The following is a 71,448-nucleotide window of genomic DNA, read 5'->3' on the forward strand; positions in this document are numbered from 1 at the left end:
TTGTCCGAATTTGTTTAAGTGCTCAAATAAGTTTAGTAATGCCTCGTGCTCGACTCCGGCGACGGTCTCGGGTAAGGGGGCGTTACACATTTCATCACGTTTAGATATGTTACCTGTCCGTTGGCATTTGTCACATGAAGTAACATACCTGATAGCGTCTTTGAATAACGAAGGCCAATAAAAACCTGATTCAAGTATTTTGTGTGCGGTCCTAGTTCCACTATAGTGTCCTTCAGTTGGCCTTGAGTGGCAATGTTTCAATATTTTTGATATTTTTGATCTTGTAACACATCTTCTGATGACTTGATCTATACATCTACGAAACAGAAATGGATCGTCCCAAAATTAGTTTTTCACATCATTAAAGAATCACTTCTTTTGCTTGTGTGTTAACCCTTTTGGGATAATGTTAGCAGCTAAAAAATTAGCGATGTCTGCAAACCAAGGAACGTCGGAGTTAGAGATAGCGAAAAATTGTTATTCAGGGAACGAATCATTTATTTCAACGTCATCTAGTTCTCTGGTATTGGATTTCTCTAGCCTGGACAGATGATCAGCCGCGAGATTTTCAGCTCCTTTCTTATTCTGAATCTCCAAGTCGAATTCCTGCAATAGGAGAATCGATCGAATGAGTCGAGGTTTTGCATCGGTTTTAGTTAAAAGGTAGCGAAGGGCGGAATGGTCAGTGTAAACAACAATTTTAGACAATATGAGATATGATCGAAATTTATCAAATGCAAAAACCACAGTTAGCAACTCTTTTTCCGTAATAGTATAGTTTTCTTGTGCAGCCGTTAAGGTTTTGCTGGCGTAATAGATAGGTTGAAAATGCTTGTCTCTTCGTTGTCCCAATACTACACCTACTGTAAAGTCATTCGCATCATACATTAGTTCAAATGGCAAGTTCCAATCAGGTGCAATTATGATTGAAGCATTAATTAATTTATCCTTTAAAGTATTAAATGCTTCTAAGTATTCCTGATCAAAGTTAAAAGGTATATCTTTTTCTAGCAATTTAGTTAAAGGCTTAGCTATTTTAGAAAAATCCTTAATAAATCTTCTATAAAAATCAGCATGTCCTAAAAAACTCCTAATAGCCTTAACCAAACTAGGGAGTGGTAATTTGTTTATTGTTTCTATTTTAGATTTATCCACCTCAATCCCTTTACTAGAAATTTTATGCCCTAATACAATACCTTCTTGAACCATGAAGTGACATTTCTCCCAGTTAAGCACAAAGTTTGTTTCCTCACATCTTATTAAAACTCGTTCTAAATTTTTAAGCCAAAGATGGAAAGAGTTACTGAATACCGAAAAATCATCCATGAAGACTTCCATGAGATCTTCCACGAGTTCGTCGAATATGACCATCATACAGCGCTGAAAAGTGGCAGGAGCATTACATAATCTAAAAGGCATTCTACAATAAGCGAACGTACCATATGGGTATGTGAATGTCATTTTTTCTTGATCTTCAGGAGCTATTGGGATTTGAAAGTAACCAGAGAGTTCGTCTAGAAAGCAGTAATACATGTGTCCAGATAATCTTTCCAACATTTGGTCAATGAATGGCAAGGGGAAGTGATCTTTTCTTGTGGCATCATTCAGTTTCCTGTAGTCTATGCAAACTCTCCACCCTGTGACTGTTCTTGTTGGGATTAATTCATTCTTCCCGTTGGTCACAATCGTTATGCCTCCTTTCTTGGGGACAACCTGCACTGGACTTACCCAAGAACTGTCAGAAATAGGATAAATAATTCCAGCATCTAGAAGTTTAATTACCTCGGCTTTTACAACTTCCTTCATGTTAGGGTTCAGACGTCTTTAAGCTTGTACACGGTTTGTATTCATCTTCCATCAAAATTTTGTGGGTGCAAAAAGAAGGGCTGATTCCTTTAATGTCAGAAATTTTCCAAGGTATGGCCTTTTTATGTTCTTTTAATACTTGGATTAATTCCTCTTTCTCCTTGGGTTGCAAATTAGAAGCAATAATAATTGGTAATGTAGAATTATTTCCAAGGAATATATATTTTAAGTGGTTTGGTAATTGTTTAAGTTCCAATTTGGGAGGCTCCTCAATAGAGGGTCTTTGCTTAAGTTCATCATTTATCTTAATGCCCTCATATTCTACTTGTCTTGATGAATGGTCATTAGGTTCCTCACCTGTCTCCTCGTCTTGAGCTGGATACGGTTCCGTCGTCTCCTCTTTTACAATCTCCTGGAAAGAGTCTTGAGTAATATGATCAATAGAGTCAATAAAATAACATGAATCATCCTGTTCCCTAGAGAATTGCATAGCATCATAAATTTTAAAGATAATCTTCTCGTTACATTCTCTAAGCACCAATTCACAGTCTCCCACGTCGATCACAGCTCTAGCAGTGGCTAGGAATGGGCGCCCTAAAATTAAGGGTACTTCCACATCTTCATCTATGTCAAGCACGACAAAATCAACAGGGAATATAAATTTATCTACTTTTACGAGTACGTCTTCTATAATACCCCTAGAATACTCATCCTAGTAGGTTTAGGTTCCCCAAGACCAAGTTGTTTGAACATTTTATATGACATCAAATTAATGCTAGCGCCTAAATCAACTAGTGCTTTTTCAACATTCAGACTACCAATCAAGCAAGGGATAGTAAAACTTCTTGGATCTTTCAGTTTTGGAGTATGGCTGAGCACTCCTCGTTGAGTTCTACTGTAGATAAGTCCTCGAACTTCCTTTCATTTGTTAGAAGCTCCTTCAAAAATTTTGCGTAGGTAGGCATCTGCGAGATGGCTTCAACAAAAGGTAAGTTGATATGTAATTGCTTAAAAAGTTCAAGAAACTTACCGAATTATGCATCAATGCGATCTTTTTTTAATTTTACTGGATATGTAACTGGTGGTTTATATTCCTCCGGCTCTGGTTTGTCACTATTTTCGGGTTTTTCCTCCCTCCTTTCGCTTTCCACAGCTTCTTGTGCTAACTTCTTTTCAGATTCCGCTAACACTTTCCCACTCCTTAGTATAACTGCTTTGACATGCTCTCTTGATTTGGTGTTACTATGTAAATTTCCTAGTGGTCTTTCCGAAATCAGTTTGGATAGTTGGCTTATCTAAGTTTCGAGCCCTTGAATCGATGCTTGTTGATTCTTAAGTGTTGTCTCGGTGTTCTGAAAATAGGTTTCTGACACTGAAATAAACTTTGAGAGCATTTCTTCAAGGTTTGGCTTCTTTTCCTATTGGTAGTGTGGTTGTTGGTAGCCCGGAGGATGTTGTGGTCTTTGATTTCCTTGACCGCCCCACGAGAAATTTGGGTGGTTCCTCTAACCTGCATTATAAGTGTTACTGTATGGATTGTTTTGAGGTTGATGATTATTACCCATGTAATTTAATTTCTCGTTATCCATGTTGTGGCCATAAGGTTGGTATTCCGAATGGTTTGTTCCACCGCTACTTGCTTCGCACTGCATTACTGGGTGAACTTGTAAAGAATTAAGAAAACCATCAATCTTTTTATTTTAGAGTTCTACGTGATTAGAGAGTATGGTGACTGAATCGACGTTATAAACGCCGATTGTTTTCGTTGGCTTTGTCCTGATGACTTGCCACTGATAGTTATTCAGTAATATCTCTTCTATAAACTCATAGGCATCCTCCGGTGTTTTATTATTGATGGTTCCGCTAGCAACTGCGTCAACCATTTGCCGAGTCAAAGGATTCAGACCATTGTGAAATGTTTGTACTTGGAGCCAAAGCGGCAACCTATGGTGAGTGCACCTTCGCAAAAGGTCCTTGTATCTCTCCCATGTGTCATAGAGTGTTTCTAAATCCATCTGCACAAAAGAAGAGATATCATTACGTAATTTAGTCGTTTTAGCTGACAAAAAATATTTTAGTAAAAAATTTTCGGTCATTTGTTCCCAAGTAGTAATTGACCCTCATGGTAACGAGTTCAACCACTGTTTAGCTTTGTTCCTCAATGAAAAAGGGAATAACTGAAGACGAATGGCATCATCAGAAACGCCATTGATTTTAAAAGTGTCATAAACTCTAAAAAATTCGCCCAGTGAGTGTTGGGATCCTCAACTTGCAAACCATCAAACTAAACAAACTTCTGTATCGTCTGAATTGTGTTAGGTTTCAGTTCAAAATTATTCGCAGCAATAGCAGGTCTAACTATACTTGACTTAGTTCCTGTTAAAGAAGGTTTAGCATAGTCATACATAATACGTGGAGTAGGATTTTGATTAGCCGCAATTGCAGGAGGTAGCTGATTGCCTTGGTTTTCAGCCATCTCTTCGGTTGGGGGTTGAGTATCGTATTCTTTCTCATTCTCCGTGTATCTTAAGCTTCGCCTTTTTTCTCTTTGGTTTCTACGAACTGTGCGATCGATTTCTTCGTCAAACAGTAATGGTCCCGACGGGTTTCTTCTAGTTATGAACTATGAAAACCTGCCAAGAGAAGAAAAAAGGAAGTTAATAAATAATAAAAAAATTAAATTAAATTGCAAGAAAGATAAATGGCTAAATTAATAAAAATTGAGTGTTCCTAATATTTTAGTTCTCCAGGCAACGACACCAAAAATTTGATCGCGAGGTATTATCCCTATTCAAGACTAATAACGTCTAATCCCTAGATTAAATAACCGAGACTTTTTCTCTAATTAACACTCTAGGGTTGCATTAACTCGATCTATGGATCCCCTTATTAGGTTTCACCCTAATTCGGCAAAATCTTGTCACCCTATTTCTAGGCGCGCAATCAACTCCGCTTAATTATGACAAAAGTACTCTTAGACAGGGTCTATTCCTCCTTTGAAGAGCATGTCTTAAATCAGTATCCTGGGATATCAAAACAAGAATTAAGAACACATAATTAAGAACAAGTTAAATATTTATCATACGATTCAAAAAATAATAACAAGATCCGTCTTAGGTTTCATTCCCCTTAGGTATTTAGGGGTTTTAGTTCATAACTAAATAAGAAAATATCTCAGAATAATAAAGAATACAAAACATAAATAAAACCCAAAACTCCTGAAGGGGAATTAAGGAGAGATCTTCAGTCTTGATGATGAATTCGGTCTCCGAGATGGATCAATCGGCTTTCTTGGAGTAATTTCTTACCCCATCTTCTCTGTCATTTTTCTTCCTCCTCTAGGGTGTATTTATAGGCTTTGGAATGCCTAGAAGCCCTCAAAATTAGCCTTTTCTGAATTAGACTCAACTTGGGCTCGGCAGGGACACGTCCGTGTGCGATTACTTCAAGCCGTGTTCGAGCCTGTTAGAATGGCACGGGCGTATGCTATACCGGTATGAATCGTGCTTCAATTCTTCCAGATTGACACAGTCGTGTGGTCTGCCCATGTGAAGAGGTCTAGGCCGTGATGATTTCTTACTGTGTCCCATTTTCTCTGTTTTTGGCCCGTTTCTCATTTCTTTCACTCTCCTATGCTCTCCTAAGTTTAAAACATGAAATTAAAGCATTAGGAGCATCGAATTCACCAATTCTAATGAGAAATCATCCATAAAATGCATTAAACATTGGGTCAAAATATGTATAATTTACGGTTTATCATAGCTTCGATCTATTCCGCTGGAACTTCAAGAAGATAAGAATTGTGGCTTCGAGCCGCTCCAATGCCATTTCATGGAGAAGAGATTTGTAACTTCGATTTACTCCGCTGGAACTTCAAGGAGATACGAATTGTGGCTTCGAGCCGCTCCAATGTCATTTTAGGGAAAAAAGATATGTAGCTTCGATCTACTCCGTTGAAACTTCAAGGAAATATGAATTGTGGCTTCGAGCCGCTCTAGTGCCATTTCAGGGAGAAAAGATTTGTAGCTTCGATCTACTCCGCTGGAACTTCAATGAGATACAAATTGTAGCTTCAAGCCGCTCCAATGCCATTTCAGGGAGAAGAAATTTGTATCTTCGATCTACTCCGCTGAAACTTAAAGGAGATACGAATTGTGGCTTCCAGCCGCTCTAGTGCCATTTCAGAGAGAAAAGATTTGTAACTTCGATCTACTCCATTAGAACTTCAAAGAGATACGAATTGTGGCTTTGAACCGCTCTAATGGCATTTTAGAGAGAAGAGATTTGTAGCTTTGATCTACTCCGCTAGAGCTTTATGGAGATAAGAATTGTGGTTTCAACCTGCTCTACTACTGCTCAGGGAGACAAGATCTATAATCTTCAGTCTACTCCACTATTGTTTAGTGATATAGGATAGTGGCTTAAATCTGCTCCACTACTGCTTAGGAGACCAGATCTGTAATCTTCAGCCTACTCCACTACTGCTTAGGAAGATAGGATGGTGGCTTAAATCTACTCCACTACTGCTTAGGGAGATAAGATATGTGAATTCACCGATGTTGTTGCACCGTTCTCTAGGGATATGATCTGTAGCATCAATTTCCTATGTTTATACCAAATAATTAGGATGTCATGATCAGAATGAGTCAAATGCTCCTAACTAGATGTGTCATGCATGATATATGAATGCAGAAATGAGAATGATCCTTTTTTAAATGCTTAAGGTATCATCACTCGTTGTTCATCAGGGTATTATTATTGACGTATTATGCTGTCATCTTGTTCGGCTGGTATTCTTGACGAAAAACCCTAAAAAACAATTACATTATGTTCAGCAAGCTTGCCACGCTGTAATTTCAGAATCCCTTCCACTGTACCTTCTCCGACATGAAGTTTGTACCTCCTAGAGGTGATCATGGGCTGGGTTCGGGCCGGACTCAACTAAAAATTTAAGCTTATTCATTGGGCTCGGGCCTGGGCCTAAAATTTTGCCCAAGCCCAACCCAAATAAAAATACTAAAACTCGAGCCCAGCCCGGCCCGACCGTATTTATTTTTATATTATTTTATATAATTTTTAAATATATATAATACATCAAAAATACTAAAAAATCAAAATAAATATTTTTTAACAAATTGAAAATAAATTTTAAAAAATATGCAGACTTAAATAACACTAAGATAGATGTAACTTAACAAGAAAATACCTCTAAAATAATAATAAAATTAACAAATGCCTTTAAAATAATGAAAAAATTAATAATAAAATAAGTTTTATACAATATCCAAATAATAACAACAAAATAGGAGCAACTAATAGTAATATGGTAGCAAAATAGAGAGAAAACAACAAGAAAATAACATTCAAAAACAAAAGAAAAAGCAGAATTTTTTTGTCATTTAATGAATTCGGGCCAGGCCAAGCCACGCCTGGGCCAAAAATACCTTACCAGAGGCCCGACCCATTTTTTAAACGGGCCTCTTTTTTAGTCCAAGCCTATTTTTCGTGCCTATATTTTTGCCCAAATCCTCCCACATTTTGGGCGGGCCTTCGAGCCGGGCCGGGTAGCCTGACCCATGAGCAGGTCTAGTACCTCCCACTGTAATTTCAGGGGAATAACATTTGGTTTCTTCAATCCATCCTGTCGCAACTCAGAGGTATGTGATTTGAATCATCTTCAACCAATTTGATTTGTTACACCATTCCCTGGGTACAATGACCAGATGTATATGCCCGATATTTGCATGAATACAGAGTATCATTTTTCTTTTCCCAAGAATGATCCCATTTTACACTTAGGTTGACATTGCTCATTATTTGTCGAGGTTGTATCACTGATGCAATATCTTTTCTTTTTATTCAACTAATATCTTTGACAGAAAGCCCGAATAAATAATCACGATTTGGGCTATTCTTTCTCAAACATTTCCATCCCTGAGGTTTGGTGAGTTCTAAACAATAATCTTGTTTCAGATTCTTGTATTATTTAGAAGCTTTCAAAGTAATATGCAAAACTCCTTTTATGAAAGTGTTATTAGTCCACTAATCGTTATTTCAATGCAAAATGCTTGAAAAATATCATAACAATAGACCGGAAGGAAATTAATTAAAAGCATAGCTCGAAGCAAGTAAGTTAATCAATGATCGCAAATGCAAAGAAATTTATTGAGACATATCTTGAAAAGAATAAGGTAATCAAAGATAGCAAATTCAAAATGGGTAAAATAGAAAGCTGGGTGCCTTAGATATCGCAGCTTGAGCTTCTCTATACCCACTTTTTGAGGATAATTTTGAGCTTAATCTGTGTTTAGGGGATCCGGAGTACTTTGTCGATGCCCCAAGATGTAGCATACTTCTTCATTGTTAATTCAGGCATAGCAAAACTACTGTATGCCCCACTTTGATCCAAATTTGAACAGCCCTTTTCGGGTTTTCAACTCAAATCTCCTTTGATCTCAAAGCGCTATTTGCGGGTTTTCGCCTTGGCCTCTCCTTTTTCATTTCTTTTTTTTTTGGCGTCCTTTACAGGTTTTCACCTTGGCCTCTCCCCTTTTAGGTAGAATACTCATTGACTAGATTTGAATTCACTGGATTGGGCAAATCTTTACCACCCATCTTAACGTTCCTCCAGAATAGGCCTTCTTTACTACCTAAGGTCCTTCCCAGTTTGGCATCCACTTTCCTCTGAAGACTTTTTGTATATGAAGAATCCTTTTCAAAACTAAGCCCTTCTCATGGAATTCTCTAGGGCAAGCCTTCTTGCCATAAACTTTTATCATTCGTTTTTGATACATTTGACCATGATGGGTACTTTTAAACTCTTTTATTTAATCAAGTTCACTTGATCATATTGAAATTGGATCCACTCTGCTTCATCCAATTCTTTACTCAATTGAAGCTTGGAGAGAAGGAATCTTGACTTCAATGGGCAAAACCGTTTCCAATGCATAAACTAGTAAGAAAGGTGTTACCCCCCAAAAGTCTTGGCCGACGTTCAATAAGCATTAAAACTAAATGGTGACTTCTTATGCCAACATTTACCAGTCTCAGTTATCTTCCACGATTTTTTTTTGCTGCCTTTGCTTCACTGTGATATGGCGTCTGATCTTTGAATAGACTGCACTTTTGACATTGTGAGGTTGTGTATTGTTAGACATGATCCTTTTTTGGCATTCTTTGTCAGCATTTGATCTCTTTCCCTCTTTTTTTGTTTTTTTTATTTTTTTTTAATTTGATAACTGTCAACCTTGTAACATTGGCACATGAAGCTACCTTCACACTATTAGTAAAGTAATCAACGGCCACAAGGATGAATCGGTGTTGGCCAGAAGCTTTTGACGAGATCAGCCTCATAACATCCATGCCCCACACGTAAAAAAATTTGTGAAGAAATGGAGGAGTGACAAAAGTCTTGTCTTCCTCAATCCGGCATTTATGGCATAACTGATGCAATCCCCTTCCATGGTGGACCAGATGTACCCGAACCTAATGATTAACCTGGCCATTATCATGTAGCTTAGGCATATCTTGATGCGATTATGCGAAAACATCTTTGAATTGGGAATAACTCAATGATGTCTCACTTTATCTTTGTGGTGAGCTAGGCTTTGATCATCACTTCTTTCCTAAGCTCGCAATGCCATTGATCTTTTTTAGAGTAGGATCTGTTTTTCATCTTGTTCTACCATCCTTGACAAATCAGGAGATAGACTACAATCTCTATCATCTTCAAGGTCCTAAGATCCCTCTAGACACATATCTTGCTCAAAAGGAGACTCGAAGTTAGTGATAGCATCGCTTATGTCATTGATATCTGGGGACCTGTTATAGGTACGAAGGCAGATTCCAAAGAATAAATGATTCTAAGGATGATTATTTGTATGGTATGATCATGAATGAAAAATATTCAAAAGAATGTCCAAAAAATAAAAGAATCTAAGAATAATTGTTTGTACGGTATGAAACGGAAAGAATAAAAGAATATTTACTCAAAATGATAACAAACATGCATTTTATTGAAATAAAGATTTTGGATATAAGCCTATTTCACAAAAGGATTCTTGTTGCTTCTAGGCTTAAAGCAATAAACGTGTTTTGAATGTTACTCTAGATTAGCTCTAAAAATATAGGGGTTTCTTTCATAGTCTCATGGTTCAAAACACTCCCAAGTATGTAAAGGCAGATGCTCGAAAAATTTTATTCTCGGGTTCTCTCTTCTGATACGTCGTTAATGTTCAGATTTCCTAATATCAGGTCTTGCATTAGAGTCCTGAGCTCGATGTACCCTTAGATCTCATGCCTCTATCCATCACGGAACTCATAATGTTTACCCCTTTAACAGAAAGGTTGGGTAACGAATTTTCTGCACTAGAGGGATCATCGAATTTCATGATACCCAATTTGATAAGTCTTCTGATTAACTTTTTAAAAGTGGTACAGTTCTCGATGGAATACCCCATGATTCCCGCATGGTATTCACATTAGCCGCTTGCATCGTACCATTTAGGGTATGGAGGCTGTATTGGTTCTACGTAAAAAGGGGATACAACATGTACATCAAACAAAATTTGGTACAATTCCCTATATGTGATTGGGATGGATGCGAACTGGGGTTTTTCTGAGTTTGATCTTGGATCGAGTTCTTGCCTTGAGGAGACCTGATGGCTGGTAGTTACCGTCCTTGTCTGGCTTACTGTAATCAGCTCCAAATAACCCTTGTTATACCTACTCGTACTATTCGCTTCTTTTTCCTTCTTTTTCGGGGCCTTTAAAGTCCACTCTCTCCTTTCATTTGTTTCTATTAGAACAACAGGTTGGCTCGATCATCCTTCGAGTTAAAACTTGAACCCATCGAGAAGTTTAACAGTGCTGAGGTATCAGTTTGATATTGGGGTCTGATAATGACGGGTACCCTTTGCGGATGTGTGTCTGGTTGGGTCAGGACACTTATTGGAATAAAACCTGGGGAATAGTTGAGGTCTTCTTTATCATACCCACTGTTGACCACTGGGCCACTCATTTTCTCAAATTCTCCGGCTAGTACCAGGGTTAACTGGTCCATCATATTTCTTTAGAATTCTAGCATTTGTTCCCGCATATATTGTTGAATCTTAGCCAATTGCTCTTGCATCTGTAGTTGCATTTGCTCTATTCTTTCCAATCTTTGGTCCATATCCTTTGTCGGTTCTGAAATAATTTTACCTAATTAGGGTCCTTTTGGGAAAATCTAATACATATAATAAAATGCAATGCAAATACATGATATGCATGCAAAAAGAAAGAGAGGCGTTGATTCTGAATTCAATTCCATTAGAACAACTTTTCTAGAAAACAAATTTCTTTACATAAAATGGATTACATATGCGGCCTTGCCCTCATATTCCTAACGAAGACACCGATCTTTTTCTTCATATCCGGATGTTATGGTCAAATTCTTGCAAATTTTCTGAATGATATCTCTATTATCTCCTTTCTGCTCGATCCAGACCGCGCCCATTGCTAACTTATCCACACGATGTTCGTCAGCTTCTTTAAGACATGATGGCTCTCAAATAATCTATGTTGGCTTGAATCCTCAGGCAATGAAGCAAAGTCGTGTATTCCTTCATGGACTATTAGCCTTCTCTTGTTGTTTACTCGGACCATATTCGAACGGCCGTATTATATTCCACTTTATCAATAAATTCATTCTCCATGACAAGCTTTTCTACTTAGCAATCGAATGTGACTCAACACCTCCTTTCTATGATGAAAATGCAATGCAATCCAAAAAACAATGTTAGCACAGGAGAAATAAACAAAATAGAGTACCTATCTGGGTGACTACTAGAGGTTCAAAGTGGCTTTACCTAGGGTGGGCTCTTAAGGCTTGCTATATGGGGTTTGGTTCTAAAGAAAAGGTACCTGAACTAGCAGATTCCTCAATCCTCACCTGTTATAGGCTCATATGGACTGAGTTCAGTTTAAGGGAATATATTTCCCTACGGCCCTGCAGAGACAAAAATCTCACAAAGACATAGATACGGATGCATCCCGGAAGCAGTCTACTAGCCCATGCGGAGCTGAAAGCCTCACGAAGGCATAGTTTCCCACACTCACCTAAAAGGGTAAGATCGACCAATCATGCAATGCCATATGCAGAAAGATGCCTAAACTCAAACCAACACAACAATTATAAACCATAATGATGAGGATCATAACAAAGACGGGTGAAATACAAAAAAAGATCTCTAAGAGGAAAATGCAATGCAATCCTAAAAGAAACACATCTGTAAAAAAACATAAATGATAAACAGAGCACCTGTTCGGGTGAACCCTAGGGTTTGGAGTGGTTCTAGTTAGGGTTGGCTCTTAGGGCTCATTATATGTGGCTCGGTTTTAGAGTAAGGGTACCTGAACCAGCAGATTCCTCGATTCTCACCCATTATAGGCTCATATGGATTAAGTTCGGTTCAATGGTATACATTTCCTTATGGCTACACGGAGATGAAAATCTTATGAAGACATAGGTACGGATGTATCCCGAAAGCGATCCACTATCCTACATGGAGGTGAAGACCTCACGAAGGAATAGTTTCTAACTCCCACTTAAAAGGGTAGATCAAAAGATCATGCAATGTGATATGCAAAACTATTTAAAGACTCGAACCAACGAAGCAAGTATTATAACATAAACAACAAAGATAACAATGAAATGCAATGAAAGGATCGTATTTTAAATCGAATTTTCAATTTCGATGAAAAGACATAAATTAATCAATTTACGACTTGACTCTCTTATTGTTCCCCAGTAGAGTCTCTAAGCTGTCAAAACCATTTTTTTTAAAAACGAGGTCGACTATGATTTTGAAAATGAAAACGAACATAGGAGTCGCTACCAATCTTTTTTGTTTAGGTGTGATCGAATCACCTAAAAATTTGGCCATTTTAATAAAAAATTTCAATTTACTAAAACAACGATTTTGGTCTATGAAATTTGAGAAAATGAGTTCGGGAGTCGGTTACGTACGAGGGAGGATTAGCACCCTCGTAACGCCCAAAATTGGTACCTAATTGATTAATTAATGTCTTAATGTCAAAATTTAAAAAAAAACTCAAAAAGAATTAAAAATACGATCCTCTCTTTTTTAATGTTGATTTTTTACGAAGAATTTGTTTGCGTAAATCGAAACAGATGTTAAAGACCTTCTTGTCTCGAAGTAATAAAATGCCACATCCAGTAAGTTAGGACACAATATTTTAAAACATCGAGAATAAGCTTGTCTTTTGATTTTCAAAATTCATGCGTTTTAATTTCAAAAGGTTATTCGGTCATTTGGATCAAACAAAGAAAATCGAAACCCAGCACGTTAGGGCACGATCTCTAGAATCTCCAAACACGGAATATTGCCTTTATTTTATTAAAAACCTCCTTTTTTGTGTATTTGAGTAAGAATTAATGTAATCTCTAAAATGATATACGTTTAATTGATTCGAGTATAGTATCAAATATGACTGAAACATAAAAATATTATCATGTTTTACGAACGATGATGTGACATTTATTCACGATAAACTAATAATGCATGAAAATATAATGATAATAGAAAATTATGACAACAATATGCATGAAATAAAATAATAATAATAATAATAATAAAGTAGATAAATAGTGGAGTAATAATAACAATAATAAAAGGTAAAATAAAATAAAAAGTAGAAAGGCTAAAATGTTAAAATGATGTATAATAATTAAATAAATAAAGGAATACTAATGAAATAATGGGGTTAATTCGAAGGAAAGAAAAACGAAAGATAATGCATGATCATAAAAGAAGCATCACAATAGAATGCCTAAAATAAAAAAAGAACAAAACTAATAAATGAACAAGTATACGCTAAAATAAAATAAAATAAGAACAAAATAATAAAAGACAATGATAAATAAAACGTACCCATAATAAATAATTAAATAATTAAATAAACGAATACTCGGTAGAAAACAAAAATGATAAAGGATCGATTCGAAAAGCACGAAATCTCATAGGGACTTATTAGGAAATTGTTCCTTTCGCCCTCTAAATGCACCGTTTCTAGAACCACCGAACAGTTGAAGGACCAGAGTGAAAAAAAGATAAAAGTACATGGGCAGATTTAAAAAGAAAGAAATAATAAAGTAAGGACTGTATTAAAAAACTCTTAAAAAGTGGAAGGACTTGAAGCTCAAAAAACCCAAAACTTGGAGACGCGCGGATCCTGAGGAAGCAGGTCGAGTTGGCCCGTTTTGCGTCAAAACAACACCGTTTAGTGCCCGGAGTTAACGCACAAAACGGTGCCGTTTTACAAGCTATATAAATTTTATTTTTTTTGACAAAAATTCATTCTGTTTTCGGCATTTTTTTTAAATTTAGAAGTTCTCTCGGTCTCTCTCTCTCTCTCTCTCTCTCTCTCTCTCTCTCTAGACGAAGCCCCAAAGTCCGGCCAAGGACCGTCGATCGTCCACCGTGCCGTTGACCACCACGCACGGTGGCCGGAGTTCAAAAGGTAAATTTTCTCTCTTTTTTTTATATATATCTGATATATATATAATAGTTTTTTTTTAAAAAAAGCAAATATAAAAATATAAGTATATGCATATGTATATGCAGTTTCGAAAGAAAAAAAAATAGAAGGATGATAACCTTGAATCAATCTCCTCTGTTTTTATTTTCCAAAAATCCCCCCATAACTGATTTTTCGAGGCTTTTATAGCCTAATATATTACAATAATTTACTATTTCTTTGTCTTATTTCTCTGCTCTGTTGTCTCTGTTGCGTGTCCTCTTTTCTTGCTTGTTTGCAAGTGTGGCAGAGGAGTTGGTGGGCAGCAACGGAAGGTGCGAAGGTTGTTGATACGGCGCACATGGGCAGCGGCGCATAGGGACCTAGGGTTTTTTTGCCTAGTTGATAGTGTTTAGGTTTTGGGCCTTTTGGTCCCCATAGGTTTGGGCGTAGTTGGGTTGTCCGGGATTGGGTTTGCAAGTTGTAAAAGGACTGTTAATAATTGTTTATTGGGCTCGGGCTAATTTGGGCATTTACACATATTATGTCATTTTTTTGTAGTTTTATTTTTCATTGTGACATTGAAGGTTAAAATAATAAGAAAATATGAAAATTGTTATCTTGGATTTTTAATTTTTCTGTTTTTATATATTTTCAATTAAAATTAACTAGTATTTTTTTTAACATTTTAGATGAAAGGGTAAAAAACAAAAAAAAACAAAAACTATAAAAAAATAGTTAAGATGCAAAATAATAATTCAAACATTAAGATGAAAAATAAGAATTCTAGATCACATAAAATCATGATAAAAAAAGTGTCAAACAATTATATCTCAAATTAAACGGATACCCAAACATTAAAAAAAAAGAAGAAGAAGAAGAAAGAAATGAAACATAAAGGGTATTTTAAAAAAAAAAACAAACCTAGTATAAATAATATATATTCAAATAACTATTATCATAATTAACTATTACAAATTATAATCCAACTGATAACAAAAAATATTTAAACAAGACCTATACATAAGAAAATTTAAAAATATAATAAAATCTGAACCAAAAATTAATATATTATTTACAAAGAATAGGGTTGAACTTAAATATCAAAATTACATATGAACTTTGATTTAATATGTAATTTGATACATGAACATTGATTTTGTGCAATAATACACTTTAAACTTTAATTTTTGTTCAAATATATGTATAAAACTTTAATTTTAATTCAATTTTACACATTTAAATAAATAAATACATCAATTTATTTTTATATTAGATAAATATAATTATTAGTATATGTGATATGTAAATGTAAAATAGAATTATTTCGATAATGTGTTAATTTTTTACAAAAATTAAATCAAATTAAAATGTTGTATATATCATTACATATTATACCATTATTTATATATAAATTTAAGGTTTATCCTACTTAAAAACTCAAAATTTTCAAAACCTCAACAATTTGTGCGTGAAAGATATAGATATGTTTGTCGTAAAATTTCTAGCTTAAAATAGTGGACAAATTTTATCCTCGATTTCACTGCAAGTATAACATTAATTATACCTGTCTAAGCTTTTATATTTGTGGTCACTCTTGATAAGAAAATGTTGAATGCGGGGTTAAATGTTGCATAGGGTTCTTAAAATTCTAATTGTTTGACGAAATTTTTGACAAAATCACACGACTCATATCATTTACTGTCACTATTTTGTCGGTAATAACTAGAAAATAAAAATTTCGAATTAATTCAATTATAATCGGATTTGTTTCATCTAATCAGGAGCGAAGCCAGAACAAAATTTTAGGGATAGATAAAATTTTAATTTTTTATAGTTTATATCTTTATAATTTGTAAAAGATTAAATCAAATTTTTATAATTTTAAGGGGGCTAAAGTGTAATTTTACCTTTAGTAATTTAAAACTTTTAAAAAAATTTAAGTGCCAAAAGAACAATTTTACATTTTAGGGGAGGCCGGGGCCCATGCCAGCCGGCTTCGCCCCTGCATCTAATGGATAGTCGAAAGAAGAAAGAAGGAATTGGGACAGTGACCTATCTAGAGGGCTGGTAGGGTTTTTAAAATGAAAAATTATCTATTTAAATTTTTATTAAAAATTTTAAAATTTTAAATTAATAAAAATAAAATAATATTTTAATTTCTTAAAAATAATAGAAATTTGATTTAATTTTATAAAAATTATAATGATAAAAATTATTAAAAATTAAAATTTTAATTTCGGCCGTAAGTGCTTTTTTTTTTTAAGGAGCAAAGGACATTTTCGGATTCCATTGGCTTTCATTAGGACAATTTTAGTATTTGTATATTTACTTATTTAGGGTTTATTTGTTTAAGACTTTTGAAGTAACATTCTTTTCTTCGAATCGACACTCAAAAAGCTAAATTTTACTTAGATTTAACCATAGACAAAAATATTACATTGGAACACTTTATTTGATTAGATCATATAGAGATTCAAACATGATAAATTCTTACTTAGATTTTTTTAAGGGAAAGTTTAATCATGATATTTTAGAGGAATGACTCCATAATTAAATAATATTGTAATTAATAAATGGAGAGTTAGAACTTAATTACAAATTATTTAAGCCCTAATTATACATGTCAAATTGATTCCTCTGCTAGCTTGATATAACTCAAAATAGATTGCATGTAGAACCAATACTTTGAAATTAATGAAAATGATGATTAACATAAATAGGTTAATGCATTACTATCTACAGTGAATGTATTTTCTCGCTAAGTACTAAAAATAACTTAAAGATTAATTAATTTATTCAAATTATTATTTAATTAATTGAAATTAAATAACTGAAATTTGAAGTAGAAATTAAATTAATTAATCATCACAATTTTATTGAATATGACATGTAATGGGCCAAAATTGCCCAGCCTAAATACAAACCCAAAACCCAAAATGAAACTAACCCAATTACATGAGACAGGCCCAATACCCATGGCCCAAAATCTAAATCTAATCGGCTAACCTAGGGAAACTTAGGTCACCCACGCCACAATCCCCACGTCGGCACTCCACGCACGATCCCCGTGTGCCCCGCTCCATGCTCGCGCCCGTGCTCCACGCCCCTCGTTCTCCACAACTTCATGGCCTGCGAGTTGGACAAGGAAACAGCAGAAACTGCTTGTATGTTGGCTATAAAGCCTTCGATTTTTAATTGTAAAGGGACGGGTTTTTTTTTTCAGAGAAATAGAACACATATTGAAGAAATCATTCTCGCAAATATACAAAAATCAATAAAAGCAGTAGAATACATTTCAAAGGTTTATCACTGTTTTTTTCCCCATTTTTATTTTTTCATTCAAATTCGCATTATAAATACGAAATATAAGAGTAAGTGGGAGAAGCTCACCGGAGTTGCATCGCGCTCGCACCACTGGAGGGCCCTGCTTCGTTGGTCGCAAGCGATTTTCGAAGAAGTTGAAGGCTTGGCATAAGCCTTTCGACGAGGAGCAGAGGGGAGAGCAAAAGGGGGTTCTCAAAATTTAGGGTTGTTTTTTAAACAAAGGGTAAAATGGTTTAAAAAATGGGTTAAGTAATTGGAATAAAACAGCACCGTTTGGTGTTGGACCCACACAATTTGGCTTAAAGTGGGGGATTTTCTCATTGAGTCCTCCCCTTTTGCGCTGAGTTGTAATTAAAACTTGTTTAGATTTTCCTTGTTTTTTTAAATTGTCCCTGGAACTTGCACGCCATTTCAATTTAGCCCGCGCCTGGGCACAACATTTTGGGATTTGGACCATTTGCGCTTTCGGTCCCCGCGCACTTGCGCGCATTGCGCTTTGGCCCTTATCTCACTTTCCATCTTTTTTATTTATTAATTGTCTCTTTAGGTTTGCTCTTATTCCAATTAAGTTTTAGTTCATATCTTATTTTATTTTATTTTATATATATTATTTTAATATATACTATTTTGAATTATTTTATTGATTTTGCACTGTTCCAGTTTGCCATTTTATACTTTTTATTTTTGTTTTTCTCTCCTAATTGTTTTATTTCACAATTTATTTATTTTAAAGTCTTCTTTTATATTCTTCTGTGTTCTAACGATATTTTTATGCTATTGTACATACATTTACATTTTTTTTAAAATTCTAAATATATATCATTGTTCATACTGTTTTATGTAAATATTGTTCTTTTAAATGTATTTATATGTATATATATCTTCTTTCGAATTTATTTATGTATATATTATTGACATTAAGTTTTTTTTCATGTATATTATGTATTTAGATAGATATATATTATTTTGTATATCATTTTCTTTTTTACATACATTATTCATTTAGAAATTTCATTTATACATTTCTTTTATATATATTATTATCTTTATTTTCTTGGTCTATTTTAAACTTTCATGTAGATTACTTGTTCCAAGTTTTATGTATATTGTTTGCATATTGATAATCCTAAATTGCATTTCCTTTGTATCAGTCATTTCTTTATTTGCTTTAGAAAACTTGTTATATATTATTTGTGTTAATTTACTTGATATGTCTTTAAGTTCGCTTTTAATTCATTAGATGTTAATATTGGTATATGTATAATATATGATATGTTGCCGTTGTACGCGCCCAAATTCGTTCCTTTCAAAATTCCATATTATGACTATTCATTTGTATAATATTTTATCCATGTATATAGACTTTGTTTTTCATATATTATCGCATTGTGGCTCAAATTTCAGCATTTTAATCGATATTGGTCGTCTCATTTTTATTCCAAATAAACCAAATAAAAAGCATTTTGAGTCAGTCTTATAATATATCAATTTTAAAAAAACTTCTAAAACAAAGGCAATGTTTGGCTTTTGGAAATTTGGGAAATCGTGCCCTAACGTACTGGTTTTCGTTTTTCTGCTTGCCCAAAATAGTCAAATATTCCTTTAAAATTTCATTCATGTTTTCTAAATTTTAAAATAAGGTAATGTTCTATGTTTGGAAATTTGAGAAATCGTGCCCTAACATGCTAGGTTTCGTTTTTTCGTTGGGCCAAATAATTGAATACCCTTTTCGTTGCGTTTTGGAAGTCATGAGGTGATCTCAGTTTTTAGAGGCTTAAAATATCGTGTCCTAACGTGCTAGATGTGATATTTTAATTTTTTGGAACGAGTGAATCTTAAAATCCAATTCGAGTTGATCACACATTTTAGAGGAATCGTATTTTGGCAATTTTTCTTTAAGTTTTCAACGATAAGACATTAAATAATCAATTGGTACCAATTTTGGGCATTACGAGGATGCTAACCCTTCCTTGTGCGTAACCGACTCCCGAATCATTTCTCTCAATTTTCGTAGACCTAAAATTATTGTTTTAATAAATTAAATGTTTTATTAAAATGATCAATCTCAAGGTGATCCGATTACACCTCAAAAAGATCGGTGGCGACTCCATAATTCGTTTTTAAAGTTGATTTCCATTTTTTTCAAACTTTTAAAAATGGTTTCGACAACTTGGCGACTCCACTAGGGACCAATAAGAGACTCAAGCCGTAAAATTGATTATTTTTTGTCCTTTTGTCGAAAATTAAAAGTTTAGTTTTTAAATACACGATCCTCATTGCATTTCATTGGTGTTATGGTTTCCATCATTTTATTCATGTTTTTGAGTTTTTATGTCCCCTCACATTGCATATTGCATGACCGTTGTGGTCACACCTCTTAAGTGGGAGTAAAAAGCTATGTCCTCGTGAGGTTTTCACCTCCGCATGGTCATAGGGAAATGTATTCCCCTAAACTAAACTCGATCCACATAAGCCTATAATGGGTGATGATTAAGGAATCTGCTGGTTCAGGTACCCTGTCTTTAGAACTAAATCGCATATAGCGAGTCTTAAGAGCCTACCCTAGGTAGAGCCACTCCAAAACCTAGTCATTACCCAAATAGGTGTTCTATTTGCTATTTATTTCTTCTGTACTAACGTATTTTGTTTGTTTTGCTTATGACTGTATTGTATTACATCATTATAGAAAGGAGATGTTGATTCATATTTGATTGCTAAATAGAACAGTTTGTCATAAGAAAATGAATTTCTTGATAAAGTGGATTATAATACGGTTGTCTGAATATGGTCCACGTAAACACAACGGAAGAAGGTTGATAGTTCGCGGAGGAAAACAAGACTTTACTTGAGGATTCAAGTCGATAGAGATTATTCGAAAGACGTCACGTCTCAACTTTCTTAAAGGATCTAACAAACATTGCGAGGATAAGTGACTATTAAGTCGCGGCCTGAATCAAGCAAAAGGAGCTAGTGGGAGCATCTATTGGAAGCTTGCGAGATTTAACTTTTACAAAGAAAAGAAATCGGTATCTTCGCTTGGAACATGAGGGCAATGCCGCATATGTAAATCCGTTTTATGTAAAGGGATTTGTTTTCTAGAAAAGTTGTTCTAATAGAATTGAATTCAGAATCAACACCATTCTTTCTTTTGCATTCATTCTATGCATTTGCGTAGCATTGCATCATTTGCATTAGATTTTCACAAAAAGACCCTAATTAATTGAAATCGTTTCAGTTAATCTGGAAACTAATAAAAACTTACCAACCAAGCATCGTTACGGTACCTGTGCTAAGACAAAAGATATGGACCAAAGATTGGAAAGACTTAAACAACTTCAAAGAGAGATACATGACCAGTTACAAATGCAAATGCAAGAACAACTGATGAGGATACGGCAAGATATGAGAGACCAAGTGCAAGAGTCTCAAAGGAATATGATGAACCAATTGTCCCAATTGCTGACTAAGGGGCTAGAAAAAAGGGAAATTTCCATGATCAATGTTGGGGTGGACAATGAGGAGCCTCTCTATCCTCTGGGTTTCACTTCGTCAAATGCACAAGCATGTTCGTAAGGTGTACCAATTATCAAAACTCAGCAATATCAAGCCAATACCTTAGCAGCAGTGAATTATTTGATAGGCTCAGGCTCCAATCCGTGAGGCAATCCAACTACTCCTATAGTTCCTGATTTGAACGAAATGGAAAAAGTAAAGATGAAACTGCCAAAACAACTCGAGGATCGGTATAGGCGGTTAGAGGAAAAATTCAAGGCGATGAAATATACTGATGATTATCGTGGAATTGACGCCAGGGATTTGAGCTTGGTTCTAGACTTAATACTTCCTTACAAGTTCAAAATGTCTAAATTTGAAAAATATAATGGGACTATCTGTCCCGAAGCTCACATCACCATGTTTTGCAGACGAATGATTGGGTATGTCAATAATGACCAATTATTGATTCACTATTTCCAATAAAGTCTGGTTGGGGCAGCATCCAAATGGTACAACCAATTGAGCCATACCCAGATCAATTCATGGAAAGATCTAGCACAAGCTTTCATGAAACAGTATAGTCATGTGACGGACATGGCACCAGATAGAATTACCCTACAGAATATGGAAAAGAAGCAGAGTAAGAGCTTCAGGCAATATGCCCAAAGATGGAGAGAGGTAGCAACACAAGTCCAATTGCCTCTCTTGGAAAATGAGACCACAATGCTTTTCATCAATACTCTAAAAGCCCCGTTCATTGACCCTATGTTGGGAAGCACTACTCTGAGCTTTTTAGATATAGTAATGTCCGGTAAGATGACTGAAAATGCGGTAAGAAGTGAGAGGATGATGTGGCAGAAAGCATTAAAAAGTCAACTCCGAGAGACAAAGAGAATGAAGTGAATATCGTGAGCATGCCTTCCAAATTGGTCAGCATAGACCAGTCGAGGGCTGTAACCACTAGCTATCGAGGCTCTTCAAGGAAGGAATTTAACTCGAGGCCAAATACAGAAAAGCTCCGGTTTACACCTATCCCGATGTCATAAAAGGAGCTGTATCAGAACCTTTTTGATGTGCATGTGGTGTCTCCGTTCTACTCAGAACCCATGCAACCTCTATTCCCAAAATGGTATAATGAGAATGCTCAATATGAGTACCATGCGGGAATAGCGGGGCACTCAATCGAAAACTGCACTACGTTTAAAAAGTTGGTTGAAAGGTTCATTGAAATGGGAATTGTGAAGTTTGACAAGTCCTCAGAACCTAATCGCTCTGATAATGAAGTAAATGTGACATTTGAAGGTGGGGGCAAAAGGGTTGTGATGCCTTGAACAAGTCAAAAGTGGAAGGAATATCGGGGATTCTGAATGACATATCTGAAGAGAAAATCGGGGAATAAAAGTTTCTAAACCTTTATGTACTTGGGGGGTTTTGAATAATGGGACTGTGGAAGAGATCCCTGTCTTTTTAGAGCTAATCTAGAGTAATATTCAAAATGCACTTGTTGCTTTAAGCCTAGGGGCAATAAGAATCCTTTTGTGACATAGGCTTGTGTCCAGAATTTTTATTTCAATAAAATGCATCTTTTTAAGCAAATACTCTTTCATTCTTTCCATTTCATAGTATACATTCTTTTGTTCTTTGGACTGTATTTTAAATATTATTTTATTCTTTATGATTATATCATACAAATAATCAGCCTTAGAATTATTTATTCTTTAGAAATATGTCTTTGTACTTACAATAGGTTCCTAGATATCAATGACATGAGCAACGCTGTAACTGACTCTCTTTTAGGGTGAGATATGTGTTTAAGCGGATTTCAAGACTTTGAAGATGATAGAGATTGTAGCCTATGGCCTAATTTTTTCAAGGATGACAGAACAAGATAAAACACAGATCCTACTCTACAAAGGGTCAGTGGACATTGTGAGCAGGAGGCAAAGATCGGAGCTTGAGTCACCGCAAAGACAAAGCGAATCGTCATTTAATTATTCCAAGTATTAAAAGATGTTTTTGCATGACCATATCAAGATATACCTGGAGATGCAAAAAAATGTCTATACGGATGTTAGAAGGACATATGTTAATGGTTTCACAGTAGCCACACTAATCATGAGGTTTGGGTACTATTGAGACAAGATTCATGTACCTTATTCATTTCTTCACAGACTTCTTCTATGTGGGGCACGGATGTTATCAGGACCATTCTAGTCTAATATACATTGATTTATCTTGGTAGTCGTCGATGACTTTATGAAAAGGGTGAGGGTCGTTTCATATGCCAATATTACGATGTCGGTAGTCGTCAAATTTTAAAAAAAGTGCCGACAAGTAATGTGAGAAAAGATCGTGTCTAATACAGCTGCACAATGTCAAAAGTTTACAGTTTGTTCAAAGATCAGATGCCATATCCTAATACAGCAAAGGCAGCCAAAAAGAAAGAAACAAAAAGTGAAAGAAAAAATAAAAACAAAAACAACAAAAAGAGATTGTGGAATGTGATCGAGACTTGTAAAGATTGTCATGAAGAAGTTACCATTTACCCTCTATATTTTTCAAACGTCGGCTAAGACCTTAATCAGGGCAATGCCTTTCTTATTAGTTTGTGGAATGGAAGCGTTTTATCCATTATTTCTTTTCTCTGAATCAGAACTAAAGTTGGATGAGGTTGAATGGATCCAATCCCGATATAATTAGTCAAGTTTGAAGGATATTCGTCACAGTTAGATGATGTATGCTTACGACAAAAGGGGGTTCATCCTAGAGAATTGGGGACTTGGAATTGAAGAAGATCCTTTCTATACAAAATAACTTTAGAGGAAAGTGGATGCCAAATTAGGAAAGACCTTATGTAGTAAAGAAGGCCTATTCTAGAGGAGCATTGATATTGTCTGAGATGGATGGCAAGGACCTGCCTAATTTGGTGAACTCGGATTTAGTTACAGTTAACAGTTTAAAAAAAACACCAAAGAAAAGAAAAAGAAACAGGAGAGGCCAAGGCGAAAACCCACAAAGGGCTCCTTGAGACCAAAGGGGATTTTGAGTTGAAAACCGTAAAAGGGCAGCTCAAATTTGGATCAAAGTGGGGCATACAATAGTCTTGCTATGTCTGAATTAACAATGAAGAAGTATGCTACGTCTTGGGGCATCGACGAAATACTCCGAATTCCCTAAACACAAATTGAACTCAAAATGGTCCTCAAGAAGTCAGTACAAAGAAGCTCAGGCTGCGATATCTAGGACATCTAGTTTTCCATTTTGCCAATTTTAAATTTGCTATCTTTGATACATCTTAATAAATTTCCTTCTATTTACGTTTGTTATCTTTTGAGCTATGCTTCCAGTTATTTTCTGTCTTATCTATTGTTATGATCTTTTTCAAGCATTTTGCATTGAAATAATGATTAATGGACTAATAATACCTTCACAAAAGATGTTCTGCGTATTACTCTGGAAGTTTCTAAATGGTGCAGGAACATGAAACTGAACTTTTTTTTAGAACTTGCCCAACTTAAGGGTTGGAAATATTTGAATCCAAATTGAGATTATCTCTTCGGATTTTCAGTCAAAGATATTGGTTGAATAGGAAGAATATGGCATCAATAACAGAAATAAGCAATGTCAACCTAGACATAAGGATATTCCTCATTCATGCAAATATCAAGTGTACACATCTGGTCATGACACCCAAGGGGTGGTGTAATGGACCGAATTGATGAAAGATTCAGGTCCTATACTCCTGAGTTGTAGAATAGGGTTTGAAGATGATACAAACCTTAGGTCCCAAAAGTACAGTGAAATGGACCCTAAAGTTGCAATAGGGCAAACCAACTGAGCAGAATGGGGGTTTCTACAGGTCTTCTATTGGAAAATACTGGCTGAGCAAGAAAGCAGCATAATACGACAGTGATAAAACTCTGATGAATAACGAGTGATGATATTTTAAGCTTTTAAAAAAGGAATCATTCTCATGACATTTTTACATTCATATCATTCATAGCGTATTTGATTAAGGGCATCTGATTCATTTTGATCATAGCATCTTAATCATTTGGCATAAACATAGGCATAAGAAACCAAGTCTACAGGGCATGTTCCCCAAAGGATAGTGTAGTGACATCGGTGAATTCACAAGTCTTATTTTCTTGAGGTAGCAAAGAAGCAGACTGAAAATTACAAATCTTATCTCCATGTATCGGCTATGGAGTAGATCAAAAATGGCGGGTCTTATCTCCATGTATCGGCTATGGAGCAGATTTTAGTTACCAGCCTTATCTCTGTGAGGTAGCAAGAGAGCAGGTTAAAAATCCAGGTCTTATCTTCCTGAGGTAGCAAGGAAGCAGGCTAAAAATTACAGATCTTATTTCCATGTATCGGCTATAGAGCAGATTTTAGCCACCGGCCTTATCTCTCTGAGGTAGCAAGAGAGCAGGTTGAAGATACGAGCCTTAACCCCCTAAGCAGTAGGGTAACGGGCTGAAATTTACAGATCTTATCTCTATGTATCGGCTATGGAGTAGATTTTAGCCACCGACCTTATCTCTATGAGGTAGCAAGAGAGTAGGTTGAAGATATGAGCCTTAACCCCCTAAGAAGTAAGGTAACAGGCTATAAAATACAGATCTCCCTTAAACAGTAGCAGAGCGGATCAAAGACAGTGAGCCTTAACCCCCTAAGCAGTAAGGTAACAGGTTGAAAATGTAACAGCCCGATTTTGGGCCTAGTCGGAATAGTGGTTTCGGGACCACTATTCCGAGGCCAGAGAAAATTATTTTAGTATTATTTTATGTGTTATAATATGATTTTATAAGTGCATGTTAATTTTGGTATATTAATTTTTGCGATTTCTAGTCCAATTTCGAAAAAGGACTAAATCGCGTAAAAAGTAAAAGTTGCGTTTTAATACCTAAAGGTGTTAAATTGCCTTGTATCTTAAATTGGGGGTTTTTTAAGTGAAATTAGGCCATTGAAAGTGTGATGGCCGGCCATGGGAGACAAAATAGTTGAAAAGTCAAAATTAGACAAAATAGTTTTATTATTAACAAATAAAAAAAAGAAGAAAAAGCTATCATTTTTCTCTTCCCCTTCACCGAAATATGCAGCAAAGAAAGGGTTTTGAAGCTGGAAAATTTCAGCAACATATTTCCCTTGCTTGTAAGTGATTTTAATGTCTTTGCTTGATGATTTTTGTATTTTTGGAACCCCTAAAGCATAAGCTTTCATATGAGGGGACTTTTGTGCAAGATGATAAAGAGTCTAGGGTTTTTCCATGAATGTATATGTGTTGTTTGCTGTGTTTTTATGGAAGATTATAAGTCCTAGTTGTTTAATAAACAACTTTTGTGAAAGAAATTGCATGAAAATACCTTAAAAGGGGCTAAATTGCTAAGTTGTAAAATGAGTTGTAAATGTGTAAAATAGTTGAAATTATGAGTTGCTATAGTTATGAAAATGGTTCAACTAGACTCAAGGAGTAAAGAAATGTGATAAAAATTAATTTACGAGCATTGGGGCAAAAATGCAAATATGCAAAAGTTTAGGGGTTAAAATGAAAATTTGTAAAAATATGATTTTTAGACCCATATGAATATTGTGACTGGTTGGTAGGCTAAATGTGATGTTATAGATGATGAAAATTGAGATTTGGACCTAGAACGGAAAGAAATCGATTTATGGACGAGTATGTCTTTTCACCTTTGTGGTATCGAGGTAAGTTCATGTGTAAATAATGTAGCATAATTGTTATTTTTAAGTTATTGATGTTAAATATATGATATGCTGATTTTTATCATGAAATATATGCTTTGTGGTTATTTTCGAGTAAAATGCAAGTTATGTGTATTATCTGTTAAATATAAAGTGCTACCGAGTATTGGTTTCGGTATTTTACGGAAGATGGCAAGGATAGGTGTTCGAGGAAAATCCCGTTTGAACCTTAGGAATAGGTTAGGATACAAGTGACATGTCACTAGGATGGTTGAGCATCCGAACTCGTTGAGTTGAGTCCGAGTTCACTTATGGATGCGAATGTTCGAACTCATTGAGTTGAGTCCGAGTTCGTGAGATGTAACTAGGCATCTGAGCTCGTTGAGTTGAGTCCGAGTTCACTTATGGATGCGAACGCCCGAGCTCGTTGAGTTGAGTCCGAGTTCACTTATGGGCGGGTTACATGGTAGCTTGGCTACATATGTGGCACTTATGTGCAAACTTTCCATGTATCCGAATTATATTCTGATGTGTTCAACGAGTAAAATTCTACTCAAATAGAGGAATACTCGAGATGAAAGGGACGTATTGGTAAATGTTGTGAAATTGATACTTTGAACAGGTATGTACTTAACCCTCGGGTTGAAAACTCGACATAACAACAGTATGGTAAGATGGTAAATGAAAATGTGGTATGAATGTCTCGGTGATGATTATACAATCGATGTTGTATTAATTTTGTGAACAATGATCATGAATGAGTAATTTAGCCTTGACAGATTTGAGTTACTGCAGTAGTGTAACTTTGAAAATACACTAAAAATAGTGGAAAATGAGTTAGAGGCAGAATAAAATATTGGATTAAAGCTCAATGAGTCTATTTTCACATGAAAGAAACAGGGAAAGAAAAAGAATTCCATATTGTGTGATATTTGAATTCTTGTGAAACAGGGTCTGAATGAATTCGAGATCCCCTGTTCTAACTTTAGAAATTCACCAAAAATTGTACAAAAATTATTAATAGTTATACATTACATGCATGGATTCCTTATTGAGTCTATTTTTATGGGAAATAAACGGCATGGTTGTTGGAATTTTTTACAGGGAGAAATTCGGTTTGTAGTGCACAGGGGTCCGAGTGGTCATACCCTGAAATAGGGGAGACTTTAACTAATAAACTGTACTATTTGGCTTAACCAAAAATTCTGGAAATTTTATGGAAGAAAGGAAAATAAGTCTAGTTTTAGGGAAAATTAATGGAACTTAATTCAGAGTTTCGTAGCTCCAGATATAAATCATTTAGTGACTGTTGCTCAGGAAGACAGCTTGTAGTGAACTTGAGAATATGTTGTAAACATTGATAAAACAAGTTAATGAGTTGCTTATTGTTTTCATATGAACTTACTAAGCGAAAGCTTACCCCCCTTCTTTCCCATGTTTTTTAGAGTTTCCAGGTTAGCTCGGGTTGGAGGCCGTCAGAGATATTATCACCCTATCGAGTTAACGTTATCGGAGTAAGTAAACTCAAGTGATTCGAGTCTATGGCATGTATAGGGTTTTAATGTGAGTATGTAATATTATGATTTAGCCAAAGGCATTGGCTTTTTATTAAGGTAGTATTAGTTATGTAAATTGGCCTATGTCGGCTAATATCGTTATGGGCCCATATGATTATTCTTATGCATTTATGTTATTATTTCTTGTGATGTGGCTTACAACATGTATGCCTAGAGATTGAATTGAGATTCATTGATGAGCTAGTAACTAATGCAGGATTAAGTGATTGATAAATAGTTAATAATGCTTCATGAATGGTTTGTGATGTAATGATAGTTATGTCTAGTATGTGGTAATGATATGGGCAAATTCTATAATATTTATTGCATAAGAAAATAACTTGAGCATAACATATTTGTAGATGTTTAAGAGCTCATTTATGTCACGTTGTATGTTATTGGATAAGTATGTGTCTATGCATATGGTGTGAGAGTGATAAAAGGCTTAATAATTAGCCTATTTCTGGCCACACGGCCTGAGCACATGGGTGTGTGAAGCCTTAACGCAAGAGATTTTTTTAAGTTTTTCATGAGTTCTCGATTGGGTCCCGAACCACTCCAGATGTATGTTTTGGGCCTCGTAAGCCCATATATGGGACAGATTTTATGTGAAAAGAAAAGTTTTTAACTATTTGAGATTTCATGGCCCTGTTTAGTATGAAAGTGTTAGTAAAAGTCAGGTAGCACCTCGAACCCCGTCCCGGCGTCGGATGTGGGCGAGGGGTGTTACAGAAAAATATAGATCTCCCATAAACAGTAGTGGAGCAGATCGAAGACAGCAAGCCTTAACCCCCTAAGAAGTAGGGTAATAGGCTAAAAATTACGAATCTTATCTCCCTAAGTAGTAGTGGAGCAGATCGAAGACGAGTTCCTATACCCCTAGAGATGCAGTGGGTTAAAGCAAAGCTACTTGAAGAAGAGTGGCCAAAAGAAATCAAGACTCGACAGGTCCAGGAAAAATTGGCCCTTTTAAAGTCTTTACTTCGTTCTCGTTACACTATAACGAGCAAAGAGGGGCAGCTGTAATGGGTCAAAATTGCCCGGCCCAAATAGAAACCCAAAACCCAAAATCAAACTAATCCAATTACATGAGACAGGCCCAATACCCATAGCCCAAAATCTAAATCTAATCGGCTAACCTAGGGAAACTTAGGTCACCCACACCACAACCCCCATGTCAGCACTCCACGCACGATCCCCGTGTGCCCCGCTCCATGTTCGCGCCCGTGCTCCACGCCCCTTGTTCTCCACAACTTCATGGCCTGCGAGCTGGACAAGGAAAAAATAGAAATCGCTTGTATATTGGCTATAAAGCCTTCGATTTTTAATTGTAAAGGGATGGGGTTTTTTTTGTAATACCCCTACCCGTATTCATTGCCGAAATAGGGTACGAGGCATTACCGGGGTTTACGAATTAAATTTTTTTTATATTCAATATAGCCCCTTTATAAATATCTAACATTCCCTGCAATATTAAATCGAGACCAATCCACATCAACCAAATCAATTCAACATATTTTCAAGATAAATTCATGCATATTTATAAGATAACGTCATCACATATCTAAAACCAGGTTTGTTAACCATACTAATGGCTAACTTTACATTCATTTTACGTCAACATTTACTTTGTTAGCTTATACATACCATTGATTTCCAAAATAAAGTTTCTTTATATACCGAAATCCTGAGGTTGACAATGTGATGTGTCTCGGACCAAATCCGACCTCCGAGCTCTTAACACTACAAAACAGGGAAAAAGGAAACGGGGTAAGCACTTCGTGCTTAGTAAGCTCATGTAACAAGAATTATACTTACCTAATATTTTCAATACAATACAATAAACATCCATATATCCATTCAATGCATTATTACCCTAATATGCACAAACTCAACATTCAAGTTAGTACAATAATTTTCATGTACCAATAATATATACCATGATTGATGAGCTCGTCAATACCATGATTTCCATTTCCTTGTTATTTTTCCATATTTATCCCGTTGAATTTTTCGGAATTTCGATGGATTTTCTGAGGTACACATTTATTGTACAATTTCGGGTCCGTCAATTCATATTCATGTGCGCACATATCCATTTCAGAGAGCACACTCCCGTGAACCTCAACCTTGCAGCGGGATTACCAGTCCAGGCAAAATCCCCTACAATATAAACTCATAGAGTATTGTCGGGATTACCAGTCCAGGCTAAATCCCCTGCAACGACAATTACTCCAATGAGCTTGGATCTGAAATACCAGTCCAGGCTAAATTCAGACCCTAATTCGGATTACCCGTCCGGGCTAAATCCATTTTACACATATTCTTCGGGAGGGCTATATCAGGATAGGATCACCTGTCCGGGCTAGATCCTTTTTACCATCAATTCCTTTTCAGAGATCCATCGAATTTTCCTTTAATTCAACCGGGATTTCTTCCCATTTTATCAAATATATCAATGTTTCATCAATTTTTATATAATGAACATTCAAATCATATTCATATCAAAAACATGCTTTTCAAGCATTTAAGAATATAATTCAAGTTACATGAACTTACCTTGATACTTGTTTGTAAACAATAAAAATCTACTAATCCCGAACTTTTTTCTTTCCTCGATCTAGCTTCGTATTTGAATCTTCTGGATCTAAATAAATAAATTTAATTATCAATTTAATACATTTCATGTTCATATGCAACATTCTCTATAATTCAACTATTATTTATAGTTCATTCAAAGCTGTCTACTTGAGTCATAGTCACTAAATTATTTATAACTTTAGCTACAGAACTCCAAATTAAGATCCATTAATTTTCCCTGAATCTAGACTCATATATATTTTTACCATTAAATTTTCAGAATTTTTGGTTTAGCCAATCAGTACAGTTTATTCTTCAAAGTCACCCCTGTTCTGTTGTCTAACAGTTCTGACCCTTCTTCACTAAAAATAAATTATCTCTTCATACAGAATTCAAATGATGTTATCGTTTGTTTCTATTAAAAATAGACTCATTAATAATTCTATACATATAAATTTAAGTCCCTAATTATTTTTATTCAATTTTTTATAATTTTTCAAAATCAGAATAGGGGAACTCGAATTCATTCTGACCTTGTCTCACAAAATTCATTATATCTCAAAATTTACAAATCCATTGCTTACAATATTTCTTCTATGAGAAACTAGACTCAATAAGCTTTAATTCCATATTTTTTTAATCTTCTAATTCGATTCCTACAATTTTTGGTGATTTTTCAAAGTTAGTCTACTGCTGCTGTCCAAACTGTTTTAGTGTAAGCTGTTTATTACCATTTTCCCCTAAGCTTTTAATAAATGATAATTTCGTCCCTACTCAATTAGCCTCTCAATTGAGCTGATTTTTCTCAATTAACATTTTATTCTATCACCTTAAACTAGTTTACAACCTTTAGGAATCAGAATTTCAGCAATAGACTTTAATTCCAAATATTTTCACAATTAGGTCCTAAAAATCAATTTCCATTGAAATTGCCTAATGAAATCATCTCATAAACAAATTAAAGCTTTAATTTCATTCTATTTCATCATAAACTTACAGAACTCAATCATGGTGACTTCCAATTTCATCCATGAAATCAAAAACTAATAAATTTAATAGTAGGACCTAGTTGTAAAAGTCTTAGAAACACAAAAATTACAAGAAAAAGGCAAGGATTAACTCACTTGGTGAAAAAATTATGAAATACCAGCTTATAGAACCCTCCTATGGCGTTTTTAGCTGCTGGAATTGAAGAGAAATGAAGAGAAATCTAGATATTTTCTATTTAGTCCTAACTTATTTGCAATATTCCAATTTTACCCTTAATTTATCAATTTTTCTGCTGATTTCATACCCTTGCCGTCCACCCCAAATAACTTTTGGGTCTAATTGTCTTTTAAATCCTTTCTCATTAGACTTTTAAGTTATTTAATCATTCTAGTAACTTTTACACCTATTACAATTTAGTCCTTTTCATTTAATTGACTACCCAAACATTAAAATTTCCTAACAAAATTTTAATACCACATTAATAACATTTCATAAATATTTATGAAATTATTTTTGACTCGGTTTTACGAGATAGAGGTCTCGATACCTTATTTTTACCCAATTTCTTCAATAATTTCTTTTTCTATCTAATCACTAAATCGATAAAATTTTCCTATCAATATTTTCATACGATTTTCCTATCATATCAATTTTCAAGCAAAAATATTGAAATAAATTTCTCTTTAAATCGGATCTATGGTTACGAAACCATTGTTCCGATAACCTTGAATTTAGGCCATTACATTTTTTTTCAAAGAAATAGAACACAGATTGAAGAAATCATTCTCGCAAATATACAAAAATCAATAAAAGCAGTAGAATACATTTCAAAGGTTTATCACTGTTTTTTTCCCCATTTTTATTTTTTCATTCAAATTCGCATTATAAATACGAAATATAAGAGTAAGTGGGAGAAGCTCATCGGAGTTGCGTCGCGCTCGCAACACTGGAGGGCCCTGCTTCATTGGTCGCAAGCGATTTTCGGAGAAGTTGAAGGCTTGGCATAAGCCTTTCGACGAGGAACAGAGGGGAGAGCAAAATGGGGTTCTCAAAATTTAGAGTTGTTTTTTAAACAAAGGGTAAAATGGTTTAAGAAATGGGTTAAGTAATTGGAATAAAACAACACCGTTTGGTGTTGGACCCACACAATTTGGCTTAAAGTGGGGGATTTGCGCATTGAGTCCTCCCCTTTTGCGCTGACTTGTAATTAAAACTTGTTTATATTTTCCTTATTTTTTTAAATTATCCCTGAAACTTGCGCGCCATTTCAATTTAGCCTGCGCCTGGGCACAACATTTTGGGATTTGGACCATTTGCGCTTTTGGTCCCCGCGCACTTGCGTGCATTGTGCTTTGGCCCTTATCTCACTTTCCATCTTTTTTATTTATTAATTGTCTCTTTAGGTTTGCTCTTATTTCAATTAAGTTTTAGTTCATATCTTATTTTATTTTATTTTATTTTATATATATTATTTTAATATATATTATTTTGAATTATTTTATTGATTTTGCACTGTTCCAGTTTGCCATTTTATACTTTTTTTTTGTTTTTCTCTCCTAATTATTTTATTTCACAATTTATTTATTTTAAAGTCTTCTTTTATACTCTTCTGTGTTCTAACGATATTTTAATACTATTGTACATACATTTACATTTTTTTTAAAATTCTAAATTTATATCATTGATTCATACTGTTTTATGTAAATATTGTTCTTTTAAATGTATTTATATGTATATATATCTTCTTTCGAATTTATTTATGTATATATTATTGACATTAAGTTTTTTTTCATGTATATTATGTATTTAGATAGATATATATTATTTTGTATATCATTTGCTTTTTTACATACATTATTCATTTAGAAATTTCATTTATACATTTCTTTTATATATATTATTATCTTTATTTTCTTGGTCTATTTTAAACTTTCATATAGATTACTTGTTCCAAGTTTTATGTATATTGTTTGCATATTGATAATCCTAAATTGCATTTCCTTTGCATCATTCATTTGTTTATTTGTTTTAGAAAACTTGTTATATATTATTTGTGTTAATTTACTTGATATATCTTTAAGTTCGCTTTTAATTCATTAGATGTTAATATTGGTATATGTATAATATATGATATGTTGCCGTTGTATGAGCCCAAATTTGTTCCTTTCAAAATTCCATATTATGACTATTCATTTGTATAATATTTTATTCATGTATATAGACTTTGTTTTTCATATATTGTCGTATTGTCGTTCAAATTTCAGCATTTTAATCAATATTGGTCGTCTCATTTTTATTCCAAATAAAGCAAATAAAAAGCATTTTGAGTCGGTCTTATAATCTATCAATTTTAAAAAAACTTCTAAAACAAAGGCAATGTTTGGCGTTTGGAAATTTGGGAAATCGTGCCCTAACGTGTTGAGTTTCAATTTTTTGCTTGCCCAAAATAGTCAAATATTCCTTTAAAATTTCATTCATGTTTTCTAAATTTTAAAATAAGGTAATGTTCTATGTTTGGAAAAATTCGAGAAATCGTGCCCTAACGTGCTGGGTTTCGTTTTTTCATTGGACCAAATAATTGAATACCCTTTTCGTTGCGTTTTGGAAGTCATGAGGTGATCTCAGTTTTTGGAGACTTAAAATATCGTGTCCTAACGTGCTAGATGTGATATTTTATTTCTTTGGAACGAGTGAATCTTAAAATCCAATTTGAGTTGATCACACATTTTTAAAGGAATCGTATTTTGGCAATTTTTCTTTAAGTTTTCAACGATAGGACATTAAATAAGCAATTGGTACCAATTTTGGGCGTTACGAGGGTGCTAACCCTTCCTTGTGCGTAACCGACTCCCGAATCATTTCTCTCAATTTTCGTAGACCTAAAATTATTGTTTTAATAAATCAAATATTTTATTAAAATGATCAATCTCAAGATGATCAGATTACACTTCAAAAAGATCGGTGGCGACTCCATAATTCGTTTTTAAAGTCGATCCCCTTTTTTTCAAACTTTTAAAAATGGTTTCGACAAGACAATTAAATATATTTTCTCATATATTCTAATACGATAGAGTTGACATGACTTTTAATAAATTGAAATTAGGTTGAGAAAATAATTTAACTGGAAAAAAATAATTAAATTAATATTTAAAAAAAAACGGTTATTATGTTGATTAAAAGTTTAGATAACACATATAATTATACTTAATATTAGAGATAGGCCCAATAAAGCCATTTTGCAACATGATGGGTGATAACCCTAGATCCCAAGCAGGAGTGTTGTCACTCCCTATTCTTAGATACGAGAATTATTGTATTTTTTATTAAAATATTGTTATTTAATTATCTATTTTAAGTAAAATTTTTCTATCTTTTTCTTATAAATAAAAATGATGGGTTGAGACAATTTTGAGTGTTGTTACTTTGTTAGAAAATAGTGTCAGTTTATTTAAAAAATAAATTTTATTTTCTTGAGAGTTCAAGTTTTGGTTTTCTATAAAGAGAAGTTTGAGCCCACACTCCATAGTCTAAGTAAGTCGAGATTTAATGATAACAGAGAAAATAATTTGATAAAAAGTCAAGAAACAACCTAGATCACCTCACTCAAAGTACAAATACTAATTCAATTTAAGATTTATTATTATAAATATAATGAGATTCCAAAAAAATAATAATTTTCATTAACATTTCACACTATTTTCTAAATTAATTTTTCCAAATAACTATTGCATGCGGTTGTGCTCTTACTCAAGGAACAAAATGCCTACCACTATGCTCTTATTAATAAGGAAAATGAAAAGGAAAGGATTAATTTAATCGTCGGATGATTGAAGCTCACAAATGCAAATGGTCCAAGGGAATGATGATCGCCGGGAGTTATGCAAAGAGATAAACAGATGGGCAAGAGCAATACCGGTCAGCAGACTATACGTAACTACATTTTATTTTTATGTTTAAGAGCATAAAAAATCCTCAAATTTTTTAAGAAAAAAGTAATTAAATTCTTCTCTTTTTTTTTTCACTCAATTGAGTATTTGAATATTCAAAATACATTAAAAATACCCTCAAACTTCTTCAAAAAAGCCATTAAGCCATTCTTTTTCCTTTTCACTTAAAATTTCAAAATGTATAAAAAAGACCCTCAAATTTTTTCAAAAAGACAATTAAGCCATTGTTCTTATTAAAAATTAGAAAAAAAAAATTATAAAAATAATAAATTTTAGAAAAATTATTAAATTTTGATAAAAATATAAAAAAATTAAAAATTTATTAAAAATTAGAATTTTTTTATAAAAATTGTAAAAAAATAAAAAAAATTGTAAAATTTTATAAAAATTATAAAAAAATTAATGGCCCTTAGTTTTTTTCAATCAAAGACATCACGTGTTGTAATACAGCATGAAATGTGACGAAAAATGATAAAAAAATAAAAATCAATAAAAGTTACATAAAAGTTATAAAATATTTCTTTTGGTACTATAATCTTTATAATTTTTTTTACGAAATTTATATTTCTTTACATTTTGTATAATTTTCTTACGGATTTATAAAATTTTATATTTTTTATATTTCTATATATTTTATAATTTTTTACTATTTTTATAAAATTTAATACTTTTTACTATTTTTAATAAATTTTTAACATTTTAATTTTTTATTAAAATTCAATAATATTTATAGCTTTTATTTATTTAAATTTTTATAATTTTTTTTCTAATTTTTAATAAAAGTAGGGGCTTAATTGCTTTTTTTGAAAAAGTTTGAGGGTCTTTTTGATACAGTTTGAAAGCTCAAATATCCAATTGAGTGCAAAAAAAAGTAGTAGCTTAATTGCTTTTTTTGAAAAGGTCTGAAAACATTTTTAATGCATTTTGAAAATTTAGTTACCCAAATGAGTGTAAAAAAAAAAGAGCTTAATTGTTTTTTTTTAATTTGAGGGTGTTTTGAACCCTTAGGACTTATTTTTATTAATCGGGTAAACAAACCCATTACTTTACTTCAACATTACACTATTACTTAAGTTGGCTTATGTATTTAAATGAATTAAATTGTAAATATTCGATAATTTATTCAATTTAAAAATTAAGGCATTTGAAAATGTGGGTAAAAAGATTTACTCAACATTTTTCAATTTTGAAATTGAATAAGTTATTTACCCTAAAAAAATTGAAGTAATTTAATCTAGTCAATTTTTAAGTGAGCAATTAAAGACAGATAATCACGGCATTAATATTTTTCATCAATTGTATATTACTTTTATCGATATAATAGTAAATTTAACCCTCGACATTTACATATTTTATTAATTTATTTTTAATTCTAAAAAAAATAAATTTAATCTCAATATTTACACAAATATTTTAAGCTAAATTTATTAAACTGGAATCAAATTAACAAAATGTGTAAACTTAACTAAACTTATTATTATATACTAATAAAAAAAGATGATTTAATTAATTTTAAAAAATTAATTTATTGAATATTAAAATGAAGAGATACGGGAGAGATTATTTTAGGTGTGAACTTATGCAATCAAACATTTTGGGAAAAATGTTTTCCTAATTTACCAGTGTTTGTTTGACTAAAAAGGTTTTAATGTTTTCCTGATTTTCCAGTGTTTGTTTGACTGAAAAGGTTTTACAAATGGAAGACACGGGTAAAATGGCTTTGGATTTTTTTGTAAGACATTTTCCCAAAAATCTTCCTCCAATCTCACTAATTCATCCGTTCTTCATTTCCTTCTCCTTCTTCATGCAGGTAACTTTTTTATGCTTTGTATTTCATGTTTTTGTCGTCTCTGTCACTCAAATCTTCTTCTTCCTTTTTTTTTTGTTGAAGAATCTGTTTAGATTTTTCGCATCTGTTTGTTCTGTTTGGATTTTGCATCTTTCAACTGCTTCTTTCTTTAATTTCTCCAATTGGAAGAACGAGAAAGATTACCCACTGTCATTCGCTTGACTGGGGTGAAACTTTCCCCCATTTTATACATTAGTTCTAATGGGGGAACTGGGAGTGAGGTAGCAATTCTAATGGGAAACTTTCCCCCAATTTGCGAGTTCTATTTTAGTGAGATTGTTAAATTTTCTGATTTCATGCTTTGGTTCCTCTATCTACTTAACATTGGTAATGAAGTTGTAAAATTCAATGGTAGTTTCAAACCTAGAAGATTCTGTTGATTATTCATGTGAGGCATGGACATAAGAACAACACATTTTAGTTTCTTTGCATGATGGATTTGCTTGCATGTGCTATAGTTCAATGAGCATGGCATAAGAACCAGCTTATTCTATGATTTATAACATTTAAAATGCTCAAGTTTTGGGTGTAAGCCTTTTGACTGTGGTTATGGTGATAACCAATCGAATTAGCTTTATGTCATCAAATTCTGTCATTTGCTATGTATGAGGTGCATGTGTTAGTTATTTGCAACTTTTGGGGCTGAAACATTTTGCATTATGACTATATTAAAGTTGCACAAAGTGGGTTAAAATTTACATACCGAGGCTTTTCATATAAAACAAGTTGCAAATGATTTGATAAAAATATTTACATACAGCTAAATGCACACCTTATCATTACTAGAAGCAGAAATTTAAATATTACCATATTGTAATGTCAAATGTTAAAAGATCCATAAACAGCTCACCATATGTTTACGGAAGTTATTTTTATGTTAAGATGATTTGTTGTAATTCAAGAACTCTGCCACTGGCATTTGCTGAAGTAATTCCCTTAATTCCCCAAACCCTCAGCTTATTCCTTTGTATTTAATCTCCCATATGTGTTTCCCAGGCTGCTACTAGAATTTTAGCTCGCCAACTTGTACGACTGCTTCAACAGATAACTAATTTGTAGGGGAGTCCTGCCCAAATTAGAGGTGTCGCAACTCATACACAGGTCGAGTTTCTACAATAAATCATTGGTTTTTGGGGTGGTTAAAGTTTGTAGGCTAGTATCTCATATTTCATTTTATGTGCTCACAGGCATTATATGCCAACACCTCGATTTCTACTAGAATGAAAGGAGCAACTAAGGCAATGGTTGCAATGAACAAGGTAGGTACTTAAAACCTTGCTTTGGTAAATGTTTTTCAATTTTTTTTTATCAACCGTGAAGTCGTTTTGAAACAAAAAATCGTGTGTAGACTAAAACATAATGGATATGACGATTCTCTCTTCATACAGTCTTTAACCTTGACAACATACCTAGAAAGTGATGCAGTGTAGACTAGCACATAAGAAGTCTTGCGAACATGACGTTGACTGCTAACAATTAATTAAGATCAATTCACTTTGTCCTCAGTGCAAGGATGCTTACATTTTTGGTTCATACAGAAATCTTTACAAGAAAAAATTAGAGCTTGGATCAGCTTGTGCGAGTGTGTTTTATGTTCTAGTAATGTTTGTTTGGATGTATTTTTTACAGATAGAGATGATGTCGGAAGCTATTGATGAAACTTTAGATAAAGATGAGGCCGAAGAGGAAACGGAGGAGCTCACCAACCAGGTGAGATATTTTATTTACTGATATATATTTGTTTTAATTTCTTCTTTTGTTTCATTGCCATTGTTCCCATTAAGTTTTTCCCCTACTACTCTAATTTATAAGCTTTTAACTGATCAGGTGCTTGATGAGATTGGTGTGGATATTGCTTCTCAGGTTGGATTCTTGAAATTGACCTTATAAAGAAATTTTTGTAACATGCTTCGTTTTTCTAATTACAAGAATGTGTCGATAAAGGCTTAACCTTGTCCCATTCTTTTAACAGTTATCTTTGGCTCCAAAGGGTCGGATTGCATCAAAGAATGCTGCTCTCCTAGTTAATGTCAAGTATGTATGACTTTTTTTGAGCAAAAGTTTCATAATTCAAAAATTTTTGTTATGCACTATAATATCCTCTAGATAGGTCTGCGTCTGTTAATTGAACTTAAAAAACTTGAGCATTCTTTTCTTTGATCATTCACAAAGTACCCTACAAACAAACCATGTGATGTTTGGTAGAGTACGAGACTCTTTAGTTCAAATGATTAGGGTCTGATCCCTGACAGCTTCATATCACTGTATATTCCACTCCCACTAATCCCCAGCCTACACCCCCAATGCTTTCTTTCCATACCTAGGAGATTATTATTGAACTAAGGGTATTACCTGAAATTGATGTTTCTAAAAATTGTAATTCAAATTTTATGGTCAAATTAGATAGAAGGTACTGTACTATGCATTTTTGTCTGATTTAGTCCTTTTGTTATAATTTGATCATTTCTAGTCCTTCTAGTATGGCATTATCTGAGACTGATGTTTTTAAAATTGTTTTATGAAAATCCAATTAGCATGAAAGATGGACTATTTAAATTTTTAGGTCAAAATATATAGGTCTTATACTGTGCATTTTTGGTGACTTTAGTTCTACGATAATTTGGTCACTTATTTTTTAAAAAACCTATGATATTCTCTTTGGCATTTTTGGTACAATTTGATGAATAATTATACATTTTCTCCATTTGATAGTTTTTTCTTTTAATGTGTGAAAAAATTGTGTATACAAAATATTATGTCTCATCATCACAAGAAAAAAATAAGTCATCAAATTATCTGCTCAAGATTGAAAATACATATTTTGGAAAGTAAAGGAACTAGAAATGATCATTATAGTGGAGAAACAGAATTTGACCAAAATTTTATGTTTTACTTTGTTTTTCGAAAGTGTTGTGTATGGTGAGAGTATATTACTCCACCTTCACACAAATCCTCTAGAAACATATTCACGTTGGGCACACACCAGAGTTTTGACAAATCTTGTTGGTAATTTGGTGCAGGTCCGAGCCTACCACTGATGTTGATGATCTTAAGAAAAGATTGGCATCTCTACGACGACTATGATGACAAAAAGAAAGGAAATGTGTAAATGATATGAAGTACAAAACAAATTCTATATATTTATATATTATATTCATGAAGGACTTAGCTGAAATTATATATATGTTAGATAATGACTCGATACCTTTTAACTTCCTTAGATTGATGATTTATCTGCTATTTTTATAGTAGTTGTTTTACTTTAAATTTTGCTCCATTTTTGTGCCTATAGATAGCTCAATTTCTATTTGCTTTTCTTTTTCTTTTTCTCAATTGGATGCATTTTTATTTGAGTCAATTTGGTATTTATATAAAGTTAATATGTAATTTTTGAGTTTGACTTCAATAATTAAATTGGTATTTGAACTATTTTAATTTTATATTTAGAGTGCTTTTCCCAAATATTCATTGTAATGGTTTAACATCAAATTGAATATTGAAATTGAATTAAGATATTAAATTGGGACAAAAAATGGTACCAAATTAAACATCAATGTAGACTTAGGTATCAAATTAAACATATAAATATTGATATATATATTTTATACTTTTTGATATTGGTTAGTCATTTAAATTTTTTTTAGTTTTAATTACAATTAGGATTACAATCGTAATAATAAATAATATATATTTAAATAACTATTATCATAATTAATCATTACAAAAGATGATCATAATTTAAATATATAAAACATAAATTTATTAATATATATAATAAATTCAATTAAATAATAAAAATATAATAAATTTTTAAATGTATATTTGTTTAATTTAAAACAATTTTTATGAAATATTTTCAGGAAATCTATTAAACAACTGAAAATATTTTTTACAGATTTATCTAAACCCAAAAAAAATAAATTATTTTCAAAAAAAATAAATCATTTTTCAAAAAATATTTTATTGGCAAATGAATTAAGCATATTTTTGAGAAGCAACTCTTCCCACGAACACATCCGTAAACTAGTTTAAAAAAAAGAACAAAACTGTAAACGTGTTGGTGGTCCATTTTCCACTTACCAACCCCATTGATTACCGGTTTATGAGATTTCATGGAATGTCCCTCCTTCACCCAATCACATAATGCCAACTTCATTTTGATCAAAGAAATGGAAAAAAGAAAACGTAATGTTTCATAACCTTGGATTTGATCCCATGTGAGCACCAGATCCCAGATCTTTCCTTTTAGTAATGAATCCTATAGATGTTGTTTGTTAGGATCTAATTTTAGCTTTTTTTGTCCCCCTTTGTTTCATTACTAAAAATTCTCGAATCTCCAGAGGAAATTTCTTTTTTTTTATTTTATTAAGAACAAGAAAGAGAAAGAAAAAAGCCAAAACCATCAGTGTCTTCTTTAATGCTCTCAACATAGTTTTAAGTTAAAAAACTACTTTCAAGGTAAAGTCTTCTTCTTTTTCTTCATTAAGAATTTTTTAGCGATCTGGGGTTTCGTTTTTTGGCTTAGATTTTGTGTTTTGTTTATCTTTATATCAATTTCTATCCACGTTTAAAATTCTGGGTATTTGTGGGTTTTGCTTCTCATCGACATCCTCTTTGCATAGTGGTAAATTTCTTTTATGTTTGATTGTTCATGTAACTATTACATTTAGATGGAAAACTATAATTTGTAACCATTGGTTCAGTGTGTTTTGGGATCTGATTAGGTTCGTCCGGGTCCAGAAGATTCTAAGAAAGTTAATGGTATTTATTGCCTAATTTGGTAATCGGTGTACATTAAGGTGCATTTGGACTTTATATAGGGTGCATGAAAAGCCCTTTTTGTCTTTCTCCATCTCTATGTCTCTTCGCTCTAGTCCTTCTTCACTGAGGTGATTCCCTAAAATGTTCCTTACCATTTAAGGTGGTTAGGGTAGAAAGTTTAGAGTAGTTGGGTTTTCCGTGACCCTGGTGATCATCAATTAGAAATTGTTTAATCAAGTGAGGTACTCGAATAGTTCCTTCTCCTCTTTTCTTGCAGATTTTGCAGAGTGGGAATAGATGGGAAGTTGTTGCCAAAAATGAAATGTAATAGTAAAAGATTCCCAACCTGGGGTAGGAAAAGAAAATATGATGAGGAAAAGAAAATATGATGTAATTGGTATCACCATAAATATTGGTCACCAGTTAAAGATTAGAGATTGTTACTGACTATTGTCATCTTCATTAGTAGCTCTTTTTCCTTCCAATAAAATTACTGATGCAATTGGTTTTTCTCATATGAAGCACATAGATTGTTTCTTATACAGAGGTTCTTTACAGTTCTTGCCCTCAATATGATCAATGATGGTAGTTTAGAAGGAAATGGTTGCTCAACCTAAAGCAAATGGAAACCAATGGTACTAATCACCATTCCCGTGAAAATCGCCCTTCAACGGGTTCAAATAATGCTAACAGAGGTCAATCCACTGAGAAGGAGGTTTTTGTTAACCAGGGTATGCTTCTATTTAAGCCTTTAAGGTTATCAATTTTCTCCTAGGAAGCCTCTTATTCTGTTGAAGCCAGCCTTCCATGCAACTCTTTAATAGTAGAACTGCTTTTTTGATATCTTACTGGAATTAGAAGAAAGTAGTTTAGAACTGAGCGTACTCAAGCTTCATGCCTTAATGTAATTTCCTGCATTATTTTGTAAGAAGCCATTTTAAATCTTATATATTGCTATTATACAGCTAGGATGTCTGCTCACATGCAATGAATCCGTTTTAGTGTTCTTGGTTTATTGTGTTCAGGGTAACTGGGGAATCAAATGTTTTCCAGAAGCTAGTTCTAGATATTGGGCTTGGAAATCCATGTTTTTTAAATGAGTAAATTTAGCTTAAAACCTTTTCCGGGTTTGTGTGTCTTTATCTGAATATGAACTTCAGTAGCAGAAACTTTATCAACACGAGATTGGTGTGAACTTGCTATGGCGTTGCGAACTATCTGGACTTATGGTTGTTGGGGTGTATGAGATTTCTCAATAAAGGGTTTATGCACGAATATGATTTGTGGTCATTGCTTATGGGGACTTTCATTCCGCAAAATTATTGATTTTATTGAAGTCCAATATGAGATTACTGGAATCAATATTTTAGTGTTATTTTTTTACAACCTTAATGTGAGTGTTTTGTTACTTATTTGTTAAAAGCAATTCAAACCAGAGTTCTATTGGAGGTAACGTGTGGAATCTTAATGTGCAGCTCAAATGACTTGGCATGAGGTTAGAAGACAGTGGGCCGGGGATCAGTCTCAAAAATCAAAAAGAATGCCCTGGGAACCAATAATGAGGTATATGCCTGGAGTTTCTTCCTACTCAAGATATTAAATATCATAGTGATTTTTTGTTCAACTAAACTCTCAAAACCTCGCTTTTATATTCATGAAACAGCAAGGAATTCAACTTTTAATTCTTAGAATCTTTATAGTGCATTAGCTACGATCTCATGCTGCTTTAACTCGGCTTTTGGGCATTTGCTTTCTTTTCTGCTTTGTTGGAATCTCTACTTGAAAGTAATTGGTACTACTAGTGATATTATTTTATGAACAGTTTGCTGATCACTCTTTATCAGAATATTAGCTCTCAAACTCTCGTGTTGTAGGATGGGCTCGTGAATTCTTGTAACCAAGCAATGGATATCTTTTCGAGATGCTACTTTAAGCCACCTCTTGGACATGCCCCTTCCCTTTTGTTATGATCCAAATATGGTGCATGAAGTTTGTCGCTACGATTAAATATGTGTTAACTAGTTAATCTACTTGCAGATGTATTTTGGAAAAAAATAAGATAAAACAGTACGAACCCAAAACCTTTTCTGTTTCTACCCTTATAGTGCAGCCACGTGCTATATTCTTTGGTTCTGGGTTTGCCTTGCATATATTCAGTCTTTTTCATTATGTCACGGCTACTTACTATAATATCGGTGTCTAGACATTCAGTTCCTCTCATTATTTAACCTTGGAATCACCTTTTGCAGCTGGACCACAACTTATGAAGATTTGCTTTGTTCGACCGAACGATTTCAACAGGCTATTCCATTAGCTGTAAGTGTGTCTCAGAACATCTTTCAACTTTTGGCTTCTGGCTGACATTGATGTGCCCATTCGCATGGTGAAAATGCAGGAGATGGTGGACTTTTTAGTTGATACCTGGCATGAGGAAGGCCTCTATGACTAGAAACTTGGGAGAAATCATTTTGGTTTGCAGATTGACCAAAATAGGCTGTACCCATTTTCACTTTCAAATTGATCGAATGATAGATTATGTTAGTAGCTTGTTCTTGATGGTGTTGGAGTTGAACAACACATTGTGGGGTTTTAGCTCATGTATTTGACTACTCTCCTCGATTATAATCTCCTCGTTTGATAAAATTTTAGCTGATGGATTGTGAAGGCTATCGGCTTTTTCTGGATCCCTCACTCAACCTAACCTTGCTTAACTATTTATATTGAGTTAATTGCACTAAACATCCCTAAAGTTATGACCCTCATTTTAAATTGGTATTCAAACTTTAAAATATTCTAATTACATCCTCCAGTTATCTATATTATATAAATTATGCCACTCAAGATTTTATGTGTTATTTAATAGTTAAATTAATAATTTTATTAGTTTAAGGATGTGATTAGAGTATTTGTATATTTTTTTTATGAAAAAGGAAAACTGAGTAATAAAAAGATTTTTTACAGGGAAATATTTATTTGGTGGTGGCAGTAGATTTTTCTAAATTCCATAAGTGGTTAAAAAAAATCATATTTTCATAATAAATATTTAAAAAGTAGGATAAATTATGTTAACGTCTACTGCCATGTTAGCTACCTATTTGTACATGATAGTCAAAGAAAATCTAGTTAATGGAGTTGCTATTTGTATCAAGATTGAAGTTTTAAAATTCAAAAAATATAAAGACTATTAGGGGTAACCGTTCAATCAAATCGAGTGAAAATTCTTTTAGTTAATCGAGTTGACAAGTTTCATTTTATCATCCTAACTCGATTTGAATTTTTTTCAAATCAAGTAGAGCGAAATGAAGTTCAAGTCGGATCGAGTCGAGTGAAATTGTTCGAGTTAAATGAAGAAAGTAAACTTGTCAAATTAAAATTTTGTTAAACTAATTCTATGTTAGAGCACATAATTTTGAAAACATATATATTTGAAAACTCTTTTAAAGCAAAATAAGAGATAAAGTAAGATTCTTTAGTATAATAAACTTGAATTGTTAATTTACTTATTTAGGTCCTAAAATTATTATTTTAGAAAAAAATTAATTTTTATATATTCTTTAGAAATTTTAATTTTTTATAATTTTTTAAGAAAATATAAATTTTAAAATTTTTAAAATATTTTAAATTAAAAAATATTTTAATTTTTAAAAATTATTATTTTGGAAAAAATTAAATTTTTTATATATTCTTTAGAATTTTTAATTTTTATAATTTTTTAAGAAAATATAAATTTTAAAAATATTTTGAATTTAAAAAATATTTTAATATTTTTGAAAAAAAGAACAACTTGCTCATTTTCAAAATTAAAAGGGACCGAAAGAGTATTTACATCAATCTATTACTTTAGTTATTCAAATTGTAAAATTCAACTCGACTTGAACTCGAAATACTTATTTGAGTTGATCTGAAAAAATCGAATAACTCAAAATTCGAATTTTTTTAGTTGAATCGAGTTTTACTCACCCTTAAGGACTATGTATGATTCAATTAGAGAATAAGACTAATAACAAAATTTAACCAAACATATTTAACTACTATTGTTTAGGTTAGGAGTGAATTTTTAAAATTTAAAAAGTAAAAGAACTAAAATGATCAATTCTAAAAGTATAAGGAGTAAATTGAAGAAATTAATTACAAGAGCTAAGAACTTTTAGAAAATTTCTCATGTAATAAGATATTTTTTTTTAACTTTAGTGATAAATTTTTACCTTCAAAAAGGTTTTTTTTTTAATCTTTAATGAAGTCATTCAGTTCGCTTATTTTTCGTCGAATTTCTTCGTTTTAGTTCTCTCTTTTTATATACTATATAGACCATTTATTTATAAAACTAATTCACTTTATTAATTAATTAAAAAATCATTAGAAAAATTAAAACCCGTGGTAAGCGGGGTTTAATGGTAGAATAAGAAAAGGACTATGGAAGAAAAACATTGTAAATTAATGGCCGAAATGGGAGACGGTAATAAAAAAGGGTTGGATCTGCCATCCGATAAGCATGCCAACTTGAAGACTGCTTCAAGTGATGAAGATCTCAGCCACATTCTTCTTCATATCAAGTCTTCTAAATCTCCTGTAAATGCTTCTCTTTTCAACTTTTACTCCTGGTTTACATTGAAGTTAAAATTTTTAACTCTACATGCTTAATAAAACTCTCTTTTATTTGCAGACAGTTATAAATTACGGAGCCTCATGGTATGCACACAATCTGTTTGGTGTAAAGTTTCTGTGACAAAAGAAAAAATAGGGATACAATTTGATTACTGATTGCTTTAGTAATTTTTGAAATTATCAATGTCTCAGGTGCCGTGTTTGTAGCCAGATTCTTCCTGCGTTTTGCAAATTGAGCAACCAGTTCCCCAAGCTCCCTTTCGTATACGCAGATATTGATGAATGCCCAGAAACCACGCAGCACATTCGTTACACTCCGACATTTCATTTTTATCGAGATGGAGAAAGGGTGGACGAGATGTTTGGTGCTGGAGAAGAGCGGCTTCATGATCGCTTGTGGTTACATTCCTGAAGCAATATTTTCTGGAAACCAATGCTCTCCTCCAGTCCAAGTCGCCTTTGCTTTTCTTCAGAATCCTACTTATTTAACTTCACTCTTATTTGGATGGATAGGATGTGAGTTTGTTCTATTTGTATCATAAATTTACATTATTGGAAACTCATGTGCATGTTCAAATTTAGATATATATGATTATAATAAATATATGTTAAATAGATTGTTTATGCTGCGATCGTATTATTTTTCATTATCATGATAAAAACTGATGGATCAAGTATACATGATGTAGATGTGTATACACCTCTGATGAAAGCAGTTCTATAATAAAAGAAAATATTTTGAATTGAATAAGTAGGCAGGAAAATCTTAAAAGAATATATCCATGACAAACAATAAATGGTTGGGGAAATAAATTACCCCCTGAAAAGTAAAGAATGTAAAATGAAACAAATTGACAGATACGTACCACATGACATTATGGCTATGGTAGTAACTAGTAACTTAGGCCTTGGGCTTAAGAGGCTTAACAATCTCCCAAGTGAAATCAGGATCATCACGGCCGAAATGACCATAAGCAGCAGTCTTTTGGTACCTAAACTTTCCTCCTCTCTTCAAGTCGAGATTGATAGAGATCATTCCCGGCCTGAAGTCAAAAGCTTCCTTGATTAATGCCAAAATATCCTTGTCCGGAATTTTGCCTGTCTTGTAAGTGTCTACGAAAACTGACAAGGGTTCTGGCACACCGATTGCATAGGAGACTTGCACGATACAGCGACGTGCAAGGCCTGAGGCCACCACGCTCTTTGCTGCTTGCCTAACTATGTATGCACCACTGCGATCCACCTTGGTGGGATCCTTCCCTGAGAAAGCACCACCACCATGAGCACCCCAGCCACCATAGGTATCAATGATAATCTTTCGACCAGTTAGTCCTGCATCTCCATGAGGTCCACCAATAACAAACCTACCGGATGGGTTGAGGTGGAAAATAGTTTTGTCATCGAGATACTTTGCTGGAATGACAGGCTTAATGACATGCTCTTTCAAATCAGCTGCAATCTTCTCATTGGTGACGGTCTCATCATGTTGGGTTGAAATAAGAACAGTGTGAACACGAATGGGGACCATGGCTCCACCATCATTGCGATATTCAACAGTCACTTGGGTCTTCCCATCAGGCCTTAACCATGGACATGTCTTGTTCTTTCTCACTTCGGTGAGCCTGGCACCAAGTTTAGTCGCAAGCACATGGGTTAGAGGCATTAACTCAGGGGTTTCGTCTGTGGCATAGCCAAACATGTGACCTTGGTCACCAGCCCCAATTTCCTCAGGTTTCTTGGAGAGGTGACCATGAACTCCTTGTGCAATATCAGGGCTCTGCTGCTCAATGTTAACTAGAACTTTGCAGTTGTCAGCATCAAGGCCGACATCAGCTGAGGTGAACCCTATACCTCTGCAAGTATCCCGAACAATTTTCTCATAGTTAATTTTGGCCTTCGTGGTGATCTCCCCGAAGACCATAACCATGTTAGTCTTCGTGCAAGTCTCACAGGCCACTTTGCTTTCTGGGTCTTGTTCCAGGCAGGCATCAAGGATAGCATCCGAAACCTGGTCACAGATCTTGTCGGGGTGACCTTCATTGACAGACTCGGAAGTAAATAAGAAGGTATCCATATCTGCACTTCACATCATAATGCATTAGATTGACTTCACTAAAGTGAAAAATTAAGTTGACAAACAACAAAAGTGATGCAACACAGCCATAGTAATAAAATCTACAAGAAACAAAAGAAAATTGTAATTATCGTCGTCACATTGAATTCAACTTCAAATTTTCACCTTAAGAGAAACTAATGCTGTATTTCATTGGGGCTTTTGCTTCCTTAAAAGTTCCTAAAAAGGAAAATTCATTTTCAGGCTATTTATTTTCACTAAAATGCACGTGCCCGAACAACATACACGTGTTTATACATAAGATATTGGTCATATGTGTATCAAATATAAGTACGAAAGTATGATAAAAGCCGTGTTGAACATATATCCCTATCTTATTCTCACGTAGTTCCCAAGGGATGCCATGTCAGGTCAGAGGTTGAATTTCTTTACCCAAACCCAGTTTTGGCAACGCGAGCAAAATAAACTATTCGTTTAATATTAAAAATATAGAGTAAACTACAAAAATAGTCACTTTTGTTTGCCTCATGTTACATTTAAATCACTTATATTTGAAATGTTACGTTTTAGTCACTTATATTATTATTTTGTTACGAAGTGATCACTAAGTTATGTTATCTCCCTAACGGTAATCCTACGTAGCAGTTCAACTAGATATTACTGAATCTGCTAATACGTACTTCATCCAGGATGAAGTATGTATTAACAGATTCACTAATATGATTATATATATATTTATGCATGTATCACATTACAAAAACAAAATTTTAAATACTTATACCTAATAAAACATGTATCTCATTACAATAATAATTATTTTCCAAATAACATATTGTTTTATAATTTTATTTCTTATTTAATATTTTAATTTAATTTTAATAATGTATACTTTATCCGGATGGAGTATGTATTAGCAGATTCAGTAATATCTAGTTGGATTGTCACGTAGGATTACCGTTAGGGAGATAATAGAACTTAACGGAAGAGTGATCACTTCGTAACAAAATAATAACATAAATGACTAAAACGTAACATTTCAAACATAAATAATTAAAATGTAACATGAGACAAACAAAAGTAACTATTTTTGTAGTTTACCCTAAAATATAATTGACCTTAAATATATATTTCTTTAATTATAAAGTAACAATCAAGTAAAATAGGATCGACTTAACTCGAGGAGAATGGGTAGCTAAATCCTGGCTACATTCACTAACCAATTAATTAAAAGTTAATGTAGTCGGTAAATATTTTGCTTGGTATAAGAATTATACAAACTCTACATTAATTAATAGAAGATGAGTTTGCCACATGGATTCAAATCCTAGCCAGTACACACAAGTTCATAGCTCGCAGGCAATTCACAGAACTTAAATCATGCAATCTTCTTCTTCACAACCAAACATTTGCAGTTTATTTCAAAAAGACAGCTTGCTTTTGCATTGAACCTACACTTCCGAGAAAGCGAAAACTACAAAATCATATCACAGAAATTGGAAATGAAACAATTTATCGACCTAGAAACATATTACCATTCGCATTCCAAATCTACAATGTGTATCTAGAAAAACAAAATTTAGAACAAATTCAAATAAAAAATCTGCGAGAATTTAGTAAAATAAATAAATAGAAGAGAAAGAAAAAGAGGGGATAGGAAGAGACTACCTTGATTGAGATCTGAAAGAAGAGAAAATTAGATTGAAATGATAGGAGGAAGTGAAATATAGGGAAAAAATGGGATTTTATTTATAGACCCGAATAACGAGTCGTTTGATTAGCTCTCGATTCCCCGCTCTTTTCGGTGCTTGGCTCTTTTAATTTTCTGTATAATTTATCATCGCCGCACAAAATATCATCTCCTGCTTCTCATCACTGATTTTTGGAGACGGCATCCACCGTTGATATTTAAGGCTACAGAGATGCAACGGTAATGCGTAGGGTTTAGTGTTCGAATAAAATTCGTATTAATTGAGATGATGATTTTATTTTATTATTTTAATTTGATTAAAATTTTTTTGAATAATTTTTTAAGTTGAAATGAAAAGTTAAAAATAATAGAAAAAAAAAGATAATTAATATGATAATTTTGATTTGAAAATTTATTTATTTAATGATACTTAAACTTATCATTATGATTTTTTTAAAAGATAAATATTTTAATATATTTAAGATTTTTATATATACTTATAAAATATAACATTTTAAAATTTTGAATTATTTTGTAAATTATTTTTAAGACACAAGAGATATTTACACTAATTTATTATTCGAACTATTTGAATGATTAAATTCAATTCGATTCAAAAAATTAAATCATTATCTTAGTTTATTCAAAAAATTGAATAACTCAAATAACTCAATTTAATTAATTTTAATACAAATTTTTTTTCAATCAAATTGAATTGAGTTTGCACGTTTTCTAAGATGGATAAAGTTCCGGGCTTAGCATTTTTATGGGGTTTGTGAGAAATGGGTCCGACCTGCACCCACATTTGACGGTTCCGTACTTGTCTGGCTCAGATCCATTTTTCTGTTTTTGTTACGACGTCAATGTTATGGGTTGGGCTTCGCCTATTTCTTTGATTTGTTTTACCACAACTTATGTCCCATTCTCAATCTCAAATACTTTCTAAAAAAAGAAATTGTTTCTCAATCAAGTCACAAAGTAAGCCATATATATTTTGTTAATAAACAAATTAGTTGAAAGGAGTTGAGGATTTATATTATAAAAATTTCATATTGATTTGTAAGCAGGTGTAAAGATTTAAATTATGATTTTTCATGTCATATTTATCGTGATTATGAATGTAACAAATGTTATCATAATCAATTATAATAAATATTTATATGTTCGCAACAAGAAAGCTTATTACTTTTTTATGAACTATCTACAAGTACACAAAGATGAACTGACCTTCAACTGCTAGAATAAATTGAGTGCAGTTTCAGTTAAGTCGCACAAGGAAATGTGCAAGGTAATGCCAAATGAAATCACAGATTTAATCCTTGTCAAACTATATTAAAATATGAATCCTGATGAAACTGAAAACACCCTTATCCATTGTAGAGATAAAAAGGGAAGAGAAAAACCAGACGAGCGTAGGGTGACGGTGGTGTGGGGTGGGGCTAGGTCGGTTATTTTGGTAGATATTCAGGCCATTTCCTTGCCCTACAAAGATCTTGTATTATTTATTGGTAGTTTGAAACCTACAAATTGTAGCTCAACTTCGAGACTATATATGCTTTTCACATTTGCAACCAAAATAGAATCAAACCCACAGCATGCAACCATATCTAATTATCCATACAACCCATTTTTTCTTGTTCCAAAAAAAAAAAAAAAGAAAACCTCATTTCATGTAACTGATCATTTTCTTCTAGAAAACTCATTCTTTGGGAAAAGATATTGACATTGGCAATTTGCTTTTAAATATTGTTGTAAGCCAGGTTGGAAAGGTAGAGCAACATGTTGTTTGATCATAGAGCATAGAAATTAGTGCTTAAAAAGTCATTGCAATGAATTTATTAGGGGGAAAGGAAAAACTCAATTTGAAGAGACAGAAGTCAAGACTTCCAACACACACACTTATATAACGTTTAGGAAGGGAAGGTAATGAAAAGATGGCACCAACCACATTTTCAATAACTTATAATATGAAAACCTTCATATATTATATACTTATATTAAATATTTAATTCAATCGACCACACTTTTATAAAATAGAAAATATTATTTTTATCTTTTCTAATTCTAATAAAATAATACTATAATAAAACTTCAACTTATGTCATATGATTTTTAATTTTTTAACCTAATCATTTCAGTCAAAGTATCATTTGGTATTAAAATAATCTTTTTTATAAATATCCTTTTTCATAGTTTTTTTTTTCACCCACCTTGTGAGTGCAGTCTAATATGAGTTAATTAAAAATTAATTTATTTGAGAAATTATTAAAATAAATTTTTATACACAAAATAATAAATATTAATACAAGAGTGTTTTCGTCTTCGTCTTTTTATTTTTATCATATATTATATAAGATTTACACTTGACGCACATAAATTTTAAATTTCTAACTTAGTTATTTCAATCAAGAACTCAATTGTTTTTAGTATAAAATTTTTATAAATATAATGTTTAAATGAGTATATTATAATTTAATGTTATATAAATAAATTTGCTTTTAATACCCAAAATTAAAAATTTTTAATGGTTCAAATTAACTAGAATAAAATATAGCCACATAGTTTATTTATTTATTTGTTTATCGCAATCTGATTATAAAATTTAAAATTATAGTGATGGTGAATATATAGATTTAACATTATGGTCGGCCCACAAGTTTATCAAATTATTAAGGTGGAGAAGAAAAATTATAGGAATCAATCAAGGTCAGATTTTGTTTTAAGTGAGTAATATTTAAAGGAAATGGGCCATATATTAGAGTTATAAATCTTGGTGATAAGGTCTTTCCCCAATCAACATCAAAGTACAATAAATGACAATTACATGTATTGCATTGTATGAAGACTAAAATAATTGAGGTTACCTCTTAAATTACATTATTACCGCGTGGTTTTAAGTGTCATAATCCAATAAAAATAAAGATAAAAATAAAACTTTTTAGAGTTAATTGCATCACACATCTCTAAATTATGATCTTCTTTTTAAATTGGTCACTAAATTTTAAAGTGTTCTAATTACGTCTTTAAATTAATTACGTTTTTTAAATTATCAATGTTATATCGATAAGGTCCATTTGTTCATGTCATATTTCATGTAGTTAATTTAAAATGAATTTTTTTTAAATAAATAGAATGTTGGTGCATAATGTTTAAAAGTAAAAACTAAAAATAAAATAAAACTAAAAAAAGACTAAAAGATAAAGCTTCTATAAAAACTTCAAAAACTTCAAAATTAATATTTTTGAAACATCTAATTTACAATATCTATTTAAAATTCTCATTTTAAGTTATGTCACAGAAGATCTTATATGTCATTTTACAACTGAATTAAGATTTTAGTAAAAAAATGATCTAACAGATATAACATCGATAGTTTAGGAACGTACTTAGAACAATGTAAAATTCAAAAATCAATTTAAAATGAAGGTCATAGTACAATTTAGTCAAACTTTTAATTTCTAATCCCTCGTATCAAAGCAGTGCATAACATGAAACTCTTTTTAACTTTTTTAAGTATGGATCAAACCTTAATAAACTTAAAAATCTTGATCTATTATTTAAAATAATAAATATTTTTAAGTATAATATGTCAAATGATACTTGAATTTGGTTTCAAAATTTAATTTACCAATTAAGTATTAACTTTAGATTCTATTACTCAAATAGATACTTAAGGTTATTGGTGTTAAATTCTTAAATTTAAACCAATGGAAATAAAGCAAGAATCTCATTTTACTTAACTTCAACCTTTCTTTTAAATGTATTGTTTTTTTAAAAAATTAAATATATATTATTCTTTAAAATCATAAAATTCAAAAAATAATATTTAAAATCTCAAAATTTTATAATATATTTAAAAATAAAATAGATAATATTTCAAAAAATAAAAAATAATTTTTTTAAAAAATATATAAAATTTCACATGTTATACCTTTTGTAATTTTTACAATATCTTTTTTTTATAATATACATTTTTCTTTAAATTTTTAATTTTAAAAGGACCTTCTTTACATAACATTAATAGTTTGAATATGTAGTTAAAATATTTTGAAATTTAATAATCAATTTAAAATGAGGATAATAATTTGGAGATGTTTGATGCAATTAACTCTTTTATATATATATATATTCTATAATTAAATTTAAATAAAATTTTTCATCATTAAATATGAATTTAGATTGAGTCCATAAAATTTTTATTCAATATTTGATTTTTACGAATAGAACGTATTTATTTTTGTTGAAATTGAAAGAAAAAGTGTAGATTACCCTCCCTAGTTGATACATACAAACAGTTGGTCAATTATGGTAGCTTACAAGAGCAGCTTGAGTGTTGAGTTTTAGATGTAAAATTGCCTTTCCCCTTGAAAATAAACCCCAAGCTATAATTGTACTTGTGGAAGTTCCTCACCTTAACTAATAACTTCAGTCTTTAATAAATTTAATTGGATATTCAATACCCAGATTTACCTTAAACTTCAAAGAATTATTAAGGATTAATGGGCAATCAATGTACTGGGTTCAATTCAGTATACAAATTTAGTTATATTTGCAACACTGTAGCAATAAATGTGGTACAAATTTTGGTGATGCATATATATATTTAATGTATTATTAACTAATTAAAATAATGATTACTTATAATATAATAATAATTTTAGTCACAATAAATGTAACTTGAGAACTAACATGATCGACACCATGAATTTTATTTCTAATTAAAGTTTTAATATATTTAACAATTTAAAAAAAACTAAATAATATAATTTATCTGATAAAATAAGGGTAATATAATTAACTTTTTCTTTAACAATTTCATTTGTTCGTCAAGATTTTGCCCCTTATAGCATGCTGTCAATGAGAGATAATTGTTGTAAACATACTATAAAATTTATATCACGAATTCTCCTCAAATAAAAAAAAAAGAGAATTATGTTAAAAAATAAAGAAAATGGTAGTTTTAGAATAAATATATATATATAAAAAATAATTAAAATTATCAAAGTAAATTCAGCCGAATCTATCGTTGAAAAAGATATCTGAATAGAATTTAATGAGAATGAGAAAAAAAATCTTCAAGTAGACCTCAATTACGCAAGTAATAAATTATTAATATGAACTGTTGAATCATAAAATTTCATAAATTTAGGACACAAGATTACCTTAGGCAATAACGTCAGTCACACAGTTCATAAAAATCAAATCAAGGGTTTAGTATTAAATCGGTTTACAAGTGACCAAATTCTATAAAATTTTGATGATTGTTTGAAAATTGTGAAGTTTGGCTCAAGGGATTGAAAATATTATTATGTTAACCACAATATGAATAAATTTATTAAGTAATATCAATATGGAATGGATGGACAAAACTGAAACACGCAATTTCAATAAAATTAAATTTGAAAAGTTGTGAATTAATAGTCTAAACATTTAAAATTATAAAGTCATTAGGGTAATAAACGAGCAATTTTGCCAAAAAAGAAGCAAGAAAAAATGAAGTTTTTCATTTTAAGTTCTACATCGAAAAGTTATTCTTTATTATGGATGCAATAATCTTTAGATATTTTCGAAACCATTTTTTTTAAAACGGGAATCGACTTTATTTGAAAGTGAAAAATAGAACGAGAGTCGCCACAGATCTTTATTAGGTGTGATCGGATCACCTTTATTTTAATGAAACATTTTAATTTACAAAAAAAACGACAATTTTTGTCTACGAAACTTGAGAAAACAGGTTCGGGAGTCAGTTATGTGCGAGGAAGGATTAGCACCCTCGTTACGCCCGAAATTGGTACCGAATTGATTACTTAGAGCCCTAATGTCAAAAGTTGAAAATCGGGAATAGATTCAAGATACGATCCCTTTTTGTCAATGTCGATTTTGAAAATGCTTGAATTAGCACAAAATGATTGCTAAAGATTTCCCTGTGTCGAGATATCGGAGTATTACATCCCGTAAGTTAGGACATGATACCATGAACTCCCGAACGCAAGTTTTAACTTTAATTAGAATTTTGTGTGTTTTAAAACTTGAAAGGATATTTGGCTATTTAGAATCAACGAGAAAATCGAAACCCCGTAAGTTAAGGCACAATTTTTCGATGTTCCAAAACGCAAAACATTGCCTTATTTAAAAAATTTTGTTTTCAAACTATAGCAAGTACGATACTTAAACGACGTGTATTATTTGTTTGGATTAAAACGGTCCATGTTTGGACAAATGCATTTGAGGTCGATACGCGATATGATTCAAACGAAATAAAATAAAAGCAACATAGAGCACGAAATAATAATACAAGAATAACATCACAAATGTACGACAAATATAAAAATGCGAGTGAATGAATTAAGATACGCATAATGACAATAATCACTCAACATGCATTATTTAAATGTTAGCATTAGTAATCAAGGAACAATGAAAAAATAAATAAATAACATATATGATGATCTAAAAAAAATAGTATAAAACAAATTAAAACGAATAAAGCATAAAAACTATTTAACATGATAATAACTAAGTTTTAAGAGTAAATAAAGTGAAAAATGAATCTCAATAATATATAAAATAATTTAAGAAAAGATAATACATTTATTTACAAAAATTTTAAATCAAATAATGTGTACACATATATATGTATATATAAGTATAAAATAGGTAATAATATGAGGAAATAACTTATAATGAGTAATAAATACAATATTTAAAATAAATAAATTGAGTTCTAAAAGGGGACATAAAACAATTTAAAACAATAAAACAGTTTTAAATAAATAATACGTAAAATGATTTTAAAATGAAAGGACAATTTAAAGTAAAGAATATAAAACAATTTATAATAATTAACATATATAATATTTTTGGTGTAAAATAAAGTAACATATATAAAGCAAACTTCAAATAAACAACATGTTAAATGAATCAATATGAATAATACACAAAGATAATATACATAGGCAAGATACTATACAAATAGGTGACAATAAACCGAGCAAATCAAGATAAATACAATAGTGATAAACTCACATCATATACTATGCGAATACTATCGTTAATGTTTGAGGATTAATGAATTAAAAGACAATCTTAAAAAAAATACCAAACAAATTAACATGAATAAAATTTAACAAATTAAAAAAATAATAATAATAATAAAGAATGAGTGATATGAGAACAAGGAAATTCGGCATCATCAATGTCGACAACAAATTTCATATGGGGATTTTGAAGGGAAGCGATAAATGTAAACATTTAAAATAGATAAAAGAAGAAATAAAAAAAAATAATAGTAATATGTGAATGAATTTTAAAATAAACGTTGGGTAAGTGGAAAATCAAAATACTTAATACACGAAATAGCTTAGAGATAAATGACGTAGAACAATTTAAACTAAATAATAAAACTGTTTTAAAATGAATAATATACATAAAAATTTAAGATAAGCAAATATAAGTATAAAGCAATAGCATGAGCAAATTAAATAACACATAATAAAATAGTTTGCGATAAATCATATAAGTGCAATTTGGAATAAACATACATGGGACAATTTAATATATAATACATGAAATAAATTAAAATGAATAGGCAAATTTTTTTAAAAAAAATGTAGAAGAAAATGAAACCAAAAGATTAAGGATGGAATTGCAAATGAAAATAAACTTTGGGTATGTATTAGAAGGTGAAAAATATTAAAGTATCGATCGGGACCTAAATGAATACGCGAAGAAACGACAGAGGACTGACTCGGAAATTATCCCGACCCTCATACGCAGCGTTTCACTTGGTCAGCGACGGACTAGATTAAAAATCAAAATTGAATTAAAAGGGTAAATCTGCGAAAACAAAAAAGGGTAAAAAGGACTCGATTGAAAATGGCCTCAAAATCGGAAGGACTGAGGACGCAAATAGACCCTCAGTCCAAAAACGCGCGAATCCTAGGCAGGTTTCGGGTCGGGTCACGGGCATGGTCCCTAAACGGCCCCGTTTTAATACCCTTGATCTAGGCCTTAAATGACGTCGTTTAACCACTTTATAAAAGCAATTTTTTTAAAAAAAAAATTCATTCTCTCCATGCTTTTAAAAAAAAGAGGGAAGAAGGGGGGTTTTCCCTTCTAGGTTTTAACCTAGAAACCGGCCAAGCTCCGGTACACGCCCGCCGTGGCTCCGCCATACGCGGTCGCCGGAGGTTACCAAAATCGAGCCTTTTGACCTCCTTTTACTCCATTTTCTTTTTCTTTTAAAAGATCTAAAAAAGAAAAAAACTTTAAAACATTTAGTTAAGAAAATAGGCGAGAAAACAGCATGCAAGAACACCTTCACCGCTTTTTTTGAATCATCGACAGAACCCCGTAGGTTCTTAGGTATTCAAATATCAGCAGTGTTCGGCCGGGGAAGATCAATCGACAGGTATGGTTTCTAACTATTTGTTATTATTGTTGCTTTAAAATAAGACGAAAATCGTAAAAAATAAAGAAAAGGAACAACCTTTGGAGTTTTAGTCTGATTTATCTTTCAAAGTTTTTTTGTATTGATTTTCTGTATTCGTTTCCTATCCTTTTTTCTGTGAAGGTTACATTGACATTTTTATGGCTATATAGCCGAACATATGTTTAGTTTAATATCATCTCTATTTCCTATGCCTTTGCTGTTTTCGCTTCTTTTCTTCTGTTCTGTTTTCGCCTTTTGTTCTGTTGTCTTGTTTTTGTTTCCCTTTTTGCTTTCTTTTGCAGGTGCATAAGGGGTCAACGAGGCGTGGGCGGCCGTTTTAGTGCAACGGGGCAGAGAGGGGCCGAACCTCGGGCGTCAGATGATCCGACGGCGCACATGGGAAGGGTACGGCGCTAAGGGGGGCTAGGGTTTCAAAATTGGTTTGGGTTTTGGGCCTATCGGGCTACTTGGGTTTTGGGCTAGGGTTTTAAAAATTTTTTTAGGCCATTTGTGGATTGTTTTTTTTTGTTGATATTTTTTGTTTTTGTTTAAACGGGCTGGCAAAATTGGGCCCATACAAATATCTTATTAGTTTGGTAGTTTACAAAATGTTTGACATGTGTCTAATTATTATTTTTGTAGACTTGTATATGAATCACTATATAGTAAAAGTTTATATTAAAATTCTTGAAGGATTAAGAATATTAGAAGCATACATAAATTTCCAAGAAAATGTTCAATACAGTTGTATAAATATTTAGATGACTTGATTTGAACATATATATTAGTATAAAATGATTCAAAATACCTATTTGTATTCTTTATATAAAGATCGTGATCAAAATTTGCTATGATTATTATTGAAATTTTTAAAGAGATCAAAATATATTTCCTCAAAATTTTTCATTACTCATAACTCTAAAAAAGATAATGATATAAATGCTTAGCAAATCCATTAAAGTGATTATTTGAAAAGCTAGTATTCAATATAAGAATATTTAGAATTTGAGATATTATGTGATTTTGTCATGAGGGAGAATAAATTCGCACTGTATTTTTTTCCCCTTGATTGATGTTTGGACCCATTAGATTTTCTTGATAAGGTTTTTTTTGCATAGATTTTTATCTTAGTAAAGATTTAATGAGTCACATTATCTATCAATAGACAACTAATGAAAGTGTTATGAATATTTCATTATTAAATAGATGTCCATTATAATCAAAATAAGTTTGATATACTTACGACTCTAAAAATCATTAGAAGTAGAGTTTTATATTGTATAAACTTTTTATGTTTATAAATATAAATTTTGGAAAAATTTTGTAGACATCCGTAGCGATCAATAAAATACATATCTATCTTTTGTTCTCTTATTTCTCTAGTTATTTCCTTTTTTATTCTTTTATTTTATAACAATTTTTAAATTTTTAAAATTTTAATAAGAAATATTGAGGATAAAAAAGAGTTGCATAAATGTCTCCAAATCCATTTTTGCTTCTTTCTTGGCCATTAAAGTAACCTATTTGTGGCCATAAATTTAACTTTAGACTGGTCCAAGATTAGGATGTTTTTATTTCACTAGCCCCTATTTGCTGGTCAAATTTCTGTTTGACCCAATTGAATATTTTCTTTTTTCAAAAAAAATAAAATTTGTAGATCTGCCTAATTATCGCCGTGACGAGGAATGTAAGTTTTATTACGAGTAAATTAAGTCTCTTACAATACTAAAGTTACATAAAGTATTTATTGGTGTAAGGGAGGTTGTTGACATTGATAGAGATGCAAAAATCGACACAACTATTATGGATGATATAAAAATTTGTTAAAATTTGCGACTTTATTAGAGAGTTTAGGAATGAATTTTGGTTGTGTTGATTATGTTTGTGAACTTTTTTCTTTTATTTTTTTTACTTATGAGGTACTTTATAATGGGAATGTTGTGATAAGATGTAGGATATTAGTTCAGGGCATTGTTAGAGCCAACTTGAAAGGATTAGATGAGGTGCTTGTTAAATTTGGATTTGATGGATTGGCGAGTGTCATCAAGAACCCTTCCTAATATACCTTTAGCAGATTGTACGAGCTCACTTAGTGTAACGTGATGTTAGGTGAGACATGTTGATCTTTTGGTGAGAACAAGATTATGAGGCTAACCTTTGCGATGTATGAGACTATATGTCGTCGAATTTCTATAATAGTTAAATGTTCTAATGAGAGAATTCAACAAAATCTAATCTTGAATTATAAAAAGAAGGAGAAGAAAAGTCTCATTTTGTAGTAATTTAGATGTATATGATGACATTATGTATATTATGTGGATACATATGAGAGTTATTTGAATCTATGATACGAGTATTTGTGCTTAAATCTCTCGCATTCGAACCTACTCTCAAACATCATATATATATATATATATATATATATGCACACCGAATTATCTCTTCAAAAGGATTAAGTTTAGTTTATCATGGTATATGAAAAGCATGCAATAGGAAGAAAGTTACATGTGAAGACCTATTGTATATGTATAATATCTAATACCAAACGTGATCTTGAAATTTAACTTTGGGATCATTTGTTTTTAGTTATACAAATCGTATTGGATGATTTTTATGAATAAATTATATAGTATTATACTTTAATATAGAGAGGTCCAATCTGATTAACTGCAAAAGAAATAAAAATAATAATTACTCAAGTCTATGAATTTGAAAGGTACGCATATATTAAATTAATCTATGATTATTTTACGGATGAAAATTAATTGGGTGCCGACGTTTGAAAAAATGATAATAATAATTTTCATTTTCATTTTTTTTTATAATATGTATTCGAATAACAATATAAACATAATTTTTTTTAAAATAAATATATTTATATAAAAATTATTGTGTGGTGTATTAAGTGAAAATTTTTAATTACTATGTATCTCATTTAAATATGAATTAAATAGAGCTAACTATTTGAAATTAAAAAATACAACAAATAATTATCCTCCATATAAAATAATAATAATAATAATAATAGTATCCACTACCCATTTTAAAATCCGGAATAAAATTTAGCGGACTTTGGATTCTTTTGAGTGAGCAAAGAAAGAAGAGACAAGGCCTGTTAGGGGAACGGTGTCACGTTTGCCTCGAGTAATACTAATTTATGATGGAAGCTTCTCTCAGCTCAGCTAATCAATAAACAAGATGATTGGAATTACAAGCCCTGTCTTTTGACTTGTGTTTTTTATTTTTTATTTTTTCTCTCTATATTAATATCTCGATCAGTGTCCCAAAACCAATTTGCACAAAGTCTATGTTTCGGGGAAAAACTTAAGTAGCCACCATCACCTTTCACCCCCACAGTTTTTGAAACAAACTTTGTTGGTCTGGTTTTCCAATACCCAAAGATCATGGTAAGGGCTCCTTGTTGTGACAAGGCTAATGTGAAGAAAGGACCTTGGTCACCTGAAGAAGATGCTAAGCTGAAAGAGTATATACAGAAACATGGAACTGGAGGGAACTGGATTGCTCTCCCACAAAAAGCTGGTGAGCTTTTAAGCAACTCTAACTGATCCTATATTATCAACCTCTAAATTAAAAAGTCTTTTCTGTAGCTGTTGTTTTTTTTATCTTTTTTTTTTTTAGGCCTTAAGAGATGTGGGAAAAGTTGCAGATTGAGATGGCTTAACTATCTCAGGCCTAATATTAAACATGGAGAGTTCTCTGACGATGAAGATAGGATAATCTGCACTCTCTTTGCAAGCATTGGTAGCAGGTATTAAGCACCCATTTTTTAGATAAAATTTGCTACTTTTAGATAAAATTTCTCCCATTTTTTTTCCATGCATGCCGTTTTTAGTTTCTCAAGTGTTCTAATGGAACTTAACTCATCATGAGCTGCAACAGGTGGTCAATTATAGCAGCTCAGTTGCCAGGCAGGACTGATAATGATATCAAGAACTACTGGAACACGAAGCTAAAGAAGAAACTCTTTGGCATGGTTCCCCAATCTCAAAGGAAACCTCATCAGATTCCCCATGCTAGCTTTTCATCTCTTCTACAATCATCTTCCCCTTCATCCCCATCCCCATCCTCATCATCGCCATTACTCTACAATTGCAGCAACAACACCTACCACACACCAGCTAGATCTTTTTCATGCTTTGAAGCATCATATTCCTCAAGTTTCTCAAACAGCAGTGCTTCTTGTGTAAATGCTGCATCAGTTCTTCAACCGCAGGAGAGTTTTTTGGGTCAAATCCAGCATTATCAACTGCATGATAATGGTGTCCAAATGTTTGGGGGGGAAACTAGTTGTAGTTCTTCTGATGGGAGTTGCAGCAACCAAATCAGCCACAACAAAGAATTAGAGAATAGCAATGGTACATTATATGATGGTGATCATCAACAATTTGGGATGTACAGTTATAATAATTTCTACAGTGAAGCTGCTGATGGAAGCCAGAAGCTGATGATGGCATTAAATGGGGATCATGGTACTGATGGATGGTCTGATCATCATAAGTCATCAAATGGATTGTTGGATGAAACTGAAACACCTTTAGATTATGGGATTGAGGGAATTAAGCAGCTAATAAGTACGACTAGTAGTTGTAACAGCTTTATTTTTTATGAAAACAAAGAAGATGAAAATCTTTTGTACTATTGATCTGACTTTGACCGTGTAAAATCACATGGATTTGAAGGATAAGGGGGGAGGGAATGGGCTCAAGATTTTACAGATTTAGGTATTTTTTTTTGGGTGTCTTTTTGGGAAATGATGTAATTTGCTAGTGGCCATAGATTTTGACTGCAATATTCAGAAATAAAACATTAAATTTCATGGAAACTAGAGAGAAGCCATCATATTTTCAAGGACCAAACTTAAAAAGTAAGCAAAACCAGTTCTTTAATCCAAGTTTTAATTTCATTTTTAATGATTATGCATTGATTAACTTTGAAGCTAGTCAATCCCAATGGTTGGGGACTTTGAATCTTTGTGGATATTATCCCTCATGTTCTAAAAATGACTTGATGTTAATCCTTATCTTAGTCTTCTCAAAATGAAGAAAAAGTCTGTCAATTTTATATATTAAATTACTATATCTTTTTGCCTAAAATAAGTTAAAATAGGATGTTACACGTACTATTATATGACAGGCTACACCCCAATTTGTAAATTTAGTGCATGGTGTTTGAAAAAATAATGATTTAAGAAAATTTTCTTTTCTATACTTGGTCTCCATTGGATGCACTACGACTTGACTTCTTACATGCAGGAGGTTTGGCCTTACCTCACACTTCCTTTACACCCACTTGCATACATCCAACAATCACTGGTATGCGGAAATATAAATTTTAAATTTTAAATTTACATTCTATTTATTACTCATGAATAAACTAATTGAATTTTAATATAATATATATTTGAAAAAAATATGATTTTTTTACAGTGAGATATGTTACTAATTGTTTAACATCTATTTTGAGTGTCCATGTATTTAATTTAATGTTGAGGAATTGCAACCGGTCGGATAATTATAATTTTTAAATTATCCGAATTTGAATTTGCAAAGTTTAAAATTTTGAATTCTTAAATTATCTAAGTATTATTATCCAAATTCGAAATAAATATTATTATTCGTCGGATACCTGAATCTGTAAAAAAATATAAATTTCACATTTTACAATCATATGTCGGATATCCGAATATGCAAAAATTTAAATTTGGATCTGTAAAATAATATAAAATGAAACCAAAAAAATTAATTTTAAATAAAATTTAATTATAATTAATAATATATAAATACAAATTAACAAAAGTGATTAAATAATAATCCAAACAAATTAAATATAATAATTTCACAACAATTTAAATATACCTAATAACTTAAACATAAGAATTCCAAACAACATAACAATCTGTAAAATATTCCAAATTTAAAAATTCTCAATTATATGTCGAATATTTGAATCTACAAAAAAATTGAATCTAAATCAGTAAAATAATATAAAATCAAACAAAAAAATTAATTTTAAATAAAATTCATTCATAATTAACAATAAATAAAATAGTTGAATAACAATCCAAACAAATTAAACATAATAATATCAAAACAAGACAAATATACCTAACACTTTAAGGATAATAATTCCAAAAATAAAAATAAAAGTTCCATAACAATTCAAAATAGCTTAATTACTTAGTCATGCTAATTGTATACATTATAATCTATTATAAAGTTAGTTACACGTTTAGGGTTTAAGTACTATTAATCTACCAAAAATAAAAATGTACATTACAATATCAAAATTGTTTACATATTATTATTAATCTATCTTAATTATATAATGGTAAGTGTATATATTATAATCTATCATGAAGTTAGTTTTATGTTTAGGGTTTAAGCTTACATATCATTAATATAAAAATGTACGTTATAATAACATAATTATATATAAGAATCATATCATTAATAACATACCTTAATTATATAATATTAATTGTATATTTTATAATCTACTATAAAATTAACTACACATTTAAGGTTTAAGCTGCATATCACTATTAATAAAATGCATATTATAATATTATAATAATATAATTATTATACAATCATAACTTACTTATATATAACAATTAATATATTATAACTAGTTAACCGCATATGCATACTTTTTTTGAAATATAATATGTACTAAATATAATTTATCCAACATTATTAAATAATACTATAATATTAAATAAATATTAATTGAATTTTTAAATTTAGGTATTTTGATATTCCTATCTCATTATTTGGTTGGCTCAAGTGAAGCTAAATGAGATTTTTAAAAATTAATATGTTAAAAGAGGTTACCTTTTTCTAATAAATAAATTATTATATTTAATTTTATTATTAATTATTACATTTAATTTTAAAAAATATTTTATTATGTTTTTATATATCATATATTAATTTTAATTAATATTTAAGACAAGTGTTAATAGTTAAAGCTTAATCCATATAAAAGGTTATGGGTTCAAGTAATTTTGGAAATATTTATACAAAATCAATAAATTCAGATCGAAATCAGCATCCACAATATGAAGAGTAATTTAAATATCAGAATCTGAATATTATCCGCAATTTAAAGCTTATTCCTTTTATTTTTTTTGGTTTTGTCTATTTATAAAATTTAAATTTAAATTTTGAAATTCAAGTACCTACTATACAAATTTAATTATAATAAATTAAGTGCATATATTATTTTAATATAATTATAGAATTGGGTGAAGTAAAAAAGCATGGATTTGTTGAATTCAATTATTTCTTTAAAATTTCAAAGTTTTCTTAAAAAATTCAAAATTTCAATAATAGATAGGCACTCAACAAAACTACGAATTTTTAAAAATAATCATGCATATATGCTATGTTTCTTTTTATGTACATCATCATTCCATTTATATTATTTTTAAAATTTAAAATCTGAATTACTGAGTATTAGGGCGTAACTAGTCGCTGGTAGGGGCAAGCTCTCTAAAATGGAAAATTTTTCATTTAAATTCTTTAAAAATTTTAAAATTTTAAATTAATAAAAATAAAATTATACTTTAATCCCTTAAAAATATCAAAATTTAATTTAATTTTTTAAAAATTATATTTATATAAACTATTAAAATAATCAAATTATATTTTTAACTATCATAAAAATTATAATTTAATTCTGACCTCTAAAAATATTTTCTGACTTTATCCTTATAAAAATATGTCTGAAAACTCAAAATTTTAAAATCGATATCCCTCATTCCTGAACGGGTAGCTGATCAATTTTACATCCATAAAAAGACATCAACAATTTCATGGAGAATTATAATTGTGGAAATGATTTTGTTCCATCACATTTATCATTTCGTAGTTAGCAAACATGATGTCGAAATTTTTTAAAATTTTAAATTGGTTGATAATCAGCAGCATGACACGTGTGAGGCAGGTTTCAATTATTGATTACCCCCAATTAATTAGGGTTGGTGCAATATGAAGAGGCCAAATAAAAATTAGTTTGATTTTTGAAAGTGAGAGAAAATGATAAACAAATCCAACATGATCAAATAAAAAAATGAATTGGGGGTAATCAATACACCTCTAATCCATGAGGTCTAATCCCAATACACCTCTAATCCAATACAGCGAACCAAACGCACCCTCAATGTTTCAAATAAAGAGCTTGAATATCATATGATATGATGAGGATAACGATGCCTTAGGGTTTATCAAATTATATTGGCTAATGGGTTTAGTTGTTTATATTTTATTCTTCTCCAAAGCAAAATATATATTACTGAAAAGATGAATCCATTGACCTTTTTCACCTTCTTTTTTTTTTCTTTTTAAATTTCTTCTCTCAATTAGGTTTAGATTTAATGGGTTTTGTCAGCCATAGCCATTGTTTATTTCAAGATTAATAATTTGGGTTTTTAAAATATATATGGGGGCCGGGAAGAGTTTGTAGGAATGTTTGTTTGTAGTGGTGTGTAAAAAAATGTCAAAAGGTGTGGCAATGGCACCTAAATGATCCATGAGGTTTTAATATATCTTGCGCAAAATTTTCGATTCAACAAATAATATATTTTAGGTGATTCATTATTTGCTTTTGTATGTTTGCTAGTGAGCGAGCATCAAACTTCAACCTCTATTTTATTATAAATTAAAGCAAGGATTATTTTATTCCATTCACAAAATTTAATATATAATTAAATTATTTATTTTTGCAATACAGCTTCAAGTTCATTGACTATGCAAAAAATTATCGGTGCAAATGAAAATTATGTTAGATTTAACAGACAACTAATAGAAGCATACAAAATAAGGATGGAACATAGTTTTTATGTACATGTCTCAACTAATAAATTCAATCAATTTTGAATTTTCTACTCCTACTAATAAGTTAATTGATCTCCCTAGGACTTATTCATATTAATGATAAAAATTTTTGTAGTTCTTGGGACACTAAAATTCTCCTCTTGACTCAAGTACTGTAGATATCAAATTTATTCCTACAAAAATCAAATTAACTAACATAGAAAGATTTAGTAAAAATATCTATTATCTGATCATCTGATCTACAATAAACTGTTTCTTTAATTTTTTCAGTAATCGTCTTATATGATTTTCTTCTCGGCTAGGGTAGCTTCAAGAGCTACCTCCAATTGTTTCCTAGCCTATAATTCCATCTTTAGATCATCTAAATCAAAATTTCACAATTCAAAATCATCACCAGAAAAGTCATGGGAGTGACTAATTGCCACCCCCTCCTCCAAGGTCTTGTGTTGTCACTATACTTGTGATTAACACCATTTATGGTTTGGTTAACAGATCTTCTTGCGACCAATAATTCATTTTCAAACTTTGCATTTTACACTGAAAAGTCTAATCATCTCACCAACTAAATTCTTAACACCAACAGCAACTACTGATGTCAATTCTTTTGCATATGAAGCTTCTTCAGCCAATTTTTTATTTTGGATACATAACCCACTGTTCTCTTTTGAAAGTTGCCCTTGTTCCAATTTCAGTTTTTCACTCTTGATCTCCTGAGATTGAACCTTTTCCCGTAGCTCGTCAACATGTTCTTCAGATATTTCATGTGCAAAAGATGATAGTTTCTCATCAGAGAGAAATGCCAACTGCTACATAAAGCCGAATCTATATGGCATCATTCAAATCATGTGCATACAAATCTGAAAATTATGTTTTGATAGATAAGCGTGAATATATATGGATATATGTGCATGAATATGATGACTGTGGGCAAATATGATAATTTGGTTAATTCTAAAAACTGTTATTGTGAGTTCTGACATATCAATGATGGTTGCACTTGAAAATTCGATACTTTAAATTGAACTGCTATCTGTGATTATTTTATGCAATGTTAATTAATGTGTTCTAATATCTGTTGCATTGATTTTATTGTAAATGGACTCACACAGAGCATCAAAGCTCACCCCCTTAAATTTTCGTCCTTTTAAATAACTCACTAGGTTAGGATGCAGACACGACATCCGGAGGGTCTCATTACAATCTATTTTCCTTTCAATTTATTAAGGTTTAATCTTTAGACTTATTTTATTAATCAAGATTGTGATATTTTTATTTTAAACCATGGCATTGGATTTAGGACTTAGGTGTGCTTAATTCTACATGACATTTAATCTTAATTTTTAGTTAGGTTACTAAATTATTATTAATAATTGAGTATGCATGAATCCCAGTTTTTAATAAAAAACATAAGTAAATACTATCTTTTCCGCTGTTAGATAATAATAACGTTAAGGAATAATAAGTCGACATCTAAACTAAATTTTCTTTTAAATTAAATCAATGTTTTAAAATAACTATTTAAAATTTTTTTGATAATTCTGCTAAGTCATTTCAGTGATTGATATAATCTCTAGAATTCGAGCCTAACGTCTAGGTCAAGTTGGGGAGATTATAATATATATAACGACATTTTAGATTTAGATTATTAATTAAAAATTTATAATATATTAATACTACTAATTAGTAAGATTTAGATAATATTTTTAATAAAATTTACAAATATTATTTTTATTTAATCAAATATGATTAATATATTTTATATAAAATTAAAACATTTTATTAGAAGTAGTTTTTTTTATGAAACGTGATATGCGTTTATATTTTTATTATTTAATAAAATGTTTTTATTCCATATAATTAATATAAATAATCATTGAGTTCATATTTGGTACACTGATAATGTATTTTTTTTATTCCATAAGAAACTTTAAAAAATGGTCATGTATCTCTCTTTTTTAAAATAGTTATTTTTTAAATACTTTACTATACTCTTATAAGATACTTGTTAATTAGAGGTGTTCATGGGGTGGGCCAGGCTAGACTCAACAAAAAATTTAGGCTCGTTTGCTAGGCTTGGGCTTGACCCAAAAAATGAGCCTAAAATTTTACCCAAGCCCGACCCACCCATATTAACTTTTTAATATTATTTTTATATAATTTTTAAAATAAATATAATATATAAAAATAATAAAAAACATTAAAATAAATGTTTCTCAACAAATTGAAAATAAATTAAGAAATATATATATACTTAAATAATACTAAATTAAATGTAGCTTAACAAGCAAATGTAAAAAATAGTAACAAAATTAACAATAAAACAAAAGTTATACAATATTCAAATAATAGCAACAAAATAATAGTAACATAATTATGAAATGATAGCAAAATAGTAAAAAAATAACAAGAAAATAATTTTAAAAAAAGGTAAAAATAGCAGGGTCTTTTTTTTGTTTTCATATTTGGGCTTATTCGGGTTGGGCCCAGGCAAAAAAAAAGCCTTACACAAGACTTGACTCATTTTCTAAACGTGCCTTATTTTTTTTTTGCCTAAACTCATTTTTTAGGCTTATATTTTTACCCAAACCCTCCCACTTTCAAGAGGGCCATGGACAGTCTATTGTTAATCCCTTAATATTGTTTGTGAAATCTAAAAGTTTTACTGATAATGTACCGAATATTTTTCATTACCATTATTAAAAACAATTAAAAATATATATTATTAAAAAAAAGAAGAATTTCAAATCATAATTTAAATAATTGTACAATATTAAAATGTATACATGTACAACTTTTAAGAGATTGACATATTGCAGATCTATGCTTTTTATTCTCTAATTTTTTTTTGTTATATCTACAAAATTAACGTAAATTAATTAATGAGATTATTAGTATATTAAATAATAAAGCTATTTTAAGCTATCAAATAAATTATTCATATGTGTCTTTCTTGTAGTAATACCTCTTTATATACTGCATTTTTGTGTATGCCTTTTTTTTTGTTATTGTTGTTTGATAATAGAATTAATCTTGATTTAAATAAGAAATAATTAAAAATATTTTTTATTGATTAAATTAAATAGTTTAAATTATAATGAAAGTGTTTTTGTGGATGGATTACTTGAACAGTGTGACTTTAAATAAAGGTAAAAGAATAACTATATCAAGAAAAATTATATAAGTATCTTAAAGATTAAATTTAATTTATTTTAAAAAAATATTTTGAGAATTTAGATTAAAGGTTGAATTAATTC

The 71,448-nt window shown here is 31.5% G+C and overlaps 5 protein-coding genes, 3 long non-coding RNA genes and 1 other non-coding gene across 19 annotated transcripts; 7 read left to right on the plus strand and 2 right to left on the minus strand.

The window, feature by feature from the left end:
• The first annotated feature begins 3,747 nt into the window (after window positions 1-3,747).
• LOC121206876 (small nucleolar RNA R71) lies at window positions 3,748-3,854 on the plus strand. The gene has a single exon (XR_005902048.1). It is a non-coding gene; the product is annotated as a small nucleolar RNA R71 (small nucleolar RNA).
• Window positions 3,855-14,215: 10,361 nt separating this feature from the next.
• LOC121206191 (uncharacterized) lies at window positions 14,216-14,938 on the plus strand. The gene is made up of 2 exons (XR_005901222.1): window positions 14,216-14,328; window positions 14,628-14,938. It is a non-coding gene; the product is annotated as an uncharacterized lncRNA (long non-coding RNA).
• A 2,244-nt stretch (window positions 14,939-17,182) lies between these two features.
• Window positions 17,183-18,319, minus strand: LOC107943576 (uncharacterized). The gene is made up of 2 exons (XR_001696029.2): window positions 17,719-18,319; window positions 17,183-17,457 (listed from the first exon to the last, which is right to left on the minus strand). It is a non-coding gene; the product is annotated as an uncharacterized lncRNA (long non-coding RNA).
• A 19,217-nt stretch (window positions 18,320-37,536) lies between these two features.
• On the plus strand, window positions 37,537-41,011 carry LOC121206192 (vacuolar protein sorting-associated protein 2 homolog 2). Of its 2 annotated transcripts, XM_041076713.1 has the most exons (7): window positions 37,547-37,739; window positions 38,775-38,879; window positions 38,966-39,037; window positions 39,408-39,488; window positions 39,606-39,641; window positions 39,751-39,812; window positions 40,799-41,011. In XM_041076713.1, exons 3-7 carry the CDS (start codon window positions 38,999-39,001, stop codon window positions 40,860-40,862), a joined length of 282 nt encoding a protein of 93 aa, XP_040932647.1. In that variant the 5' UTR covers window positions 37,547-37,739; window positions 38,775-38,879; window positions 38,966-38,998; the 3' UTR covers window positions 40,863-41,011. The 2 variants fall into 2 exon arrangements, with proteins under 2 accessions (XP_040932646.1, XP_040932647.1); XM_041076712.1 differs by lacking the exons at window positions 38,775-38,879; window positions 38,966-39,037 and having other exon boundaries at window positions 37,537-37,739.
• An 815-nt stretch (window positions 41,012-41,826) lies between these two features.
• On the plus strand, window positions 41,827-45,223 carry LOC121206193 (uncharacterized). 9 transcript variants are annotated; one of them, XM_041076717.1, is made up of 5 exons: window positions 41,827-42,402; window positions 43,062-43,270; window positions 44,015-44,102; window positions 44,789-44,855; window positions 44,935-45,223. In XM_041076717.1, the coding sequence occupies exons 2-5, from the start codon at window positions 43,162-43,164 to the stop codon at window positions 44,986-44,988; spliced, it is 318 nt and encodes a 105-aa protein (XP_040932651.1). In that variant the 5' UTR covers window positions 41,827-42,402; window positions 43,062-43,161; the 3' UTR covers window positions 44,989-45,223. The 9 variants fall into 9 exon arrangements, with proteins under 9 accessions (XP_040932651.1, XP_040932655.1, XP_040932654.1 ...); XM_041076721.1 differs by having other exon boundaries at window positions 41,827-41,995; XM_041076720.1 differs by having other exon boundaries at window positions 41,827-41,995; window positions 43,098-43,270.
• A 1,557-nt stretch (window positions 45,224-46,780) lies between these two features.
• On the plus strand, window positions 46,781-47,768 carry LOC121206195 (thioredoxin-like 3-3). Its single transcript, XM_041076725.1, has 3 exons — window positions 46,781-47,108; window positions 47,203-47,228; window positions 47,337-47,768. Exons 1-3 carry the CDS (start codon window positions 46,953-46,955, stop codon window positions 47,554-47,556), a joined length of 402 nt encoding a protein of 133 aa, XP_040932659.1. The 5' UTR covers window positions 46,781-46,952; the 3' UTR covers window positions 47,557-47,768.
• Window positions 47,769-47,863: 95 nt separating this feature from the next.
• Window positions 47,864-51,172, minus strand: LOC121206194 (S-adenosylmethionine synthase 1). 2 transcript variants are annotated; one of them, XM_041076723.1, is made up of 2 exons: window positions 50,884-51,172; window positions 47,864-49,220 (listed from the first exon to the last, which is right to left on the minus strand). In XM_041076723.1, exon 2 carries the CDS (start codon window positions 49,216-49,218, stop codon window positions 48,046-48,048), a length of 1,173 nt encoding a protein of 390 aa, XP_040932657.1. In that variant the 5' UTR covers window positions 49,219-49,220; window positions 50,884-51,172; the 3' UTR covers window positions 47,864-48,045. The 2 variants fall into 2 exon arrangements, with proteins under 2 accessions (XP_040932657.1, XP_040932658.1); XM_041076724.1 differs by lacking the exon at window positions 50,884-51,172 and adding an exon at window positions 49,384-49,605.
• A 7,798-nt stretch (window positions 51,173-58,970) lies between these two features.
• LOC121206196 (uncharacterized) lies at window positions 58,971-60,023 on the plus strand. Its single transcript, XR_005901223.1, has 2 exons — window positions 58,971-59,315; window positions 59,639-60,023. It is a non-coding gene; the product is annotated as an uncharacterized lncRNA (long non-coding RNA).
• Window positions 60,024-62,410: 2,387 nt separating this feature from the next.
• Window positions 62,411-64,179, plus strand: LOC121206197 (transcription factor RAX2). Its single transcript, XM_041076726.1, has 3 exons — window positions 62,411-62,876; window positions 62,976-63,105; window positions 63,237-64,179. The coding sequence occupies exons 1-3, from the start codon at window positions 62,741-62,743 to the stop codon at window positions 63,997-63,999; spliced, it is 1,029 nt and encodes a 342-aa protein (XP_040932660.1). The 5' UTR covers window positions 62,411-62,740; the 3' UTR covers window positions 64,000-64,179.
• Window positions 64,180-71,448: the final 7,269 nt, after the last annotated feature.

Source organism: Gossypium hirsutum, chromosome A09 (assembly GCF_007990345.1).
Source record: "Gossypium hirsutum isolate 1008001.06 chromosome A09, Gossypium_hirsutum_v2.1, whole genome shotgun sequence".
NCBI classification, from domain to species: Eukaryota; Viridiplantae; Streptophyta; class Magnoliopsida; order Malvales; family Malvaceae; genus Gossypium; species Gossypium hirsutum.

What these genes read in the sequence shown, in the direction of transcription:
- LOC121206192 (XM_041076712.1), top strand. Translation starts at nt 37,626, where the DNA reads ATGGAAGACACGGGTAAAATGGCTTTGGATTTTTTTGTAAGACATTTT. An exon ending in CGGAGGAGCTCACCAACCAG is followed by an intron (nt 39,489 to 39,605) that starts GTGAGATATTTT and finishes TTAACTGATCAG; the next exon opens with GTGCTTGATGAGATTGGTGT. An exon ending in GTGTGGATATTGCTTCTCAG is followed by an intron (nt 39,642 to 39,750) that starts GTTGGATTCTTG and finishes TTCTTTTAACAG; the next exon opens with TTATCTTTGGCTCCAAAGGG.
- LOC121206193 (XM_041076717.1), top strand. Translation starts at nt 43,162, where the DNA reads ATGGAAACCAATGGTACTAATCACCATTCCCGTGAAAATCGCCCTTCA. An exon ending in GGAGGTTTTTGTTAACCAGG is followed by an intron (nt 43,271 to 44,014) that starts GTATGCTTCTAT and finishes CTTAATGTGCAG; the next exon opens with CTCAAATGACTTGGCATGAG. An exon ending in CCCTGGGAACCAATAATGAG is followed by an intron (nt 44,103 to 44,788) that starts GTATATGCCTGG and finishes CACCTTTTGCAG; the next exon opens with CTGGACCACAACTTATGAAG.
- LOC121206195 (XM_041076725.1), top strand. Translation starts at nt 46,953, where the DNA reads ATGGAAGAAAAACATTGTAAATTAATGGCCGAAATGGGAGACGGTAAT. An exon ending in TCAAGTCTTCTAAATCTCCT is followed by an intron (nt 47,109 to 47,202) that starts GTAAATGCTTCT and finishes TTTTATTTGCAG; the next exon opens with ACAGTTATAAATTACGGAGC. An exon ending in ATAAATTACGGAGCCTCATG is followed by an intron (nt 47,229 to 47,336) that starts GTATGCACACAA and finishes TCAATGTCTCAG; the next exon opens with GTGCCGTGTTTGTAGCCAGA.
- LOC121206194 (XM_041076723.1), bottom strand. Translation starts at nt 49,218, where the DNA reads ATGGATACCTTCTTATTTACTTCCGAGTCTGTCAATGAAGGTCACCCC.
- LOC121206197 (XM_041076726.1), top strand. Translation starts at nt 62,741, where the DNA reads ATGGTAAGGGCTCCTTGTTGTGACAAGGCTAATGTGAAGAAAGGACCT. An exon ending in TGCTCTCCCACAAAAAGCTG is followed by an intron (nt 62,877 to 62,975) that starts GTGAGCTTTTAA and finishes TTTTTTTTTTAG; the next exon opens with GCCTTAAGAGATGTGGGAAA. An exon ending in TTTGCAAGCATTGGTAGCAG is followed by an intron (nt 63,106 to 63,236) that starts GTATTAAGCACC and finishes GAGCTGCAACAG; the next exon opens with GTGGTCAATTATAGCAGCTC.